This window comes from Mobula birostris, chromosome 4, assembly GCF_030028105.1.
Source record: "Mobula birostris isolate sMobBir1 chromosome 4, sMobBir1.hap1, whole genome shotgun sequence".
In the NCBI taxonomy this organism is placed as follows: Eukaryota; Metazoa; Chordata; class Chondrichthyes; order Myliobatiformes; family Myliobatidae; genus Mobula; species Mobula birostris.
The window spans coordinates 206,223,737-206,282,485 of NC_092373.1; the positions used below are offsets into that span (position 1 = coordinate 206,223,737).

At 46.7% G+C, this 58,749-nt stretch overlaps 2 protein-coding genes across 2 annotated transcripts in view; both read left to right on the forward strand.

Moving 5' to 3' along the window:
- The first annotated feature begins 200 nt into the window (after positions 1-200).
- Positions 201-32,265, forward strand: LOC140196906 (retinol dehydrogenase 12-like). The gene is made up of 6 exons (XM_072256834.1): positions 201-406; positions 19,529-19,780; positions 24,741-24,834; positions 25,765-25,955; positions 30,329-30,438; positions 31,711-32,265. The coding sequence occupies exons 1-6, from the start codon at positions 220-222 to the stop codon at positions 31,912-31,914; spliced, it is 1,038 nt and encodes a 345-aa protein (XP_072112935.1). The 5' UTR covers positions 201-219; the 3' UTR covers positions 31,915-32,265.
- A 21,235-nt stretch (positions 32,266-53,500) lies between these two features.
- The window catches only part of LOC140196904 (retinol dehydrogenase 11-like), a 19,795-nt gene continuing 14,546 nt past the window's right edge, over positions 53,501-58,749 (forward strand). The window contains exon 1 of the mRNA XM_072256830.1: positions 53,501-53,773. Within this exon, the coding sequence (XP_072112931.1) occupies positions 53,587-53,773 (187 nt within the window). The 5' untranslated portion in view covers positions 53,501-53,586. The remainder of the gene's footprint in view (positions 53,774-58,749) is intronic.

Consider the following 58,749-nt stretch of genomic DNA (forward strand, 5'->3'; position numbering starts at 1 on the left):
AAATGGATCATATGTAGATTGATAGTAAATTTATTTTGAAGTTTGAATATTTCCGTGTGTTTCTCTGGGTACAAACGTGTGTCATAAGGTCCTCTGGCCAAACACCACATCCGTCCCGACCTCGGAGCGTGTGTTGTCAAAGTCCCTTTAACGGTGGGACGTTGTTCTCTGAGCTGAGCGCGTATTCTGAGAAACGTCCCGTCACAGTACGCACGGAACATGGATCGCGTACAGCTCAGTTCCATTATCTCCGTCCTCTCCTCTCTCACCTCCCATCCTCTCTGGTTCATGGCTTCCATCCTCCTATACTTGGTGGTCCGGTTACAGAGGAAGGGCTGCTGGAGACCCAGGGATTGCCCCCTGGATCTCAACGGCAAGACGGCCATCGTCACCGGATCCAACACAGGTAACGAAGCTGTAGCGCTGCTCCAAATCCCGTGTCGGACCGGAGCGGAGGCTGCCGATCCTTTCGAAGCTCGGGGTTCTGTGCAGGGGTTGGTACAGGGGCTGAGGGGAGATTCCGTCCCGCACCCCGAGGGCTGAGGATCCGGGACTTGGAACATTTTGCTGATGGTCAAATGCTTCCCGAAGTCTACTGCAGAATTCTCCAAATTGGGAATCCCGGTAGAGAAATAGAGATCCCAGGGAGAGGCCAGTGAGTTAGGATGCAGCTCTAATTCTCAACCCCAAATCCTCTTCCTTCTCCCATACAACCCATTCTCGCTCTCTCCACCCACCTGAGCCCTCTCACTGACCCTTCTGCACAGATACCCCTCACCCTCCCTCCCCCACCCACACACCCATCCCCACACTCAACCCCTCCCGCTCTCCCCCACCCACACTCAACCCTCCCTCGCTCACCCACACTTAAACCCTCCCTCCCTCCCCAATCCACACTCAACCCCTCCCTCCCTCCCCCACCCACACTCAACCCTCCCTCCCTCACCCACACTCAAACTTCCCACCCTCCCCCACCCACACTCAAACCCTCCCTCCCTCCCCCACCCACACACCCATCCCCACACTCATCCGTCTCTCTCCCCACCCACACTCAACCTCTCCCGCTATCCCCTTATGCTCTCCCCCTTATTCTCACCCCCACACTCAACCCCTCACCCTCCCTCTACCACCCAACCATCCCCACACTGAAACCCTCCCTCCCTCCCCCACCCACACACCCATCCCCACACTGAAACCCTCCCTTCCTCCCCCACCCACACTCAACCCCTCCTGCTCTGCCCTTATTCTCTCCCCCACACTCAACCCTCCCTCGTTCTCTTCCCCACACTCAACCCCCCCTCGCTCTCTCCCCCACACTCAAACCACCCTCGCTCTCTCCCCCACACTCAACACCCCCTCGCTCTCACCCCACACTCAAACCCCTCCTCGCTCTCTCCCCCACACTCAAACCACCCTTGCTCTCTCCCCCACACTCAACAGCCCCTCGCTCTCACCCCACACTCAAACCCCTCCTCGCTCTCTCCCCCACACTCAACACCCCCTCGCTCTCTCCGCCACACTCAACCCCCCCTCGCTCTCTCCCCTGCACTCGACCCCCCCTCACTCTCTCCCCCACACTCAACCTCCCTCGCTCTCTCCCCCACACTCAACCCCCCTCACTCTCTCCCCCACACTCAACCCCCTCCCGCTCTCTCCCCCACACTCAAAACCCCTCACTCTCTCCCCCACACTCAACACTCCCGCGCTCTCTCCCCCACACTCAACCCCCCTTGCTCTCTCCCCCACACTCAATCCTCCTCGCTCTCTCCCGCACACTCAACCCCCCTCGCTCTCTCCCCCACACTCAACCCCCCTCGCAGTCTCCCCCACACTCGACCCCCCATTGCTCTCTCCACCACACTTGACCCCCCCTCGCTCTCTGCCCCACACTCAACCCCCCCTCGCTCTCTCCCCTGCACTCGACCCCCCCTCACTCTCTCCCCCGCACTCAACCCCCCTCGCTCTCTCCCCCGCACTCAACCCCCTCCCGCTCTCTCCCCCACACTCAAAACCCCTCACTCTCTCCCCCACACTCAACACTCCCGCGCTCTCTCCCCCACACTCAACCCCCCTTGCTCTCTCCCCCACACTCAATCCCCCTCGCTCTCTCCCCCACACTCAACCACCCTCGCTTTCTCCCCCACACTCAACCCCCCTCGCACTCTCCCCCACACTCGACCCCCCATTGCTCTCTCCACCACACTTGACCCCCCCTCGCTCTCTGCCCCGCACTCAACCCCCCTCGCTCTCTCCCCCGCACTCAACCCCCCCTCGCTCTATCCCCCGCACTCACCAGAGGTCATGGTACATGTTGGTACCAATGACACAGGCAGGAGAGGGGTAGAGGTCCAGTGCAGGAAGTTGAGGGAGTTGGGAAGGAGGCTAGAGAGCAGGATCTCCAAGGTGGTCATCTCCGATTACTCCCAGTGCCACGAGCTGGTGAAGGTCGGAACAGGAAGATAGAGCAGCTGAATGAGTGGCTGAGCAGACGGTGCAGGGGGCAGGATTTCAAGTTCCTGGATAAGTGAACCTTTTCTGGGAAGGGGTGACCTGTACAAGTGGAATGAGTTGCACCTGAACTGGAGGGGAACCAATATCCTGGGAGGGAGGTTTGCTAATGCTACTGGGGAGGGTTTGAATTATATATGCGGGGGCGTGGGAACCATAGTGAAAAAGCAGAGAATGGGCCAGTTGGTTCACAGGTAGAGACAGCTCGTAGGGAGTTTGTGAGAAAGGACAGGCAGTGGTTAGAGCAAAGATGCACTCAGCCTGATGGTTTGAGATGTGTCTATTTTAATGCAAGGAGTATCATAAACAAGGCAGATTAAACTAGAGCGTGAATCAATATGTGGAACTATGATATTGTGGCCATTACAGAGACTTGGATGTCTCAGAAGCAGGAATGGCTGCTGAGTGTTCCAGGCTTTAGATGTTTCAAAAAGAACAGACAAAAGAGGTGGGAGAGTGGCATTGTTAATCAGAGATAGTGTCACGGCTGCAGAAAAGGAGGAAGTCATGGAGGGATTGTCTACTGAGTCATTCTGGGTGGAAGTTAGAAACAGGAAGGGGGCAACAACTCCACTGGGAGTTTTTATAGACCCCCTAATAGTAGCAGAGACATTGAGAAGCAGATAGGGAGGCAGATTCTGGAATAGTTCAATAATAATAGGGTTGTTCTGATGATTGATTTTAACTTTCCAAATATTGTCTGACAAATATTGACATATGACGCAAAGGTTGGAGGTGTATAACACAGAGGTTGGAGGTGTTGTGGATAGCGTGGAGAGCTGTCAGACGTTACAGCAGGACATCGATAGGATGCAAAACTGGGCTGAGAAGTGGCAGATGGAGTTCAACCCAAATAAGTGTGAAGTGGTTCATTTTGGTAGGTCAAGTACAATGGCAGAATATAGTATTAATGGTAAGACTCTCGGCAGTCTGGAGGATCAGAGGGATCTTGGAGTCTGAGTCCATAGGACGCTCAAAGCAGATGCGCAGGTTGACGTTGTGGTTAAGAAGGCGTACGGTGTATTGGCCTTCATCAATCATGAAGTTGAATTTAGGAGCCAACAGGTAATGTTGCAGCTATATAGGACCCTGGTCAGACCCCACTTGGAGTACTGTGCTCAGTTCTGGTTGCCTCACTACAGGAAGGATGTGGAAACTATAGAAAGGGTGCAGAGGAGATTTACAAGGATGTTGCCTGGATTGGGGAGCATGCCTTATGAAAACAGGTTGAGTGAACTCGGCCTTTTCTCCTTGGAGTGACTGAGGAAGAGGGGTGACCTGATAGAGGTGTATAAGATGATGAGAGGTATTGATCCTGTGGATAGTCAGAGACTTTTTCCCAGGGCTGAAATGGTTGCCACAAGAGGACACAGGTTTAAGGCGCTGGGGAGTAGGTACAGAGGAGAAGTCAGGGGTAAGTTTTTTACGCAGAGAGTGGTGAGTGTGTGGAATGGGCTGCCGGCAATGGTCGTGCAGGCGGATACGATAGGGTCTTCCTTTTTTTTTAATATAATTTTTATTGAATTTTCAAAAAGAATACATGAAAAAATAGAATCTACCCTCCCCCCCCCATATATAGTCCTACCTAAAAAGAAAGAAAGAGAAAAAAAAAGAAAAGAACCGCCTAAGTGTTGGAAGGTTTCCACATGCTCCATGGGCTTCAAAATAAATTTGGTATAATTATTCGTTACTTTCCCCAAGTGACCAAAGTCTTTATCGAAGGACTTAAATATGCCATCCTATCTTTTGTAAATAAGGGCGCCAAATATTCAAAAATGTTACATATTTATCTCTTAAATTATAAGTAATTTTTTCGAGTGGAATAGAACTAGCCATTTCATTATTCCAACGATCCATACTTAAATACGAATCAGATATCCAAGTAACTGCTATAGTCTTCTTAGCTACTGCCAATGCAATTTTTATAAATTCTTTCTGATATTCATTCAATTTAAGTTTCGGTTTTATCCCTTCAATATCACCTAATAGAAATAATACAGGGTTATGTGGAAGTTGAGTTCCAGTAATTTGTTCCAATAAGATTCTTAAATTTATCCAAAAGGGTTGAATTTTAAAACAAGACCAAGTAGAATGTAAAAAAGTACCAATTTCTTGATTACACCGAAAACATTTATCAGATAGATTTGAATTTAATCTATTTATTTTTTGTGGTGTGATATATAATTGGTGTAAAAAATTATATTGTACTAATCTAAGTCGAACATTTATTGTATTTGTCATACTGTCAAGACAAAGTCTTGACCAATTTGTTTCATCAATATTAATATTCAAATCTGTTTCCCATTTTTGCTTTGACTTATAGGTTCCTCGTTTAATTGTCTGTTCTTGAATCAAATTATACATACAAGAAATAAATTTTTTAATTTTCCCTTTTTGAATTAAAATTTCAGTTTCATTAGGTTTTGGCAAAAACATTGTTTGACCCAGCTTACCTTTTAAGTAAGCCCTTAATTGAAAGTAACAAAAGAAAGTATTATTAGATTATTTTATATTTATCCTTTAATTGTTCAAATGACATCAATATACCTCATTCAAAACAATCTCCTATAAATTTAATCCCTTTTTGGTACCAATTATATAAAAGTTGATTGTCCATTGTAAAAGGAATAAGTCTGTTTTGGAACAAAGGTCTCCTTGCTAATAGAGATTTCTCTGTTTCATTATCAACATTTATCTTATTTCATAGATCAATCAAATGTGTTAATATAGGAGATTCTTTCTTTTCCCGTATCAATTTAGATTCCCATTTATATATAAAATCTTCAGGTCTATTTTCTCCTATCTTGTCTAGTTCTATTTTAATCCATGCTGGTTTTCAATCATCGAAGAAAGATGCAATAAATCTAAGTTGATTTGCTTTATAATAGTTTTTAAAGTTTGGAAGTTGTAACCCTCCTAACCCAAATTTACATGTCAATTTTTCCAATGATATTCTTGACATTTTACCTTTCCAAAGAAATTTTCTCACACATTTATTTAACACTTGAAAAAATTTCTGTGGCAATTGTATTGGTAATGTTTGAAACAAATACTGTAATCTTGGAAATATATTCATTTTTACAACATTGACTCTACCTACTAATGTTATTGGTAATATCATCCATTTGTCAAGATCTTCTTGAATTTTTTTCAATAGTGGTAAATAATTAAATTTATATAAATTCTTTACATCATTATCAAGTCTTATACCTACATACTTTATACCATTTACCGGCCATCTAAATTGGGTTACTAATCGACATTGACTATCGTCTCCTTTAGTAAGAGGTAAAATTTCACTTTTATCCCAATTTATTTTGTAACCTGATACCTTCCCATATTCATCCAATCTAAAAGATAATTTATGTAACGAATGTTGTGGGTTTGTTAAATAGATCAAAACATCATCGGCAAAAAGATTAATTTTATATTCCTCCTGATTAACTCTAAAATCCATAATATCTGGATCAATTCTGATTAGTTCTGCTAACGGCTCTATCGCCAATACAAATACAGCAGGTGATAGTGGACAACCTTGTCTAGTTGACCTTTTTAACTGGAATGGTGTTGAAATTTGAGAGTTTGTCACTACTTTAGCTTTAGGGTTAGAATTTAAAGTTTTAATCCAATTTATAAAAGATGTTCCTAACCCATATTTTCTAGTACTTTAAATAAAAAATCCCATTCTAATCTATCAAATGCTTTTTCTGCACCCAAAGCTACTACTATACTCTTCTCATCCCTTTTTTGTGCCAAATGAATTATACTGAGTAGCCGGGTTACATTATCTGCCAATTGTCTATTTTTAATAAATCCTGTTTGATCCATATGTATTAATTTTGGTAAATATTTAGATAATCTATTCGATAAAATTTTTGCTATTATTTTATAATCCGTATTCAATAAAGAAATAGGCCTGTATGATGCTGGTTTCATAGGATCTCTGTCCTTTTTTGGCAATACTATTACAATCGCTGTTGAAAAAGATTCTGGAAGTTTATGTATTTTTTCTTCTTGATGTATTAGTTCCATAAAAAGAGGAAATAATAAATCTTTAAATTTTTTATAAAATTCAGGTGGAAAACCATCTTCTCCTGGAGATTTATTACTTTGGAGTGATCCTAAAGCTTCTTCAACTTCTTTTAATGTAAAAGGCATATCTATGTTCTTCCAAATTCAATTTTGGAAGAGAAACTTGTGATAAAAACCTTTCTATCTCATTAACATCATTTTGGGATTCTGATTGATAAAATTCAGAATAGAAATTTTTAAAGGTTTCATTTATTTCAAGAGGTTTATAAGATATTTTATTTGCCCTTGTTCTAATCGCATTTATTGTTTTGGAAGCTTGTTCTGTTTTCAACTGCCAGGCAAGAATTTTATGTGCTCTCTCACCTAACTCATAATATCTTTGTTTAGTTCTTACAATTGCTTTTTCCGTTCTATATGTCTGAAGCGTATTATATTGTAACTTCTTATTGACAAGTTGTTTTCGTTTTTTTCTTCTGACATATATCTTTGAGATTCCTTTTCTATTTTTGTAATCTCTTTTTCCAATTGATCTAGTTCTGCCATATATTCTTTCTTAATTTTAGACGTATAACTTATTATCTGGCCCCTAAGATATGCTTTCATCGCATCCCATAATATAAATTTATCATCCACTGAATGAAAATTTGTATCCAAAAAAAATTGAATCTGCTTTTTCATAAAATCACAAAAATCTTGACGTTTTAATAATGTTGAATTAAATCTCCATCTATAAGCCACTTCTTCCTTATCAGCCATTATTATTGTCATCAATAAAGGGGAATGATCTGATAATATTCTTGCTTTATATTCCATATTTTTTACTCTGTGTTGAATATGCATTGATAATAGAAACAAATCTATCCTTGAGAAAGTTTTATGTCTATGGGAGTAGAACGAATAGTCTCTTTCTTTAGGATTGATTCTTCTCCATATATCAAACTAATTTAAATCCTTCATCAATGATCAAGTTAAATTTACTACCTTCGATTTTATAACAGCCTTGGTTGATCTATCTAAGACTGAGTCTAAGCAAAAATTAAAGTCTCCTCCAATTAATATTTTTTCATGCGCATCCACCAAATTCAGAAAAGCTTCTTGTAAGAATTTTGTATCATTTTCGTTTGGTGCATAAATATTCATAAAAGTTCATAGTTCAGAAAAAAGTTGACAATGTATAATCACATATCTCCCTGCAGAATCAGTTATTACATTTTGTATTCTAATTGGTAACGTTTTATTGATCAAAATTGCTACTCCCCTCGCTTTTGAATTAAATGAAGCCGCAACAACACTATCCACCCAATCTCTCTTTAGTTTCTGATGTTCTGTTTCCGTTAGGTGCGTTTCCTGTAAAAAAGTTAAATCTATCTTCATTTTTTTAATATGTGTTAAGATTCTTTTTTCTTTTCACTGGTCCATTAAGCCCGTTAACATTAAAACTCAAAAAATTCAATAAATTAGTCATTATTCTTAACAAAGTTACTCCAATCTAAAACATTATTTATCTTCTCAACTCTCATAGTTCCTTGGGGAATCTCTTTAAACTTCACCATGTTGCTATGTGTCGCCCTCCCAACCTTCCAGGCAGAAAGAAAAAGGAAGATAGAAAAAATACAAAAAAAGAAAAAACAAAATACCCCCCCACTAATGTTGTGAATGAAAGGATACACAACACTACCCCCCTCCGTTTTACGGGTCGTGGCAAAAGCCACGCTTGCACACATGGTTAGCGTAGCAATCTATCAGTGCTTCTTCCAGCTCCCCGCAACAAAAAAAAACATTATATATATATATATATATAGACAAAATTAGTATTACTATTCCCAACTAATATTCCTCCAGTTTTAACCTTTCTTACCTCCGTCATATAATTAATAATATATTTATACATTCATCCAGCTTCAAAAATCCAACAAGTCCATTCTTTAACCCAATCTTCATCTTCAATCTATCTCGCTGTCCTGGGTTTGTTCTTGTATCTGGTGAATATTCAGAGAATCTCGCACAAACTGTTCTGCTTTCTGGTAGTCATCAAAAAATCTTTTTTCTCCACCAGGCAAAAAAATCTTCAAGGTTGCAGGATAACGCAATGTAAATTGATAACCATGATCCCATAGGGTTTTTTTCACTGGATTAAATTTCTTCCTTCTCTTCAAAAGTTCATAACTTATATCAGGGTAGAAAAAAACTTTGTTCCCTTTAATTATCAATGGCCCTTTTCTGTCTTTGGCAGCTCGAGCAGCTGCCTGTAGAATCCTTTCCTTGTCTTGAAATCTTAAGAATTTTATTAAAATCGATCGTGGATATTGGTCATCTTTTGGTTTTGGTCTTAAAGCTCTATGTGCCCGCTCAATTTCAATTGGTCGAACCTCCTCTTCCATTTGCAAAACATCCGGGATCCATCTTTGAAAAAATTCTATTGGTTTATCTCCCTCCGTACCTTCTTTAAGACCAACAATTTTAATATTATTACGTCTACTAAAATTTTCCAACATGTCCACTTTCTCCAAGAGTCAGTTCCTTTCCGAATTCCAGACAAGCAGATCATTTTCTGTTTTTTCCACTCTATCATTCATATGCCCCATTGCTCTTTCCATCTTCTGAAGCTTCTTATCCATTTTGTCCTGTCTTGCCATAACTTTATCATAGCACATCTTCGTATCTCTAAGCTCTTCTCTTACTTTTCTTAATTCAGCTGTTAATTGCAATATAGCCTCTCTCATGTCTCTATCATCTCCTTTACTTCCAATCGCTTCCAATTCTTCCTCCTCTTCTTCATCTGTGTTCTCTGCAGAATCCAATTCTGACTCTGAGTCGTTTTCAATTGCAGTGGCTGTCGGTTCTTGTAGTTTGCGTGTGTCGATTTGCGCATGCGCATTTCCGGTGTCTTCTTCGAAGAAGCCGTTACCACCGCCATTCCTTCCTGTTCTACCGAAGGAGATCCAACCTGAGTCCGAGGCTCCATCGTTGCAGTAGGCCCTTTTTTCTTCCCGTCTCGCGGCTGCTTCGCAACAGCAGACTTCTTTTGTTGCGGTTTAGGAGGCATATCGTAAAGTAGTCTTACAAAGTTTATAAATAGTTTTCAGAAAATATTTACTAACTTTGTTTTGTTTAAACAGTACTTTACTGATTTGTTGCGGGAGAGCTGGATTTACACGTCTCAATCCCACGTCATCACGTGACGCCCCCCGATAGGGTCTTTCAAGAGACTTTTGAATGGGTACATGGAGCTTAGAATAATAGGGAGCTATGGGTAACCCTGGTAATTTCTAAGGTAGGGACATGTTCAATGCAGTATTGTGGGCCGAAGGGCCTGTATTGTGCTGTAAGTTTTCTATGTTTCTATCTCCTCAGAGCAAGGGGTTTGGATGAGGTGGACTTTGTTAGGTGTGTTCAGGAAGGTTTCCTGACACAATATGTAGATAAGCCAGCTAGAGGAGAGGCTGTACTTAATCCAGTATTGGGAAATGAACGTGGTCGGGTGTTGGATCTCTCCGTGGGAGAACACTTTGCCGGTAGTGATCACAACTCTATCTCCTCTACCTTAGCGCTGGAGGGGGATAGGAGCAGACAATTTGGGAAAACATTTAATTGGGGTAGGGGGAAATATGATGCTATTAGGCAGAAACTTGGGAACAGAGATTGGGAGCAGATGTTCTCAGGGAAATGCACAGCAGAAATGTGGCAAATGTTCAGGGAACATTTGTATGGAGTTCTACATCAGTATTCCATTGAGACAGGGAAAGGATGGTAGGGTTAAAGAGCCATGGTGCACAAAGTATGTAGTAAATCCAGTTAAGAAGAAAAGAAAAGCTTGTGAAAGGTTCAAGAAACTCGGTACTGTAGAGCTCCAGAAAATACAAGGTTGCCAGGAAGGAGCTTAAGAAGGAAATTAGGAGAGCCAGAAGGGGCCATGAGAAGGCCTTGGCGGACAGGATTAAGGAAAACCCCAAGGCATTCTACAAGTATGTGAAGAGCAAGAGGATGAGTCGAGTGAGAATAGCACCAACCAGGAGCGAGAGAGGAAACGTGTGCGTGGAGCCAGAGGAGGTAGCGGAGATACTTAATGAATACTTTGCTTTCAGTATTCACCGGTGAAAAGGATTTTGGCGATTGTAGGGACGATTACAGAGGACTGAAAAGCTTGAGCATATAGTCATTAAGAAAGAAGAGCTGGGAGAGAGAGAACCTGTGGTTTGTGGGTTGTCGGATGTCGGATGAAATGCGAAGCCTTTGGAGTAACTTTGGTCTGTCTTTGCTATTGTTTAGCACACGCTGGGACTCGGTGACGGTCCTGATGCTCATTTATTTTTGCTGGGAGGGGAGAGGGGAGGGGGGGATTGTTGCTCGTTGCTGCTTGCGTGGGGGGGTGGGGGGGGGGGGGGATCATGGCCCTTCCTTGGTTCCAAACAGAGGCATAGGGATATTTTTGGCATCATCAGGTACCTTTAGTAATTGGCATTCAGTCGACTTCATTGCCAGGGACATGGCATGCAAATGGCGGATAGACGTCCAGCAAATTGTAACTGTCCCAGCTAATCACGCCCCCACAACGCTGGCCCTCCTGCTTTTACCAATGTGGCTTGTTGGTTGTTGTATTTCACTGTCATGAACGTCATTCCCACAGAAGGTATCTTTTCACACAACTAAACATACTTGGTGAGTGATTTCAAGAAGCACCTGTCACACCTTCAAAGAATTCATTCTGGCTTGTGAGGCAGAACCTGCCCCTCACAAAAACATCCTGACTATCCCTAATCAGACCACACTTCTCAAATTCTCATTAATCCCATCTCTAAGTCTCTAAATAAAATGGACGATCTTGAAATTCAGCTACAGATTGGTAAGTTGTGGCCATCTCTGAAACTCGGCTAAAGGATGGCTGCCATTGGGAGCTGAACATCCAAGGGTATACGGTGTATCGGAAAGTTGGATTAGTAGGCAGAGGGGGTGGTGTGGCTCTGTGTATAAAATATAATATTAAACCATTAGAAAGGGATGATATAGGATCGGAGGGTGTAGAGTCTCTATGGGTTGAGTTAAGAAATGACAAGGGTAAAAGGACCCTAATGGCAGTTGTATACAGGCCTCCAAACAGCAGCCGGGATGTGGATTACAAATTTCAGCTGGAGATAGAAAAGACGTGTCAGAAAGGCAATGTCATGATAATCGTTGGGGATTTTAACATAAAACTGGATTGGGAAAACCAGCCCAGTACTGGACCTCAAGAGAGAATTTGTAGAATGTCTAGGGGGGCCAGAGAGAACAAGGGCAACCTGTCAGTGTTGTGGCTGGACCTGGCAAATGCATATGGCTCCATTCCGCACAAGCTGGTGCAGCTCACACTGACCAAATATCACGTCCCCAGCGGAATCAGAGACCTTATCGCTGATTATTACAGCAACTTCATCAACCTGGCACAAGGTGGAGATCGGCATCATCACGGGGTGCACTATCTCAGTGACACTGTTCTCCCTAGACATGAACATGCTCACTAAGTCTGCTGAACCAGAGTGCAGAGGGCCCGGAATGAATTCCACTCAACAGCAACCACCTATCAGGGCATTCATGGATGACCTCACCATCACCACAGAATCAGTCCCAGGCTGCCGGAGGATTCTGCAAGGGCTCGAAAAGCTGGTGGAGTGGGCCCGGATGCGTTTCAAACCTGCTAAATCAAGATCGATGGTGCTGAGGAAAGGGAAGGTGGAGAACAAGTTCTGGTTCAGCATCGCAGGCACAGCCATCCCAACCATCACAGAAAAGCCAGTAAAGAGCTTAGGCAAAATTTTTGACAGCTCTTTAAGGGACACAACATCCATTCAGGCAACCTGCACCGAGTTGGATGGCTGGCTGAAATCGGTGGACAAGTCTGGCCTACCTGGGAGGTTTAAAGCCTGCGTGTATCAGCATGGGATTCCTCCCAGAATCCTGTGGCCTCTCCTCGTCTATGCAGTTCCGATCTCGACAGTCGAAGCCTTAGAAAGGAGGGTTAGCAACCACCTCAGGAGATGGCTGGGGCTGGCAAAGAGCCTGAGCAGCATCACACTCTATGGAGACCACAACAAACTGCAACTGCCCTTCAAATCCTTGGAGGAAGAATTCAAGGCAACAAGAGCCAGAGAAGTGCTACAGTATAGGGACTCAGGTGACACGAAGGTGGCTAGAGCAGGGATCCAAGTAAGTACTGGCAGGAAGTAGAGGGCAGAGAAAGCTGTTCAGGAGGCAGAGGCGAGGCTGCGTCACAGGAGGCTGGTGGGAGTGGTCACACGAGGTCGGGAGTGGTCACACAAGGTCGGGAGTGGTCACACAAGGTCGAGCTGGGCTAGGATCCTTTCCAACTCCCCAAATGGACACCAGAGGGAAGGAAAGGCGTCGTCTAGTTCAGGAGGAGGTGAGGGCAGTAGTGGAGGAGATGAGAGCCTGCAAGGTGGTGGGAATGAAGCAACAGGGAGCTTGGACAAGATGGCAGAATGCGGTTGAGAGGAAAGTGACCTGGGCTGATCTTTGGGAAGCCGAACCACACCGCATCCAATTTCTCATCCAGGGTGCTTCCAAGCCCATCAAACCTGCACACATGGGGCAAGGCAGAGTCATCTGCGTGCCCACTGTGCTCCAAACGAGGAACCCTGGAGCACATCCTCAGTGGCTGTGCAAGGGCACTTGGTGAGGGACGGTACAGGTGGAGGCATGATCAGGTCCTGAAGACCATCGCTGAAGCCGTCAGCGCAGGAGTTGAGTGGGCGAAGCAGTCCCGACCCTCCAAGCAGACCATTGCCTTTGTCAGAGCTGGGGAGCAGCCAATACCCGCCAAAAGGACATCTGCAGGCATTCTGATCTCTGCAAGGGACTGGCAGCTGTTGGTGGACCTCGAAGGGCAACTGAAGTTCCCCCACCATATCGCAGCCACCACCCTGCGACCAGACATTGTCCTAGTGTCTGAGTCTAATAAGCAAGTGGTGCTGCTGGAGCTGACAGTCCCATGGGAAGATAGCTTGGAAGAGGCCTTTGAAAGGAAGCTCTCCAAGTACGCAGGACTGGTCAGCAACTGTCAGCAGGCTGGATGGAGAGCGAGGTGTCTCCCAGTGGAGGTTGGTTGTAGGGGATTCGAAGCCCGTTCTTTAGTTAGAGCCTTCAGCATTTTGGGCATCGAGGGAGAGAGGAAGAGGAGAGCCATCCGCAGTACCACCGATGTGGCAGAGAGGGTCTCAAGATGGCTGTGGCTCAAAAGAGGGGAGCCATGGAGTCATAAGTAGCTAGCCATCTGGACACAAGCTGGGGTCTGATCAGCCCCGGCTGGGTCACCTGGAGGAGGTTGTATGATGTTGAAAGACCCGAAACACCCGATGATTCCAGGAACATCGCTGAAGATGTGTCCAGAAGCATCAATAGATGTATGTACACAGGGATGGCTTTTTAGAACAGCTTGTTGTTGAGCCCACTAGGGGATCAGCTGTGCTGGATTGGGTGTTGTGCAATGATCTGAAGGTGATAAGAGAGCATAAGGTTAAGGAACCCTTAGGGGACAGTGATCACAATATAATCGAGTTCACTTTGAAATTTGAGAAAGAGAATCTAAATTCCAATGTGTCGGTATTTCAATGGAATAAAGGAAATTAAATGGCATGAGAGGGCAACTGGCCAAGGTTGACTGGAAAGGGACACTAGCAATAAGGACAGCAGAGCAACACTGGTTGGAGTTTCTGCGAAAGATGAGGGAAGTGCAAGACAGATATATTCCAAAGAAGAAGAAATTTTCAAATGGAAGAAGGACACTATCGTGTCTGACAAGTGAAGTCAGAGCCAAAGTAAAAGCAAAAGAGAGGGCATACAAGGAAGATAGAGGATTGGGAAGCTTTTAAAAACTTGCAGAAGGAAACTAAGAAGGTCATTAGGAAGGCAAAGATGAATTATGGAAGGAAGCTGCCGACTAATATCAAAGAAGATACTAAAAGCTTTTTTAAGTATATAAAGGGTAAAAGAGAGTTGAGGGTAGATATAGGACCAAAAGAAAATAGCGCTGGAGTTATTGTAATAGACAATAGACAATAGGTGCAGGAGTAGGCCATTCAGCCCTTCGAGCCAGCACCGCCATTCACAGTGATCATGGCTGATCATTCACAATCAGTACCCCGTTCCTGCCTTTTCCCCATATCCCTTGACTCCGCTATCCTTAAGAGCTGTATCTAACTCTTTCTTGAAAGCATCCGGAGAATTGGCCTCCACTGCCTTCTGAGGCAGAGCATTCCGCAGATCCACAACTCTCTGGGTGAAAAAGTTTTTCCTTAACTCCGTTCTAAATGGCCTACCCCTTATTCTCAAATTGTGGCCTCTGGTTCTGGACTCCCCCAACATTGGGAACATGTTTCCTGCCTCTAGTGTATCCAATCCCTTAATAATCTTATATGTTTCAACCAGATCCCCTCTCATCCTTCTAAATTCCAACGTATACAAGCCCAGTCACTCCAATCTTTCAACATATGACATTCCCGCCATCCTGGGAATTAACCTCGTGAACCTACGCTGCACTCCCTGAATAGAAAAAATGTCCTTATTCAAATTTGCAGACCAAAACTGTACACAATACTCCAGGTGTGGTCTCACCAGGGCCCTGTACAACTGCAGAAGGACCTCTTTGCTCCTATACTCAACTCCCCTTGTCATGAAGGCCAACATGCCATTAGCTTCCTTCACTGCCTGCTGTACCTGCATGCTTACTTTCAGTGACTGATGAACAAGGACACCAAGATCTCGTTGTACTTCCCCTTTTCCTAATTTGACACCATTCAGGTAGTTACCTGCCTTCCCGTTCTTGCTACCAAAGTCAATAACCTCACATTTATCCACATTAAACTGCATCTGCTATACATCTGCCCACTCACTCAACCTGTCCAAGTCACCCTGCATTATCTCAACATCCTCTGCACATTTCACACTGCCACCCAGCTTTGTGTCATCTGCAAATTTGCTAATGTTACTTTTAATCCCTTCATCCAAATCATTCATGTATATTGTAAATAGCTGCGGTCCCAGCACCAAGCCTTGCAGTACCCCACTAGTCACTGCCTGCCATTCTGAAAGGGACCCATTAATCCCTACTCTTTGTTTCCTGTCTGCCAACCAATTTTCTATCCATGTCAGTACTCTACCCCCAATACCATGTGCTCTAATTTTGCCCACTAATCTCCTATATGGGACCTTAACAAAGGCTTTCTGAAAGTCCAGGTACACTACATCCACTGGCTCTCCCTTGTCCATTTTCATAGTTACATCCTCAAAAAATTCCAGAAGATTAGTCAAGCATGTTTGCCCTTCGTAAATCCATGCTGACTCAGACCAATCCTGTTACTGTTGTGCAAATGTACCGCTATTTCATCCTTTATAATGGACTCCAGCATCTTCCCCACCACTGATGTCAGGCTAACTGGTCTATAATTCCCTGTTTTCTCTCTCCCTCCTTTCTTAAAAAGTGAGATAACATTAGCCACTCTCCAGTCCTCAGGAACTGATCCTGAACCTATAGAACATTGGAAAATGATTACCAATGCGTCCACGATTTCCAGAGCCACCTCCTTAAGTACCCTGGGGTGCAGACCATCAGGCCCTGGGGATTTATCAGCCTTCAGTCCCATCAGTCTATCCAACACCACTTTCTGTCTAATGTGAATCTCCTTCAGTTCCTCCGTTACCCTAGGTCCTCCGGCCACTGGGAGATTATTTGTGTCTTCCCTAGTGAAAACAGATCCAAAGTACCCGTTCAACTCATCTGCCATTTCCTTGTTCCCCATAATAAATTCACCCTTTTCTGTCTTCAAGGGCTCAACTTTGATCTTAACTAATTTTTTCTGCTTCACATACCTAAAGAAGCTTTTACTATCCTCCTTTTATATTCTTGGCTAGCTTACCTTCATATCTCATCTTTTCTCCCTGTCTACCCTACGCTGTCTCTCAGTGTAATGAGAGACACTGAGATGGCAGAGGAACTAAATGCGTATTTTGCATCAGTCTTCACAGTGGAAGACATCTGCAATATACAAACGAGTCAGGGAAATGAAGTGAAGCTTGTGCAGTGAAAATTAAGACTTAGAAGGTGCTCAGGAAGCTTAATGGTCTGAGGGTGGATAAATCTCCTGGACCTGATGGAATGCACCCTTGGGTTTTGAAGGAATTAGCTGGAGAGATTGCAGAGGCATTAATAATGACCTTTCAAGACTGGAAAATTGCAAATGTTACTCCGCTATTTAAGAAGGGTGGGAGGCAGCATAAAGGAAACTATAGACCTGTTAGCCTGACATCAGTGGTTGGGAAGTTGTTAGAATTGATTGTTAGGGATGAGATTATGGAATACCTGGAGGCACATGACAAGATAGGCCAAAGCCAGCATGGTTTCCTGAAAGGAAGATCCTTCCTGACTTACCTACTGCAATTTTTTAAGGAAATTACAAGCAGAGTAGACAAAGGAGATGCAGTGGAGATGGTGTACTTGGATTTTCAGAAGGCCATTGACAAGGTGCCACATGAGGCTCCTTAGCAAGATAAGAGCCCATGGAATTACAGGGAAGTTACTAGCATGGATAGAGCATTGGCTGATCAGCAGAAAACAGAGGGTGGGAATAAAAGGATCTAGTTCTGTCTGGCTGCCGGTTACCAGTGGAGTTCCACAGGGGTCAGTGTTGGGACCGCTGCTTTTTACGACGTATGTCAATGATTTGGACTATGGAATTAACGGATTTGTGGCTAAATTTGCCGATGATACAAAGATAGGTGGAGGAGTGGGTAGTGCTGAGGAAACAGAGATCCTGCAGAGAGACTTAAATAGTTTAGGGGAATGGGCAAAGAAGTGGCAAATGAAATACAATGTTGGAAAGTGTATGGTCATGCACTTTGGTGGAAGAAATAAACAGGCAGACTATTATTTAGATGGGGAGAGAATTCAAAATGCAGAGATGCAAAGGGACTTGGGAGTTCTTGTGCAAGATACACTAAAGGTGAACCTCCAGGTTGAGTCGGTGGTGAAGAAGGAGAATGCAATGTTGGCATTCATTTCTAGATGTACAGGATATAAGAGCAGGGATGTGATGTTGAGGCTCTATAAGGCACTCGTGAGACCACACTTGGAGTATTGTGTGCAGTTTTGGGCTCCTTATTTTAGAAAGGACATACTGACATTGGAGAGTGTTTCGAGAAGATTCACAAGAATGATTCCAGGAATGAAAGGGTTACCATATGAAGAACGTCTGGCAGCTCTTGGGCTGTATTCTCTGGAGTTCAGGAGAATGACGAGGGATCTCATAGAAACATTCCAAATGTTAAAAGGCCTGAACAGATTAGCTATGGCAAAGTTACTTCCCATGGTAGGGGAGTCTAGGACAAGAGGGTACAACTTCAGGGATGCAGAGAAATTGTTGGCCTTTAGTCAGAGGGTGGTAAATCTGTGGAATTTGTTGTCACAAGTGGCTGTGGAGGCCAAGTGATTGGTACATTTCAGGCAGAGATAGAGGTTCTTGATCAGCCAGGGCATCAAAGGGTATGGGGGTGAAGGGAGGGGAGTGGGGATGACTGGAAAAATTGGATCAGCTCATGATTGAATGGAGGAGCAGACTTGATGGGCCGAATGGCCTACTTCTGCTCCTATGTCTTATGGTCTTAAGAATCCTCTCCAATAGTTTGTAAGACGCATGTAAGACGCAATGGTCTAACTTCCCAGTATGCTCCTTATTGAACATCCATCTAATGTGAGTGGAGTGGTGGAAAGTATAGGGTGAGACGGAATATCAGAGGTAGGGCTTTTACACAGAGTGCTGGGTGCCTGGAAAACACTGCTGGGGGTGGTGATAGAGACCGATGCCTTCGGGGCATTTAGACAACTCTTGGACAGGTGGATGTATATAAAATGGGGGGTTAGGGACTGATCTCGGAGTAGATTAACGATGGGCACAACACAGTGTGAAGAGCCTATTTAGCAATGTATTGTGCTCTATTTTATTTATTTATTTACTATTTGACGATGCACCTCGGTAACATGCCCTTCAGGTGCAATGAGTCCATACCAAGAATTTACCCACCTGACCCATTAAACTGCTAACCTGCACGTCTTTGGAATATGGGAGGAAACGCAGGGAAATCCACAGCGTCACAGGGAGAACTCCTTACGGACAGTGGCGGGAAGTGAACCCGGGACGCGGGCGCTGCAACAGCATTACGCTGACGACTACGTTACCATAGCACCCAATCTTAGGTAGGGTGGTAGATGATGGAAAAATGGAGGCTACGTGGGACAGAAAGGTTAGATTGCTCTCGGAGTGGGTTAAAAGATCGGTACAACATTGTGGGCCAAAGAGCCTATGCTGTTCTACGTTTTATTTTGAGTTGAGACCAGCCCTCACATAGATATTACAGACTTCCATCAATATCGTTATCACTCTCGCTTTACAACCGGCAAACGCCCAGCACTGATCCAGAACTCCAGACCCTCTACCAGGTGCCATTTGTCCTGACCCTCCCTCCCTCCCTCCCCTCCCCCCCTCCCTCCCTCCCTCCCTCCCTCCCTCCCTCCCTCCCTCTCTCTCTCTCTCTCTCTCTCTCTCTCTCTCTCTCTCTCTCTCTCTCTCTCTCCCCCCCTCTCTCCTCCCTCGCTCCTCCTCTCCTCCCTCTCTCCTCCCTCTCTCCTCCCTCTCTCCCTCTCTCCCTCTCCCCCTCCCTCTCTCCCACTCTCTCTCTCTCCCCCTCTCTCCCTCTCTCCCTCTCCCTCTCCCTCCCCTCTCCCCCTCTCCCCCTCTGCCCCCTCCCCTCCTCTCCCCCTCCCCCCTCCCCCCTGTCCCCTCCTCTCCCCCTCCCCCCCTCTTCCCCCCCTCCCTCTCTCCCTCTCTCCCTCTCTCCCTCTCTCCCTCTCCCCCTCTCCCTCTCTCTCCGTGGGGTGGGAGCTTGGAGGACGGAGAAGCGATTGTGTGTTGGAAATGGTTCCCATGGAGGGTTGTGTCTGTGCCAGGGGTCGGCCGGTACATTGCTCAGGACTTCGCCCGGAGGAACGCCCGTGTGATCCTCGCCTGTCGCAGCGAGGAGCGAGGGCGGAGGGCCGAGCGGGAGATCCGACAAAGGACGGGCAACAGCAACGTCCACCTCGGCATCCTCGACACCAGCTGCATGAAGTCGGTGCGGGAGTTTGCCGATCGGATCCAGCGGGAGGAGAGGCGGCTCGATATCCTCGTCAACAACGCAGGCGCAACCGATAACGAGACAGGTCATAGAGAACATAGAAAACAGGTGCAGGAGTAGTCCATTCGGCCCTTCGAGCCTGCACTGCCATCAGTACGATCATGGCTGATCATCCAACTCAGAACCCTGTACCTGCCTTCTCCCCATACCCCCTGATCCCTTTAGCCACAAGGGCCTTATCTAACTCCCTCTTACATATAGCCAATGAACTGGCCTCAACTGTTTCCTGTGGCAGAGAATTCCACAGATTCACCACTCTCTCTGTGAAGAAGTTTTTCCTCATCTCGGTCCTCAAAGGCTTCCCCTTTATCCTCGAACTGTGACCCGTCGTTCTGGACTTCCCCAACATCGGGAACAATCTTCCTACATCTAGCCTGTCCAATCCCTTTAGAATTTTATACGTTTCAATAAGATCCCCCTTCAATCTTCTAAATTCCAGAGAGTATAAGCCTAGCCGATCCAGTCTTTCATCATATGAAAGTCCTGCCATCCCAGGAATCAATCTGGTGAACCTTTTTTCTACTGCCTCTATGGCAAGAAGGTCTTTCCTCAGATTAGAGGACCAAAACTGCACACAGTACTCCAGGTTTGGTCTCACCAAGTCCTTGTACAACTTCAGTAGTACCTCCCTGCTCCTGTACTCGAATCCTCTCGCTATAAATGCCAGCATACCATTCGCCTTTTTCACCGCCTGCTGTACCTGCATGCCCACTTTCAATGACTGGTGCACAATGACACCCAGGTCTCGTTGCACCTCCCCTTTTCCTAATCGGCCACCATTCAGATAATAATCTGTTTTCCTGTTCTTGCTACCAAAGTGGATAACCTCACATTTATCCACATTAAATTGCATCTGCCATGAATTTGCCCACTCACCTAACCTATCCAAGTCACCCTGCATCCTCTTAGCATCCTCCTCACAGCTAACACAGCTGCCCAGCTTTGTGTCATCCGCAAACTTGGAGATGCTGCATTGAATTCCCTCATCTGAGTCATTAATATATATTGTAAACAACTGGGGTCCCAGCACTGAGCCTTGCGGTACCCCACTAGTCACTGCCTGCCATTCTGAAAAGGTCCCGTTTATTCCCACTCTTTACTTCCTGTCTGCCAACCAATTCTCTATCCACATCAATACCATACCCCCAATACTGTGTGCTTTAAGTTTGCACACTAATCTCCTGTGTGGGACCTTGTCAAAAGCCTTTTGAAAATCCAAATATACCACATCCATTGGTTCTCCCCTATCCACTCGACTAGTTACATCCTCAAAAAATTCTATGAGATTTGTCAGACATGATTTTCCTTTCACAAATCCATGCTGACTTTGTCCGATGATTTCACCGCTTTCCAAATGTGCTGTTATCACATCTTTGATAACTGACTCTAGCATTTTCCACACCACCGATGTCAGGCTTACCGGTCTATAATTCCCTGGTTTCTCTCTCCCTCCTTTTTTAAAAAGTGGGGTTACATTAGCCACCCTCCAATCCTTAGGAACTAGTCCAGAATCTAAAGAGTTTTGAAAATTTATCACTGATGCATCCACTATTTCTTGGGCTACTTCCTTAAGCACTCTGGGATGCAGACCATCTGGCCCTGGGGATTTATCTGCCTTCAATCCCTTCAATTTACCTAACACCACTTCCCTACTAACATGCATTTCCCTCAGTTCCTCCATCTCACTGGACCCTTGGTCCCCTACTAGTTCTGGAAGATTATTTATGTCCTCCTTAGTAAAGACAGAAACAAAGTAGTTATTCAACTGGTCTGCCCATGTCCTTGTTCCCCATGATCAATTCACCTGTTTCTGACTGTAGGGGACCAACATTTGTCTTAACCAATCTTTTTCTTTTCACATGTCTATAAAAATGTTTACAGTCAGTTTTTATGTTCCTTGCCAGCTTTCTCTCATAATCTTTTTTCCCTTTCCTAATTAAGCCCTTTGTCCTCCTCTGCTGGACTCTGAATTTCTCCCAGTCCTCAGGTGTGCTGCTTTTTCTGGCTAATTTGTATGTTTCTTCTTTGGAATTGATACTATCCCTAATTTCCCTTGTCAGCCACGGGTGCACTACCTTCCCTGGTTTATTCTTTTGCCAAACTGGGATGAACAATTGTTGCAGTTCATCCAAGCGATCTTTAAATGCTTGCCATTGCATATCCACCGTCAACCCTTGAAGTATCATTTGCCAGTCTATCTTAACTAATTCACGTCTCATACCTTCAAAGTTACCCTTCTTTAAGTTCAGAACCTTTGTTTCTGAATTAACTATGTCACTCTCCATCTTAATGAAGAATTCCACCATATTATGGTCACTCCTACCCAAAGGGCCTCGCACGACAAGATTGCTAACTAACCCTTCGTCATTGCTCAATGCACAGTCCAGAATGGCCTGCTCTCTAGTTGGTTCCTTGATATGTTGGTTCAGAAAACTATCCCACATTCATTCCAAGAAATCCTCTTCCTCAGCACCTTTACCAATTTGGTTCACCCAATCTACATGTAGATTGAAGTCACCCATTATAACTGCTGTTCCTTTATTGCACGCATTTCTAATTTCCTGTTTAGCGCCATCCCCAACCTCACTACTACTGTTAGGTGGCCTGTACACAACTCCCACCAGCGCTTTCTGACCCTTAGTGTTATGCAGCTCTACCTGTATCGATTCCACATCCTCCCGGCTAATGTCCTTCCTTTCTATTGCGTTAATCTCCTCTCTAACCAGCAATGTTATCCCACCTCCTTTTCTTTCATGTCTATCCCTCCTGAATATTGAATATCCCTGAATGTTGAGCTCCCATCCTTGGTCACCCTGGAGCCATGTCTCCGTGATCCCAACTATATCATATTCATTAATAACAATCTGCACTTTTAATTCATCCACCTTGTTACGAATGCTCCTTGCTTTGAAACACAAAGCCTTCAGGCTCGCTTTTACAACACTCTTAGCCCTCATACAATTATGTTGAAAAGTGGCCCTTTTTGATTTTTGCCCTGGATTTGCCAGCCTGCCACTTTTTCTTTTCACCTTACTACTTTTTGCTTCTATCCTCATTTTACACCCCTCTGTCTCTCTGCACTTGTTCCCATCCCTCTGCCACATTAGTTTAAATCCTCCTGAACAACAGTAGCAAATGTTCCCCCTAGGACATTGGTTCCAGTCCAGCCCAGGTGCAGACCGTCCTGTTTGTACCCGTCCCACCTCCTCCAGAACTGGTTTCAATGCCCCAGAAATTTGAATCTCTCCCCCTTGCACCATTTTTCAAGCCACGTATTCATCTGATATATCCTCCTATTTCTACTCTGACTAGCACGTGGCACTGGTAGTAATCCAGAGATTATTACCTTTGTGGTCCTACTTTTTAGTTTATCTCCTAAGTCCCCAAATTCACCTTGTAAGACCTCATCCCATTTTTTACCTATATCGTTGGTATCTATGTGCACCACGACCACTGGCTGTTCACCCTCCCACCCCAGAATGTCCTGCAGCCGCTCAGAGACATCCTTGACCCTTGCACCAGGGAGGCAACATACCCTCCTGGAGTCTCGTTTGTGGCCGCAGAAACGTCTATCTATTCCCCTTACAATCGAATCCCCTATCACTATAGCTCTTCCACTCCTTTTCCTTCCCTCCTGTGCCGCAGAGCCACCCATGGTGCCATGAACTCGGCTGCTGCTGCCTTCCCCTGATGAGACATCTCCCCCAACAGTATCCAAAACAGTATATCTGTTTAGGAGGGAGATGACCTCAGGGGACTCCTGCACTATCTGCCTACTGCTACGCTGTTTAGTGGCCACCCATTCCCTTTCTGCCTGTGTAGACTTTACCTGCGGTGTGGCCAACTCACTGAACGTGCTATTCACGACTTTCTCAGCACCGCGGATGCTCCAGTATGAATCCAGTCGCAGCTCCAGCCGCTCAATGCGTCTGCCAGAAGCTGCAGCTGGACACATTTCCTGCACACATAGTCGTCAGGGACACTGGAGGTATCCCTGATTTCCCACATGCTTCAGGAGGAACAAACCACGGGGCTGATCTCAGCTGTCATGACCTACCCAATACATTACAGCCTCGCCGACTTCCTTGCTTCAAATAAAATATTGCTGCAGACCGTTCTCCTTTTAAAGGAACTTACCCGGCCTTCCCTCACTTGGAGTGAAGCTCGTCCTCAGCCTCTGCTCGACGAAGCCTCTCGAGCCAAAGCCTCCCTACTCTGTCTCCCTCTACTCCGTCGCCCGCTACAATGTCGCCCGCTCCGTCGAACTGCTCTCTTTTAAATACTCCCGCTGCTTCATGGACTGACTTTCACGTGCAGGGGAGTGAGGGGAAAGGGAAGGGTTGGGAGAGGAGAGAGGGTGGTGGGGTGGGGGGACAGAGCAGGGAGTTTTATGGGAGGGTTGTAGAGTGTGCTGGAGAAGTGGCTGAAGGTGGGCAGGGAGAGGGAGTCTCCAGGACAAGGGGCTCAGCATGGAGGGAGGGGTGAGGATGCAGGGAGGGTTGTGGGGAGGCAGTGCTCTGCTGTTGTTGCGGAGCCCTCATTAGCTTCTGTCACCCTCCACACCTGCCCCCCAACCCCAAGCTGTATGAACTGCACCCCAATTGCCCTCTGGGCAAATGCTCACCCTCCCTGAGACCAGCCTTCTTCCCCACCCTCCCTCTACCCCCTCCTCCTCCCCGATACCCACACCACACCTCCTCCTCCTCCCACGTCTCACTCCTCTCCCTCCCCCCACTTCCTCCCTGACCCCGGGGGCACCTCCCCTGCCCTGCTCCTGGGACAGTCCATTGCCCTCCAGCCCTCTCACCGAGATGACTGGTTCCAGAACATTCTGATAAAGGGTCCCGGCCCAAAACGTCAGCTGGTTGTTCCTCCCCATGGACGCTGCCTGGCCTGCTGAGTTCCTGCAGCATTTTGTGTGCGCTTGCTCTGGATTCGTTATGAAATGTAGAGGAGGATGTACCCAACAATCTGTCTCCCCCCAGGTCTGCCGACTGCCATCACTCCCGAGGGCTTGGAGCTGACCTTCGCCACCAACTATCTGGGCCACTTCCTGCTGACCAACCTGCTGCTGGGTGAGTGTCCTGTGACTCCTCCCTCCCCCCTCAGTCTCATCAACAACCCCTACACACCCCAGAGCAGACACATCCAGGGACAGAACACCCCCTCAGCAAAAACACCTCCCACCCTGGGCCTCTTCCTTCTGACCAGCCTGCTGCCGGGTGAGGGACTCCCATCTGATGCCCCACCCCGGGGAGGGGAGTCGGCAGTCAGGGGGCATAAGCTCAGAGTGAGAAGGGGAGGGTGTAACAGTAACCTGGGGGTGGCCGGTGAGCATGAGCGGGACAGGGGAAGCAATACACAAAGAATACCGGAGGGAGGAACTCGGCCGATAGGCAATGTCTGTCGAGGAGAATGGTCACACTTGTCCAGGGAAACGCTGGCCTGACATTGCTGGCCGTTCTGTTGCAAGGCTGCCTCCGATTTTTGGGTCCCATTTCTAAGAAAAGATGTGCTGATATTGGAGAGGGTCCAGAGGGGGTTTACGAGAATGATTCTGGGAATGAAAGACCTAACACAAGACAAACTTTTGATGGCACTGGTCGGGTGCTCGCTGGAGTTTAGATGATTGAGGCAAGATCTCATTAAAACTTATACAATATAGAATTTAGAATGGACATGGAGAGGATGCTTCCAACAGTGGGAGAGTCTAAGTCCAGAGGGCACAGCCTCAGAATAGAGGGACATCTATTTAGATGAGGGAGGAGAAGGAATTTCTTTAGCTGGAGAATGGTGAATCTGTGGAATTCATTGCCACAGACGGCTGTGGTGGCTAAGTCTTTGAGTGTATTTAGAATGGAAGTTGATATGGTCTTGACTCGTCAGGGTGTTGAAGGTTACGGGAGAAGGCATGGTACTGGGTGGGAAAATAATCAGCCATGATGGAATAGCAGAACAAAGCCGCTGGATCGAATGGCCTAATTCTGCTCCTATGTCTTATGGACCAAGACTGCTGAAGAGGTCTCCAAGCAGCCGGATTGTAAACGTCTCCTCCAAGAGCCACAGGCGAGGGCAGGTGAAGCTGGGGCAACTGCGGGGCGAGGACCTGGAACGGACCTGCTTTGACCAGCTGTACAACAACAGCAAACTGATGAATGTCCTCTTCACCCTGGAACTCTCCAAGCAGCTACGGCACACAGGTTGGGGGCCGGCTCAGGGTACAAGATGGACAGGGGCAGGTTTTGCGTGGATCCAGTGAGAGGCTGGAATTTGGATTGGGTCGGGGGTGGGAGGGGAGGGTCACAAATCTCTGACGTTTCACACAGTGCAGTGTAACAGACAACAGCACACATCGCAAAGATGTGCGGATTAATTGGCCGCTGGAAATTGCCCCCAGTGATTGGGGAGGGGGAGTGCGGAATCAATATTCATGGACAGCCGTTGCTTAATGCTGACCAGATGGGCTGAAGGGCCCCTGTGAATCAATTTAAAATAATTTAAAATTCTCGCTGTCTGTGCAGAAACACAGCATGTCAGGCAAGTTCTGCAGAGAGAGGGATGGTCGCTATCCTTGACAGGTCCTCTCCTGTGTCCCTATTTAGAATTCTTACTCCTGAAGTTAAGCTGCTGAATTGTTAATGGCTGCAACACTCAGCCTGAACCACGGGTCCTATGAGATCAAACAGGCTCAGCTTGGGGCATTAGTCATCAACCTCCTACAACCTTTGATCCCACTTCATGGAGATGAGACTAACTTTATTTTTCACACGTATATTGAAACATACAGTGTAATGTGTCACTTGCCGAGTGCTGGGACGTGCTTCCAGTGACAACAGGAGATACCAACTACTCACAAACCAGAACACAATCTCTGCATCTTAATGGAATATGGAGCAAATTAAGCACGAGGAGGGTCCCCACCCGTTCACAGGGAGAACGAACAAACTCCTTATAGATAGCGAATGGAAGTGAAACCACATCGCAGGTGCTGAAATAATGTTAAAAAATCACTGAAATACGGTGACCCCTCTAACCCCTCAACGTTACACAACCACTGAAATACAGTGACCCCTCTAACACCTCACCATTACACAACCACTGAAATACAGTGACCCCTCTAACACCTCACCATTACACAACCACTGAAATACGGTGACCCCTCTAACCCCTCACCATTACACAACCACTGAAATAAAGTGACCCCTCTAACACCTCACCATTACACAACCACTGAAATACGGTGACCCCTCTAACACCTCACCATTACACAACCACTGAAATACGGTGACCCCTCTAACACCTCACCATTACACAACCACTGAAATACGGTGACCCCTCTAACACCTCACCATTACACAACCACTGAAATACGGTGCCCCTCTAACCCCTCACCATTACACAACCACTGAAATACAGTGACCCCTCTAACACCTCACCATTACACAACCACTGAAATACGGTGACCCCTCTAACACCTCACCATTACACAACCACTGAAATACGGTGACCCCTCTAACACCTCACCATTACACAACCACTGAAATACGGTGACCCCTCTAACACCTCACCATTACACAACCACTGAAATACGGTGACCCCGCTAACCCCTCACCATTACACAACCACTGAAATACGGTGACCCCTCTAACACCTCACCATTACACAACCACTGAAATACAGTGACCCCTCTAACACCTCACCATTACACAACCACTGAAATACGGTGACCCCTCTAACACCTCACCATTACACAATCACTGAAATACGGTGACCCCTCTAACACCTCACCATTACACAACCACTGAAATACGGTGACCCCTCTAACACCTCACCATTACACAACCACTGAAATACGGTGACCCCTCTAACACCTCACCATTACACAACCACTGAAATACGGTGACCCCTCTAACACCTCACCATTACACAACCACTGAAATACGGTGACCCCTCTAACCCCTCACCATTACACAACCACTGACATACGGTGACCCCTCTAACACCTCACCATTACACAACCACTGAAATACGGTGACCCCTCTAACACCTCACCATTACACAACCACTGAAATACGGTGACCCCTCTAACACCTCACCATTACACAACCACTGAAATACGGTGACCCCACTAACACCTCACCATTACACAACCACTGAAATACGGTGACCCCTCTAACACCTCACCATTACACAACCACTGAAATACGGTGACCCCTCTGACACCTCACCATTACACAACCACTGAAATACGGTGACCCCTCTGACACCTCACCATTACACAACCACTGAAATACGGTGACCCCTCTAACACCTCACCATTACACAACCACTGAAATACGGTGACCCCTCTAACACCTCACCATTACACAACCACTGAAATACGGTGACCCCTCTGACACCTCACCATTACACAACCACTGAAATACGGTGACCCCTCTAACACCTCACCATTACACAACCACTGAAATACGGTGACCCCTCTAACACCTCACCATTACACACCCACTGAAATACGGTGACCCCTCTGACACCTCACCATTACACAACCACTGAAATACGGTGACCCCTCTAACACCTCACCATTACACAACCACTGAAATACGGTGACCCCTCTGACACCTCACCATTACACAACCACTGAAATACGGTGACCCCTCTAACACCTCACCATTACACAACTACTGAAATACGGTGACCCCTCTAACACCTCACCATTACACAACCACTGAAATACGGTGACTCCTCTAACACCTCACCATTACACAACCACTGAAATACGGTGACCCCTCTAACACCTCACCATTACACAACCACTGAAATACGGTGACCCCTCTAACACCTCACCATTACACAACCACTGAAATACGGTGACCCCGCTAACCCCTCACCATTACACAACCACTGAAATACGGTGACCCCTCTAACACCTCACCATTACACAACCACTGAAATACGGTGACCCCTCTAACACCTCACCATTACACAACCACTGAAATACGGTGACCCCTCTAACACCTCACCATTACACAATCACTGAAATACGGTGACCCCTCTAACACCTCACCATTACACAACCACTGAAATACGGTGACCCCTCTAACACCTCACCATTACACAACCACTGAAATACGGTGACCCCTCTGACACCTCACCATTACACAACCACTGAAATACGGTGACCCCTCTAACACCTCACCATTACACAACCACTGAAATACGGTGACCCCTCTGACACCTCACCATTACACAACCACTGAAATACGGTGACCCCTCTAACACCTCACCATTACACAACCACTGAAATACGGTGACCCCTCTAACCCCTCACCATTACACAACCACTGAAATACGGTGACCCCTCTAACACCTCACCATTACACAACCACTGAAATACAGTGACCCCTCTAACACCTCAATGTTACAGAAACACTGAAATACGGTGACCCCTCTAACCCCTCACCATTACACAACCACTGAAATACGGTGACCCCTCTAACACCTCAATGTTACACAACCACTGAAATACGGTGACCCTTCTTCCTCTTCACCATTAAAAAACCACTGAAATACGGTGACCCATCTAACACCTCACCATTACACAAACACTGAAATACAGTGACCCCTCTAACACCTCACCATTACACAACCACTGAAATACGGTGACCCCTCTAACACCTCACCATTACACAAACACTGAAATACGGTGCCCCCTCTAACTCTTCACCATTACAAAAACACTAAAATACGGTATCCCCTCTAACTCCTCACTATTACAAAAATACTGAAATACATGCCCCCTCTAACACCTCACCGTTACGCAAACCAGGCATCATTTTAAGCTGATTGTTGGAAAAGTATCGGGTGTTGAGGGCAAAAGGTGAAAAGTTTGAGGGAGACGCAGGGAAACATCATCACGTAGAGGATCATGAGCGTGTGGAACAAGCTGTCAGCACGTGGTGCACGTGAGCTTGATTTCAACGTTTAAGTGAAGTCTGAATAGCTGCATGGATGGTAGGGGTGTGGAAGGCTATGGTCCCAGCAGGTCATTGGGAGTCAGCAGCTAAAATGGTTTGAAATGAACTGGGTGTGCCGAACTTTTAACCAAATCTAAGATCAATCTAACCCTTCTGTCCCACATCACCCTCCATTTTCTATCACCCATGTGCCGATTGAAGAGCCTTTTGAATGTCCTCCTCTGTCCGCCTTCACCACCACTCCTGGCAGATTATTCTATACACCCCCTGTCTGTGGAAAGAACCTACCTTTGACATCCCCCCCCCACCCCCGGCAATACTTCCCTGCAATCACCTTAAAATGATGCCTGGATGTGTCAGTCAGTTCCACCTGGAGGGAAAGTCTATGGATGTCCACTTGATCTTTACCTCTTATCACATTGTACACCTCTACCAAGTCACCCTGCTGGTTCTGTGCCGGGTGACTCCGATGGTGGTAGACTGACTGGTCGAAGCAGAGTTTTGGAACAATCCGGATGAATCTAACGTTGGTAGTCAGATTGACTGAGACCCTGACAGAGAGAGCTTTGGAACAATCCTGTGTTTGATTTTGAATCAAGGTGTGACTGTGAATGCGGTCCATCCCGGGGTGGTGATGACAGAGATACTGAGATACTACGGTCTACACTTCAGGATCATCTTCAACCTGATTGGATTCTTCTTCTTCAAGGTGAGAGATGTCTTGTAGAAATGTTTAAAAATATGAGAGGCACTGATAAGGGGAACATTAACAGTCTTTCCCACAAGTTGGGGGAGTCCAGTACTAGAGGGCAGAGGTTAAGGGTGAGGGGAGAATGATTTAAAAGGAACCCAAGGGGCAACTTTTCTTTGCAAAGATTGGCATGTATATAAAAGAAGCTGCCAGAGGAAGTGGTTGAGGCAGGTTTGTTCGTGATTTGCCGTGTCGTATGATATGAGCAATCAGGTCTTTCCATGACCAAGATTGTTCTTGGTAAATTTCTCTACAGAAGTGGTTTGCCATTGCTTCTGGGCAGTGTCTTTACAAGACAGATGGCCCCAGCCGTTAACGATACGCTTCAGAGGTTGACTGGCATCCGTGGCTGCATAACCAGGACTTGTGATATGCACCAGCTGCTCCCATGGCTTTACGTGGCCCTGATCAGGGGCTGGGAAGGTGCTACACCTTGCCCAAGGGTGACCTGCAGGCAGCAGAGGAAAGGAGAGCCTTACACCTCCTTTGGTAGAGATGTGTCTCCACCCCACCACCCAGGTGGAGAGACAGGTACAATAGTATTAATAAGCACTTGGATAGGTACATAGAGGGGAGAGCCTTAGAGAGATGTGGGCTGACCGCAGGAAATTGGGAGAAATTGGGTCTAGCTAGGTGGTCACCGTGATCTATATTGACTAGATGGGCCGAAGAGCCTGTTTCTGTGTTGATCTATATCTCTGCTGCTTGATTGTCTCCTCCTCCAGCCCCTGCATCCCCACCTCCCTGTCCTCCCCCAATCCCTGCTTTCTATGCCTAGCCCCCCTGGCCTAATAAGCCATTGGTCAGCTCACATTTGGAGTACAGTGAGCAGTTTTGGGTCCCTTATCGAAGAAAAATGTGCTGGTATTGGAGAAGATCCAGAGGAGGTTCATAAGGATGATTCCAGGAATAGAACAGAGATGAGAGTGAATTTCTTTAGCCAGAGGATGGTGAATCTGTGGAATTAATTACCATGGTTAGCTGTGGAAGCAAAGTCATTGGATGTATCTGTAGCGGAGGTTGATAGGTTCTTGATTAGTCAGGGCATCAAAGGTTACGGGGAGAAGACAGGAGAATGGGATTGAGAGGGATGGTAAATCGGCCATGATGGAATGGTGGAGCAGACTCAATGGGCTGAATGGCCTCATTCTGCTCTGTCTTATGATCTGAAGGGGTAGTGGTGGATGCAGTGGGTCCTGGATTTCCACTAACTGTGTCTGTGTGTGGCAGTCTGCAGAGAAGGGAGCCGTCAGCTCCATCTATTGCGCCCTGTCCAAGGAGATGGAGGAGGTCAGCGGCAAGTATATCGACAGCGACTGCTCCCTCTCCCTCCCCAGCCCCACCGCACAGGATGCAGCCTTGGCCAGGAAACTCTGGGAAGCCAGCGCCACACTGACCGGCCTCAGTGAGGATGGTACGGGAGAGACACACTAACGGGAGACCATGTAGTGCTCAGAGCCACACGACGAGGAGGGCAATATGTCTTCCAACACTCCGCCCCACCCCACCTGACCTTCCTCATAGTCCCCATTCCACCATCCCTCCCCGTCCTGCCTGTCCACATCCCCCCTACCCTCTCCAAACCTTTCCGATCTTCACCCCCACCCTTTCCAAACCTTCCCCATCTTCACCTCCACCCCTCCCTTCCCCTCCCCTTCCCCTCCCTTCCCTTCCCCTTCCCTCCCCTCCCCTCCCTTCCCTTCCCCTTCCCTCCCTTCCCTCCCTTCCCTTCCCCTCCCCTTCCCTCCCCTCCCCCCTCCCCTTCCCTCCCCTCCCTCCCCTCCCCTCCCCTTCCCTCCCCTTCCCTCCCCTCCTCTTCCCTCCCTTCCCCTTCCCTCCCTTCCATCCGTTCCCTCCCTCCCCTTCCTCCCTTCCCTCCCTCCCCTCCCTTTCCCTCCCTCCCTTCCCCTCCCTCCCCTTCCATCCCTCCCCTTCCTCCCCTTCCCTCCATTCCCTCCCTCCCCTTCCCTCCCTTCCCTCCCTCCCCTTCCTTCCCTCCCTCCCCTTCCCTCCCTTCCCTCTCTCCCCTTCCCTCCCTTCCCCTCTCTCCCCTTCCCTCCCTTCCCCTCCCTCCCCTTCCCTCCCTTCCCCTCCCTTCCCCTCCCTCCCCTTCCCTCCCTTCCCCTCCCTCCCCTTCCCTCCCTTCCCCTCCCCTTCCTTCCCCTTCCCTCCCTCCCCTCCCCTCCCCTCCCTTCCCCTCCCGTCCCCTCCCCTCCCCTCCCTTCCCTCCCCTCCCTTCCCTTCCCTCCCCTCACTCCCCTCCCTTCCCTCATTCTGTGGGTCTGTGAAAATAAAGAAAGATGAGCTTTATTTCTCAGGTGTAGGTCAAAACACGAAGTGAAATGCATCATTTGTGTCCATTACCAGCAGAGTCTGGGACAGCCTGCAAGTGTCACCATGTCCTCAACTCACTAAACCGAACCGTATGTCTTCAAATTTCACAGTAAAAATTATTATCAGAGTACATACAGTATATGTCACCACATACAACCCTGAGATTCTTCCTGTGCAGGCCTGCTCAGCAAATCTATAGAATAGTAATTGTAAACAGGATCAATAAAAGAGCAAGAGCACAGACGACAAAAAACTGCAAATGCAAATGAATAGCGATAAATAATGAGAGTATGAAATAACCAGACAAAGAGTCCTCATAGTGAGATCATTGGTTGCAGGAACCTCTCAATAGATGAGTGTAGTTGACTCGGCAGATTCTGGCAGTTTTGGCAGTTCCTCTGTGCAATCAGGTCAATCGAGATTTGAATAGATCAGACTCAGCAGGAAGCAGCTGATTGGGCAATCGAGGTCAGGTGACCAAGCAGTTTGAAAAGCTCAAACAGATAAACAGAGGGGCAGCTCAAGCCTGTGGAAAGCAGCGAGTGAGTGAGTGAGTGAGTGAGTGAGTGAGTGGGTGGAGCTTTGAGGCTTTGACGAGAAGAGGTGGAGGACAAGCTAGCTCGCAGTTAGCTTTTACAATGCCTCCTGAGATGGTGATGTGCCTCTCATGTGAGATGTGGCAGTCTTGGGGGAACGCCCCTCTCCCGCAGAGTCACATCTGCCAGAAGTGCATACGGCTGGGCGATCTGGAAGACCGTGTGAAGAATCTGGAGCAGCAGCTGGATGACCGTCGACTCATAAGGGAGAATGAGGCAGTCATAGATGAGAGCTACAGGGAGGTAGTCACACCTAGGCTGTCGAAAGCAGGTCATTGGGTGACAGTCAGAGGGGGGAAAGCGAAGGTGAGCAGACAGGTAGTGCAGAGCACCCCTGTAGCCATTCCCCTGAATAATAAGTATAAAAAGGCATCCGTTAGTCTTGCGAGACCATGGATCTGCGCCTGGAAAGTCTTCACTCTCCAGGCCGCAGGCCTGGGCAAGGTTGTATGGAAGACCAGCAGTTGCCCATGCTGCAAGTCTCCCCTCTCCACGACACCGATGTTGTTCAAGGGAAGGGCATTAGGACCCATACAGCTTGGCACCAGAGTTGTCGCAGAGCAATGTGTGGTTAAGTGCCTTGCTCAAGGACACAACACGTTCCCTCGGCTGGGGCTCGAACTCACGACCTTCAGGTAGCTAGTCCAATGCCTTAACCACTTGGACACGTGCTCACACAATAATAATTATACCCTCCTGGATACTGTTGGTGGGGACAACCGACCACGTGTCAGCCACGGTGGGAGGGCGTCTGAGAGTGGCCCTGTGGTGCAGAAGGGTGGGACGGAGAAGCAGAGAGCTGTCGTCATTGGAGACTGTATAGTCAGGGGAGAAGACGGGAGATTTTGTGGACGTGAGAAGGACACCCACATGGTTTGTTGCCTCCTGTGTGCTAGGGTCTGGGATGTCTCTGACTGGGTGCACGACATCCTGGTATGAGAGGGAAAGCAACCAGAAGTCGTGATACATGTTGGTACCAACAACATAGGCAGGAAGAGGGATGAGGTTCTGAAGTGTGAGTTTCAGGAGCTAGGCAGAAGGCTGAAGAACAGGACCTCAAGGGTGGCGTTCTCAGGATTGCTGCCAGTGCTACGTGACAGTGATTGTAAGAATTGGAGGAGATGGCTTAGAAGTTGGTACAGGGAGTAGGGTTTTAGATCTTTGGATCATTGAGATCTCTTCTGGAGAAGGTGGGACCTGTACAGATTGGAAGGGTTGCACCTGAACTCGAGGGGGAGCAATATCCTTGCAGGTAGGTTTGCTAGCATGGTTCGGGAGGGTTTAAAATAATTTGCAAGGGGAATGGGACCCGGAGCGATAGAGCAGTGAAAGAAGTGCATGGAGTAAAGCCAGATCTAACATATAGAGAGGCTTTGAGGAAAGAGAAGCAGAATAAATGGTGTAAAGGTAGGAAGGTAGAAGGGCTGAAATGTGTGTACCTCAATGCAAGAAGCATCAGGAACAAAGGTGATGAACTGAGAGCTTGGATACATACATGGAATTATGATGTAGTGGCCATCACCAGGGCAGGAATGGATTCTCAATATTCCTGGATTTCAGTGCTTTAAAAGGGATAGAGAGGAGCGAAAAGGGGAGGAGGGGTGGCATTACTGGTCAGGGATACTATTACAGCTACAGAAAGGGTGGGTAATGTAGCAGGATCCTCTTTTGAATCAGTACAGGTGGAAGTCAGGAACGGGAAGGGAGCAGTTACTCCATTGGGGGTATTCTATAGGCCCCCTGGTAGCAGCAGAGATACCGAGGAGCAGATTGGGAGTCAGATTTTGGAAAGGTGTAAAAATAACAGGGTTGTTATCATGGGTGACTTTAACTTCCCTAATATTGATTGGCACCTGATTATTTCAAAGGGTTTAGATGAGGCAGAGTTTGTTAAGTGTGTCCAGGATGGGTTCCTGTCACAGTATGTTGATAGGCTGACTAGGGGGAATGCCATACTAGATCTAGTACTAGGTAATGAACCGGGTCAGGTCACAGATCTCTCAGTGGGTGAGCATCTGGGGGACAGTGACCACCACTCCCTGGCCTTCAGCATTATCATGGAAAAGGATAGAATCAGAGAGGGCGGGAACATTTTTAATTGTGGAAGGGCAAATTACGAGGCTATAAGGCTAGAACTTGCGGTTGTGAATTGGGAAGCTGTTTTTGCAGGGAAGTGTACTATGGACATGTGGTCGATGTTTAGAGATCTCTTGCAGGATGTTAGGGATAAATTTGTCCTGGTGAGGAAGATAAAGAATGGTCGGATGAAGAACCCATCGGTGACAAGTGAGGTAGAAAATCTAGTCAGGTGGAAGAAGGCAGCACACAAGGTTTAGGAAGCAAGGATCAGATGGGTCTATTGAGGAATATAGGGAAGCAAGAAAGGAGCTTAAGAAGGGGCTGAGAAGAGCCAGAAGGGGGCATGAGAAGGCCTTGGCGAGTAGGGTAAAGGAAAGCCCCAAGGCATTCTTCAATTATGTGAAGAACAAAAGGATGATAGGAGTGAAGTTAGGACCAATTAGAGATGAAGATGGGAAGATGTGCCTGAAGGCTGTTGAAGTGAGCGTGGTCCTCAATGAATCCTTCTCTTCAGTATTCACCAATGAGCAGGAACTTGATGACGGTGAGGACAATATGGGTGAGGTTGATGTTCTGGAGCATGTTGATATGAAGGGAGAGGAGGTGTTGGAGTTATTTAAATAGATTAGGACGGATAAGTCCCCAGGGCCTGACGGAATATTCCCCAGGCTGCTCACGAGGTGAGGGAAGAGATTGCTGAGCCTCTGGCTAGGATCTTTATGTCCTCGTTGTCCACCGGAATGGTACCGGAGGATTGGAGGGAGGCGAATGTTGTCCCCTTGTTCAAAAAAGGTAGTAAGGATAGTCTGGGTAATTATAGACCAGTGAGCCTTACATCTGGGAAAACTGCTGGAAAAGATTCTTAGAGATAGGATCTATGGACATTTAGAGAATCATGGTCTGATCAGGGACAGTCAGCATGGCTTTGTGAAGGGCAGATCGTGTCTAACAAGCCTGATAGAGTTCTTTGAGGAGGTGACCAGGCATATAGATGAGGGTAGTGCAGTGGATGTGATCTATATGAATTTTAGTAAGGCATTTGACAAGGTTCCACATGGTAGGCTTATTCAGAAAGTCAGAAGGCATGGGATCCAGGGAAGTTTGGCCAGGTGGATTCAGAATTGGCTTGCCTGCAGAAGGCAGAGGGTGGTGGTGGAGGGAGTACATTCAGATTGTTGGATTGTGACTAGTGGTGTCCCACAAGGATCTGTTCTGGGACCTCTACTTTTTGTGATTTTTATTAACGACCTGGTTGTGGGGGTAGAAGGGTGGGTTGGCAAGTTTGCAGACGACAGAAAGGTTGGTGGTGATGTAGATAGTGTAGAGGATTATTGAAGACTGCAGAGAGACATTGATAGGTTGCTGAAGTGGGCTGAGAAGTGGCAGATGGAGTTCAACGCGGAGAAGTGTGAGGTGGTACACTTTGGAAGGACAAACTCCAAAACAGATTACAAAGTAAATGGTAGGATACTTGGTAGTGTGGTGGAGCAGAGGGATCTGGGGGTACATGTCCACAGATCCCTGAACGTTACCTCACAGTTAGATAGGATAGTTAAGAAAGCTTACGGGGTGTTAGCTTTCATAAGTTGAGGGATAGAGTTTAAGAGACACGAGGTAATGATGCAGCTCTATAAAACTCTGGTTAGGCCACACTTGGAGTACTGTGTCCAGTTCTGGTCGCCTCACTATAGGAAGGATGTGGAAGCATTGGAAAGGGTACAGAGGAGATTTGCCAGAATGCTGCCTGGTTTAGAGAGTATGCATTATGATCAGAGATTAAGGGAGCTAAGGCTTTATTCGTTGGAGAGAAGGAGGATGAGAGGAGACATGATAGAGGTGTACAAGATAATAAGAGGAATAGATAGAGTGGATAGCCAGCGCCTCTTCCCCAGGGCACCACTGCTCAATACAAGGGGACATGGCTTTAAGGTAAGGAGTGGGAAGTTCAAGGGGGATATTAGAGGAAGGTTTTTTACTCAGAGAGTGGTTGGTGCGTGGAATGCACTGCCTGAGTCAGTGGTAGAGGCGGACACACTAGTGCAATTTAAGAGACTGCTAGACAGGTATATGGAGGAATTTAAGGTGGGGGGTTATATGGGAGGCAGGGTTTGAGGGTCAGCACAAGATTGTGGGCCGAACAGCCTGTACTGTGCTGTACTATTCTATGTTCTAAGTTTCCGCCTCCACCACCACCGCAGACAGCCCATTCCACGTACTCACCACTCTCTGCGTAAAAAAACTTACCCCTGACATCTCCTCTGTATCTGCTTCCAAGCACCTTAAACCTGTGTCCTCTTGTGTTAGCCGTTTCAGCTCTGGGGAAAAGCCTCTGACTATCCACACGATCAATGCCTCTCATCATCTTATACACCTCTATCAGGTCACCTCTCATCCTCCATCACTCCAAGAAGAAAAGGCCAAGTTCACTCAAAGAAAAGGCCGAGTTCACTCAACCTGTTTTCATAAGGCATGCTCCCCAATCCAGGCAGAATCCTTGAAAATCTCCTCTGCACCCTTTCTATGGTTTCCACATCCTTCCTGTAGTGAGGTGACCAGAATTGAGCACAGTACTCCAAGTGGGGTCTGACCAGGGTCCTATATAGCTGGAACATTACCTCTCAGCTCTTAAACTCAATCCCACGACTGATGAAGGCCAATGCACCGTATGCCTTCTTAACCACAGAGTCAACCTGCACAGCTGCTTTGAATGTCCTATGGACTCGGACCCCAAGATCTCTCTGATTTTCCACACTGCCAAGAGTATTACCATTAATGCTATATTCTGCCATCATTTTTGACCGACCAAAATGAACCACCTTACACTTACTGTATCTGGGTTGAACTCCGCATTAAGGAGCTGGACCTGAAGTTGGGTGAACTTCGGATCATCCTGGAGGCAGAGCATTTGATAGATACGACTTTTGAGCAGGTGGCTACACCCAGAGTGCAGAATTCGGGGAGTAGATGGGTGAACACCGAGAGAGGTAAAGGGAGAAAGAAGTCAGTACAGGGTCCCCCTGTGGCCATTCCCTTCAGTAACTGGTTAACCCCCTTGGATATTGCTGTGGGGGGGGGGGGTGACCTATCTGGGCGAGGCAGCTGCATCCAGACCAGTAGCACTGTGGTTGCATCTGAGCCTCAGCAGAAAGGTTGGGCGAAGTCAGGTGGAGCAATAGTAATAGGAGACTTGATAGTTATGGGGACAGATAGGAGATCCTGTGGCAGCAAAAGAAACGCCAGGATAGTGTGTTACCTCTTGCATGTTAGGACCCAGAATGTCTCTGAGCAGTTGCAGAATATCCTTGAATGGGAGGGTGAGCAGCTGGAGGAAATAGGGGAGCTAGAAGGGGCTATGAGGAGGCCTGGTGAGCAGGATTAAGGAAAAATCCCCAAAGCATTCTACAAGTATGTGAAGAGCAAGAGGATGAACCGTATGAAAATAGGACCTCTAAGGTGCAATAGTGGAAACATGCATGGTGGTAGCAGAGGTACTTAATGAATACTTTGCCTCAGTATTCACCAGTGAAAAGGACTTTGGCAATTGTGGGGATGACTTACAACAGACTGAAATGCTTGAGTGTATAGACATTAAGAAAGAGGATGTGCTGGAACTTCTGAATGGTATTAAGTTAGATAAGGTGCCGGGACCGGACAAGATATACCCCGGGGAACTGTGAGAAGCAAGGGAGGAGATTGCTGAGTCTTTGGCGTTGATCTTTGCATCATCAATGAGGACGGGAGAAGTACTGGAGGATTGGAAGGTTGCAAACATATTTCCCTTGTTCAAGAAAGGGAGTAGAGATAGCCCAGGAAATTATAGACCAGTGAGTCTTACCTCAGTGGTGAGCAAGTTGTTGGAGAAGATCCTGAGAGGCAGGATTTATGAGCATTTGGAGAGACATAATGTGATTAGAGATAGTCAGCATGACTTTGTCAAGGGCAGGTCGTGCCTTACAAGTCTGATTGGATTCTTTGAGGATGTAACAAAACACATTGATGGAGGTAGAACAGTGGATATAGTGTATATGAATTTCAGTAAGGCATTTAATAAGGTTCCCCATGCAAGGCTCATTCAGAAAGTAATGAGGCATGGGTTCCAAGGGGACCTTGCTTTATGGATCCAGAATTGGCTTGCCCACAGAAGGCAAAGTGTGGTTGTAGATGGTTCGTATTCTGCATAGTGAAGGATGGTGACCAGTGGTGTTCTGCAGGGATCTGCTCTGGGATGACTCCTCTTTGTAATTTTTATAAATAACCTGGATGGATGAGGAAGTAGAAGGGTGGGTTAGTAAGTTTGCTAATGACACAAAGGTTGGAGGTGTTGTGGATAGTCTGGGTTGTCAGAGGTAACAGTGGGACATCAATAGGATGTAGAACTGGGCTGAGAAGTGGCAGATGGAGTTCAACTCAGATAAGTGTGAAGTGATTCATTTTGGTAGGTCAAATTTGAAGACGGAATATAATATTAATGGTGAGACTCTTGGCAGTGTGGAGGATCAGCGAGACCTTGGGTCCAAGTCCACAGAACACTCAAATCTGCTGGGCAGGTTGACAGTGTTGTTAAGAAGGCGTATGGTATGTTGGCCTTCATCAACTGTGGGATTGAGTTCAAGAGCCGAGAGGTAATGTTACAGATATGTAAGATCTTAGACTCTGCTTGGAGTACTATGTTCAGTTTTGGTCACCTCATTACAGGAGGGATGTGGATACCATCGAGAGAATGCAGAGGTTTACAAGGATTTTGCCTGGATTGGAGAGCATGCCTTATAAGAATAGCTTGAGTGAATTTGGCCTTTTCTCCCTGGAGCAACAGAGGATGAGAGGTGACTTGTATAAGATGATGAGGGGCATTGATCGTGTGGATAGCCAGAGGCTTTTTCCCAGGGCTGAAATGGCTAACATGAGGGGGCATAGTTGTAAGGTGCTTGGAAGGAGATAAAAGGGGGATGTCAGAGGTGAGTTTTTCACACAGAGAGTGGTGGGTGCATGGACTGCACTGCCGGTGATGGTGGTAGAGGCAGATACAATAGGGTCTTTTAAGAGACTCGTCAATTGTACTTGGAGCTTAGAAGAATAGAGGGCTATGCGGTAGGGAAATTCTAGGCAGTTTCTAGAGTACATAGTCGGCACAACATTGTAGGTTTCTATGTTTCTATGTCTCTATATTTTTAATGTAGCTTTTCGGAGGCATCACTCCTTGAAGATATATTGGATACTATGGAGGCTAGTACCAAGATGGAACTGACTAATTTGACAACTTTCTGCAGCATCTTATGGACCTATGCAGTAATTCCACCCCCCACCCCCGCCATACCAGACAGTAATTCAGCCTGTCAGAATGCTCTTCACGGTACAGCTATAGAAGTTTTAGTTAACAAACCAAAACTCTTCAAACTCTTAATGAAATCTAGCTGCTGTCTTGCCTTCTTTATAGCTGCATCAATATTTAGGGACCAGGTTAGATCCTCAGAGATCTTGACATCCAAGAGCTTGAAATTGCTCTGTCTCCACCTGATCCCTCTGTGGATTGGTTGTGTTCCAATGTCTTGCCCTTCCTGAGGTACACAATCAGCTCTTTCATCTGACTGACATTAAGTGCAAGGTTGTTGCTGCAGCACCACTCAGCTAACTAGTGTATCTCACTCCTGTATGCCTACTCATTACCATCTGAGATTCTACCAACAATAGTACTACAGTGTACTATTAGTAAATTTATAGATAATATTTGAGCTATACCTAGCTATACAGTCATGGGTATAGAGAGAGTAGAGCAGTGGGCTAAGCACACACCCCTGAGGTGTGTCAGTGTTGATTGCCAGCAAGGAGGAGATACAATCACAAATCTGCACAGATTGTGGTCTTCTGGTTAGGAAGTCGAGGATCCAATTGCAGAGTGAGGTACAGAGGCCCAGGGCTATGGGAATTCTAGTTCACTTGAAAGGAGTGTTAACATTACATTTGCCTGCAAGTTAACCCTTAAGGAATCCTGCACAAGGATTCCCATGTCCCTTTGTACCTCCCCCCCATTTAGAAAATAGTCTATCCCTTTATTCCTTCTACCAAAGTGCATTACCATGCACTTCCCTACACTATATTCCACTTGTCATATCTTTGACTTTTCTCCCAATTGGTCTAAGATTTTCTGCTAACTCGCTGCTTCCTCAACACTACTTGCCCCACTACCTATCTTTGTATTGTCCGTAAACTTGACCACAAAACTATCAATTCCGTCATCCAAATCATTCGTATATAATAGGAAGAGAAGCAGTCCCGACTCTGACCCCTGCAGAACACCATTAGTCACTGGCAGCCAAGCAGAAAAGGCTCCCTTTATTCCCATTCTTTGTCTCCCACCAGTCAGCCAATCTTCTATCTTTACTGTAATACCATGGGCTGTTATTTTGTTAAACAGCTTCATGTGGGGCACTTTGTCAAAGACCTTCTCAAAATCCATGTAAGCAACATAATCTGACTCTTTCTCTTGTTTCCTCAAAAACTTCCAACAAATTTGTCAAGCAAGTTTTCTCCTTAAGGAAACCATGCTGACTTTGGCCTGTTTTATCATTCGGGGTATAAGTACCCCGAATCCTCATCCTTAATAATGGACTTCAAAATTTTCCCAACTGCTGAAGTCAGGCTAACTGACCTATAGTTTCCTTATTTCTGCCTCCTTCCTTTCTTGAAGAGTGCAGTGATATTTGCAGTTTTCCAGTCCTCAGGAATCATTCCAGAATCCAGTGATTCTTGAAAGATGATTACTGATGCCTCCACAATCTCTTCAGCTATTTTTTTTTGGAACCCTGGGGTGCAGTCCATCTGGTCCAAGTGATTTATCCACCTTCAGACCTTTCAGTTTCCCAAGCACCTTCTCCTTATTAGTAGCAACAACACTTCTGCCCCATGACACACTCGAATTTTGGTACACTACTAGTGTCTTCCATAATGAAGACTGATGCAAAATACCTTAACAAGTTCCTCCTGCATTTCTTTTTCCCCCATTATTGTGTCTCCAGCATAATTTTCTACCGATCCAGTATCCACTCTCACCTCTCTTTTACTCTTTATGTATTTGAAAAAACTTTTGGTATCCTATCTGTTCCTAGGAAATATCATTTCAGACACTTCTCTCCCGTTTCTTGATCTCCCTGTCTCCATCTCTGGAGATATTCTGTCTACCGATACCGTAAGTTAAGAGCCCAGGAAAGATACTGGCATGGATGGAGCATTGGCTGATTGGCAGAAAGCAAAGTGTGGGAATAAAAGGAGCCTTTTCTGGTTTGCTGTCAGTGACTAGTGATTTCCCACAGGTGTCTGTGTTGGGACTGTCTCTTTTTACATAATGTGTTAATGATTTGGGTGAAGGAATTGATGGGTTTGTGGCCTTGTTTGCAGATGATATGAAGATGAGTGGAGGGCCAGCTAGTTTTGAGGAAGCAGAGGTGCTACAGAGGGACTTCGACAGATTAGGAAAATAGGCAAAGAAGTGGCAGTTGGAGTAGAGTGTCGGAAAGTGTGTGGTCATGCACCTTGGAAGAAGAAATAAAAGCATAGACTATTTTCTAAGTGGCAAGAAAATTTAAACAATGAAGGTGCGGAAGGACTTGGGAGTCCTTGTGCTGGATTCCCTAAAGGTTAGTTTGCAGATTGAGTGGGTGGAGAGAAAGGCAAATACAATGTTAGCATTCATTTCAAGAGGACTAGAATACAAATGCAAGGAAGTAATGTTGAGCCAATGTAAGGAGTTTTGTGAACAGTTCAGGCTCCCTTATCTAAGAAAGGGTGTTCTGACATTGGAGAGAGTTCAAAGGTGATTCACAAAAATGATTCCAGGATTGAAAGCCTTATCATGTGAGGAGTGTTTGATGGCCCTATGCCCAGATTTACCAGAATTCAGAAGAATGATGGCGATCTCTTTGAAAACTCTCGAATGTTGAAAGGCCTCAACAGAGTTGACGTAGATATGATGTTCCCTATGGTGGGGGAGTCTAAGACCAGAGGACACAGCCCCAGAATAGTGAGGCATCCATTTAGAACAGAGATGAGCAATTTCTAAGTAAATTTGAAGAATTTGCTGCAACAGGTGATTGTGGAGGCCAAGTCGTCGGCTCTTTTCTTGCTGGTGCCATCAAGTAGAAGGTGCAAGAGCCTCAAGACTCACAACATGAGGTACAAAAAGAGTTACTAACCCACAACAATCAGCATCTCGAACAATGGAGATAACTGTCAGGAGAGGGAAGGGAGAATGTCAGATAGTGGAGAGCACCCCTGTGGCCATCCCCCTCAACAGTAAGTACTCCATTTTGAGTACTGTTGGAGGGGACGGGAAGCCCTACCTGGGTGAAGCAGGAGTGGCTGTGCCTCTGCTGCTGGGTCTGGCCCTGTAGCTCAGAAGGGCAGGGAACTGAAAAGGGTGACAACAGTAACAGAGGACTTTATTGTCGGGGACAGGTAGGCAATTCTATGGGCGTGAAGAGGAAACACGGATGGTAGTTTGCTTCCCAGGTGCCAGGGTACACAAGGTTTCTGAATGCGTCCACGATATCCTGAACAGGGAAGGATGAGCAGCCAGAAGACGTGGTACATATTGGTACCAACAACATGGGTAGAAAAGGGAGGAGGTCCTGAAAAAAGAATACAGGGAATTAGGAAGGATGCTGAGAAACAGGACGTCAAGAGTAGTAATCTCGGGATTGTGGCTTGTGCCACGTTACAGTGAGGATAGGAATAGAGTGAGGTGGCAGGTAAATATGTGGGTGAAGGATTGGAACAGAGGGCAGGGTTTCGTGTTTCTGGATAACTGGGGCAGATAAGACCTGTATGACAGAGACGGGTTCCACTTGAATCTGAAGGGGACCAATATTCTTATTGGAAGGTTAACGAGAGCTGTTGGGAGTGATTTAAACTAATATGGTGAGGGGATGCAAACCAGTATGAGCCAACAGCTTAACAAGTAGATGATAGATGTAACATGAATGTAAGAAAGGACAAGCCAATGATTGAGTATAAATGTAGACAGAGCAAAGTTAAATTATACTACAGAGGCAAAATTCAAAAGGGTGAAGATTGCAGGTCTGAAGCTGTTGTATTTAAATGTGCATAGCATTCAGAATAAAGTTGGTGAACTGGTAGTGCAGTTAGAGATTGGTCGGTATGATCACTGAGTCATGCTTGAAAGAAGGCCATAGTTGGGAGCTTGACATCAAAGGATATACTTTGTATCGCAAGGCGTAGGCGGTGGTGTGTTTCTGTTGGTAAGAGATAGAATTACATTTTCAGAAAGAGGTGACATAGCGTCGGAGAATGTTGAAACTTTGTGGGTGGAGTTAGAAACATAGAAAACAGAAACACAGAAAACCTACAGCACAATACAGGCCCTTCGGCTCACAAAGTTGTGCCAAACATGTCCCTACCTTAGAAATTACTAGGATTACCCATAGCCCTCTACTTTTCTAAGCTCCATGTACCTATCCATAAGTCTCTTAAAAGACCCTATTGTATCCGCCTCCACCACCGTTGCTGGCAGCCTATTCCACTCACTCACCACTCTCTGAGTAAAAAACTTACCCCTGACATCTCCTCTGTACCTGCTTCCCAGCACCTTAAACCTGTGTCCTCTTGTGGCAACCATTTCAGCCCTGGGAAAAAGCCTCCGACTATCCACACGATCAATGCCTCTCATTATCTTGTACACCTCTATCAGGTCATCTCTCATCCTCCGTCGCTCCAAGGAGAAAAGGCCGAGTTCACTCAACTCGTTTTCATAAGGCATGCTCTCCAATCCAGGCAACATCCTTGTAAATCTCCTCTGCACCCTTTCTATGGTTGAAACTGCAAGGGTGAAAAAACTATTGTGGGAATCATATATAGGCCTCCAAATAGACAAGATATGAAGTTGAGATTGCAACAGGAGCTGGAAAAGGTATGTAAAAAGGGTAATGGCACAATTATAAAAGGGGACTTCAATATGCAAAAGGATTGGGAAAATCAGGTTGATGTTGGATCACAAGAGAGGGAATTTGTTGAATGCCCTCAAGTTGCCTTTCTAGAGCAGTTTGTGCCAAACTCAGGGAAAGGCCATCTTACATTAGGTGTTGTGTAATAACTCAGGTCTTATTAGGGAGCAAGATCTAAAGGAACCCTTCGGAGGCAGTGATCAGAATATGACTGAATTCTTACTGCAATTTGAGAGGGAGAAGCTTAAGTCACGTATCAGTTTTGCAATGGAATAGAGGGAATTACAGAGGCATGAGAGAGGAGCTTGCCCAGGTGGATTGGAGAGGGATACTGGCGGGGTTGATGGCAGAGCAGAGATGGCTGAAGTTTCTGGGAATAGTTCACAAGGTGCAGGATATGTCCCACAGAAGTTGTTCTCAAATGGCAGGGGTAGGCAACCTTGGCTGACAAGGGAAGTTAAGGACTGTATAAAAGCCAAGGAAAGGGCATATAAGGTAGCAAAAGTGAGTGGGAAGTTGGATGATTGGGAAATTTTTAAAATCCAACAAAAGGCAACTAAAAAAACTATAACAAGAGGAGGAGGAGGAGAAGGAACTTTGACTCAGACCATGAGAGGCCTGTGTCGGGCATTTTCATGCCTTACAAGGCGCAGATTGGAAGTCTGTGTGGGGCGCCACTCCTCGCACAGACTAGAGCAATGTGTGATTAAGTGCCTTGCTCAAGGACACAAACACGCTACCACAGCTGAGGCTCGAACTAGTGACCTTGAGGTAACTAGACGAACGCCTTAACCACTTGGCCACGTGCCCAACACAAGAGAAAAGATTAAATATGAGGGCAAACTAGCCAATAATATAAAACAGGATACCAGAAGTTTTTCCAGTTATATAAAGAGTAAAAGGGAGGTGAACTAAATGGCAGATGAACTTAGTGGGTACTTTGCATGTCTTCACTGTGGACGTCACCAGCAGTGTGCCAGAAGTCCGAGAGTGTCAGGGAGCAGGAGAGAGAGCCATTGCTGTTACAAGGAAAAAGGTGCCAGGCAAATGGAAAGATTTTAGGTGGATAAATCACTGGACAAGATGGACTACATCCCAGAATCCTGAGAGAGGTTACTGAAGAGATAACGGATGCATTGGTCATGACCTTTCAAGAACACACTTATTTCTGGCATGGTCCTGGAGGACTAGAAGATTGCAAATGTAACGCCGTTCTTTAATGGAGGAAGGCAATTGAAAGGAAATTATAGGCCAATTAGCCTCACCTCAGTGGTTGGGAAAGTGTTGGAATCTATTACTAAGGATGAGATTTCGGGGTACTTGGAGAATAATGATAAAATAAGGCAAAGTCAGCATGGTTTCTGTAAAAGGAAATCTTGGCTGACAAATCTGTCAGAGTTCTTCGTGGAAGTTACAAGCAGGGTGGACAAAGGAGAGGCAGTGGATGTCATTTACATGGATTTTCAGAAGGCATTTGATAAGGTGCCATACAGGAGGCTGCTTAACAAAATAAAATCCTGTGGTGTTACAGGAAAGGTACTGGTGTGGATAGAGGGATGGCTGACAGGCAGGAGACAGTGAGTGGGAATAAAGGGGGCCTTTTCTGTTTGGCTGCCAGATACTAGTGGTGTTCCTCAGGAGTCAGTATTGGGACCACTACTTTAAACATTGTTTGCCAATGATTTGGAAAATGGAATTGATGGCTTTGTGGCAAAGTTTGTGAAGGATACAAAGATAGGTGGAGGGATAGGTCGTGCTGAGGAAGCAATGGGATTGCAGCAGGACTTAGACAAATTGCAAGACTGGGCAAAAAGGAAGGAGTAGCGGACCGCACGACCCAATTTACATCAGTGGTGCGCAAATAGAACAGGTCAAAAGCTTTAAGCTCCTCGGGGTCAATATCACAAATGACCTGACTTGGTCCAACCAAGCGGAGTTCACTGCCAAGAAGGCCCCCAGCGCCTTTACTTCCTGAGAAAGGTAAAGAAATTTGGCCTGGCCCCTAAAACCCTCACTAATTTTTATAGATGCACCGTAGAAAGCATTCTTCTAGGGTGCATCACAATCTGGTATGGAAGTTGTCCTGTCCAAGACCGAAAGAAGCTGCAGAAGATCGTGGACATGGCGCAGCACATCACACAAACCAATCTTCCGTCCTTGGACTCACTTTACACCGCACGCTGTCGGAACAGTGCTGCTAGGATAATCAAGGACACGACCCACCCAGCCGACACACATTTCGTCCTTCTTCCCTCCGGGAGAAGACTCAGGAGCTTGAAGACTCGTACGGCCAGATTTGGGAACAGCTTCTTTCCAACTGTGATAAGACTGCTGAATGGATCCTGACCCAGATCTGGGCCGTACCCTCCAAATATCCAGACCTGCCTCTCGGTTTTTTTTTTGCACTACCTTACTTTCCCTTTTCTATTTTCTATTTATGATTTATAATTTAAATTGTTAATATTTACTATCGATTTGTAATCCAGGGAGCGCGAAGCGCAGAATCAAATACCGCTGTAATGATTGTATGCTCTAGTATCAATTGTTTGGTGACAATAAAGTAAAGTTAAGTAATGCATTTTGGTAAAACGGAACAATAGTACGGACTATTATCTAAATGGGGAGAAGGTTCAAACATCAGAGGTGCAGGGGGACTTAGGAGTCCTTGTGCAAGACCCAGATGGTTAATTTACAAGTTGAGTCTATGGTAAGGAAGGCAAATGCAATGTTGGTATTTATTTCAAGGGGAGTAGAATATAAAAACAAGGAGATAATGCTGAGCCTCTATAAGACACTAGTCAGGCCGTACTTCGAGTATTGTCAATGGTTTTGGGCCCCATATCTCAGAAAGGATGTGTTGTCATTGGGGAGAGTCCAGAGGAGGTTCACAAGGATGATTCCAGGAATAAAGGGGTGAACGTATGAGGAGCACTTGGCAGCTTTGGGCCTGAACTCACTGGAATTTAGGAGAATGCGTGGGGATCTCATTGAAACTTACTGAATGTTGAAAGGACTAGATAGGGTGAATGTGGAGAGGGTGTTTCCTACGGTGGGGGTATCCAGAACTAGAAGGCACAGCCTCAAAACTGAGGGGTGACCTTTTAGAAACATAGAAAATAGGTGCAGGAGTGGGCCATTCGGCCCTTCGCGCCTGCACTGCCATTCAGTATGATCATGGCTGATCATCCAACTCAGAACCCTGTACCAGTCTTCCCCCCCATACCCCCGATCCCTTTAGCCACAAGGGCAATATCTAACTCCCTCTTAAATATAGCCAATGAACTGGCCTCAACTGTTTCCTGTGGCAGAGAATTCCACAGATTCACCACTCTCTGTGTGAAGAAGTTTTTCCTAATCTCGGTCCTAAAAGGCTTCCCCTTTATCCTCAAGCTGTGACCCCTCGTTCTGGACTTCCCCAACATCGGGAACAATCTTCCTGTATCTGGCCTGAACAATCCCTTTAGGATTTTATATGTTTCAATAAGATCCCCTCTCAATCTTCTAAATTCCAGAGAATATAAGCCGAGTCAATCCAGTCTTTCATCATATGAAATTATCCTGCCATCCCAGGAATCAATCTGGTGAACTGTCTTTGCACTCCCTCTATGGCAAGGATGTCTCTCCTCAGATTAGGGGACCAAAACTGTACACAATACTCCAGGTGTGTTCTCACCTAGGCCTTGTACAACTGCAGTAGTACCTCCCTGCTCCTGTACTCGAATCCTCTTGCTATGAATGCCAGCATACCATTTGCCTTTCTCACTGCCTGCTGTACCTGCATGCCTACTTTCAATGACTGATGTATAAAGACACCCAGGTCTCGTTGCACCTCCGCTTTTCGTAATCGGCCACCATTCAGATAATAATTTGTTTTCCTGTTTTTGCCACCAAAGTGGATAACCTCACATTTATCTACATTAAATTGCATCTGCCATGAATTTGCCCACTCACCTAATCTATCCAAGTCACCTTGCATCCTCTTAGCATCCTCCTCACAGCTAACACTGCCACCCAGCTTCGTGTCATCCGCAAACTTGGAGATGCTGCATTTAATTCCCTCATCTAAGTCATTCATATATATTGTAAACAACTGGGGTCCCAGCACTGAGCCTTGTGGTACCCCACCAGTCACTGCCTGCCATTCTGAAAAGGTTCCGTTTATTCCCACTCTTTGTTTCCTGTCTGCCACCCAATTCTCTATCCACATCAATACCTTACCCCCAGTACTGTGTGCTTTAAGTTTGCACACTAATCTCCTGTGTGGGACCTTGTCAAAAGCCTTTTGAAAATCCAAATATACCACATCCACTGGTTCTCCCCTATCCACTCTACTAGTTACATCCTCAAAAAATTCTGGGAGATTCGTCAGACATGATTTTCCTTTCAAAAATCCATGCTGACTTTGTCTGATGGTTTCACCGCTTTCCAAATGTGCTGTTATCACATCTTTGATAACTGACTCTAGCATTTTCCCCACCATCGATGTCAGGCTAACCGGTCTATAATTCCCTGGTTTCTCTCTCCATCCTTTTTTAAAAAGTGCGGTTACATTAGCCACCCTTCAATCCTCAGGAACTAGTCCGGAATCTAAAGAGTTTTGAAAAATTATCACTAATGCATCCACTATTTCTTGGGCTACTTCCTTAAGCACTCTGGGATGCAGACCATCTCGCCCTAGGGATTTATCTGCCTTTAATCCCTTCAATTTACCTAACACCATTTCCCTACTAACATGTATTTCCCTCAGTTCTTCCATCTCACTAGACCCTCGGTCCCTTACTATTTCCGGAAGATTATTTATGTCCTCCTTAGTGAAGACAGAAACGAAGTAGTTATTCAATTGGTCTGCCATGTCCTTGTTCCCCATGATCAATTCACCTGTTTCTGACTGTAAGGGACTTACATTTGTCTTGACCAATCTTTCTTTTCACCTCTTTATAAAGGCTTTTACAGTCAGTTTTTATGTTCCCTGCCAGCTTTCTCTCATAATCGTTTTTCCCTTTCCTAATTAAACCCTTTGTTCTGCTTGACTCTGAATTTCTCCCAGTCCTCAGGTGAGCCACTTTTTCTGTCTAATTTGTATGTTTCTTCTTTGGAATTGATACTATCTCTAATTTCCCTTGTCAGCCTAAACAAGATAAGTGCCCGTGGAATTACAGGGAAGTTACTAGCATTGGTGGCACATTGGCTAATCAGCAGAAAACAGAGAGTGAGAATAAAGAGATCCTATTCTGGCTGGCTGCCAGTTACCAGTAGAGTTCCACAGGGGTCAGTGTTGGGACTGTTGCTTTTTACAATGTATGTCAATGATTTGGACTATTGGATTAATGGATTTGTAGCTAAATTTGCTCATGATACAAAGATAGATGGAGGAGTGGGTAGTGTTGAGAAAATGGAGAGCCCACAGAGAGACTTAGATAGTTTAAGGGAATGGACGAAGAAGTGGCAAATGAAATACAATGTTGGAAAGTGCATGATCATGCAGTTTGGTGGGAGAAATAAACGAGCAGACTATTATTTAGATGGGGAGGAAATTCAAAATGCAGAGATGCAAAGGAACTTGGGAGTCCTTGTGCAGGATACCCTAAAGGTTAACCTCCCAGTTGAGTCAGCGACGAAGAAGGTGAATGCAATGTTGACATTCATTTCTAGAGGCATAGAATATAAGAGCAGGGATGTGAAGTTGAGGCTCTATCAGGAACTCAAGGGACCACACTTGGAATATTGTGTGCAGTTTTGGGCTCCATATTTTAGAAAGGATATACTGACACTGGAGAGGGTTCAAAGAAGATTCATGAGAATGATTCCAGGAATGAAAGGGTTACCATATGAGGAACGTCTGGCAGCTCTTGGGCTGTATTCCCTGGAGTTCAGGAGAATGGGGGGGGGGGTTATTTCCCATGGTAAAGGAGTTGAGGACACGAGGGGATGACTTCAGGATGAAAGGACGTCCATCTAGAACAGAGATGCGGAGAAATTACTTTAGTCAGAAGGTGTTAAATCTCTGGAATTTGTTGCCATGAGCAGTTGTGGAGGCCAAGTCATTGGGTGCATTTAAAGTAGAGGTAGATAGGTTCTTGATTAGCCAGGGCATCAAAAGGTATGAGCAGTAGGCACGGGGTTAGGGATAACTGGAAGAATTGAATCAGCCCATGACTGAATGGGGGAGCAGACTCAATGGGCCAAATGGCCTACTTCCGCTCCTATATCTTATGGTCTAATGTGTAGCCTGCTCTCTCACTGGGACTTCTACGCATTGATGAAAGAAACTTTCCTGAACACATTTGACAAACTCTGTCCCATCTAGTCCTTTGACAGTATGAGAGTCAAAGTTAAAATCACCTACTATAGCAACCTTACATTTCTTGCAACAGTCTGCGATCTCCTTTTCAAGTTTGTTCCTCTAATTCTGTCGGACTGCTGCTGGTATGTTAATGTGGCCATAGCTTTCTGAGTGTGGCATCAAGGTTGCTGAGCTGAAATGGAGCTAATGGGAATTAGGGGGAAAACCCTCCACTGGTTGGAATCACACCTGACACAAAGGAAGACGGTTGTGGTGGTTGGAGGACAATCATCTCATCCTCAGGACATCACTGCGGGAGTTCCTCAGGGAAGTGTCTGAGGGACAACCATCTTCATCTGCTTCAGCAGTGACCTTCCTTCTGTCATTAGGTCAGAAGTGGAGACGTTCGCAGGTGACAGCACAACGTTCTGCACCATCCGTGACTCCTCAGATAGTGAAGCAGTTCATACCCAAATGCAGCAGGAGCTGGACAATCTCCAGGTTTGGGCTGACAAGTGGCAAGTAACATTCAAGCCACACAAGTGCCAGGCAATGACCATCTCCAACAAGAGAGGCTCTAACCATCATCCCTTAACATTCAGTGGCACCACCATCACTGAATCCCCTACTATCAACATCCTGGGGTTATCTTCGACAGGAAACTGAACTGCTCTCGCCATTTCGACACCATGAGTACCAGAGCAGGTCAAAGGCTGGGAACCCTGTGGAGTGTAACTTACCTTCTGATTCCCCAAAGCCTGTCCACTCAGGTCAGGAATACTCACCACTCGCCTGGGTGAGTGCAGCTCCATCAACACTCAAGAAGCTTGACATCATCCAGTACAAGGCAGCCCACTTGATTGGTAACCCTTCCCAAAGCATCCAGTCCCTCCACCATCGACGAACAGTTCCAGTGTGTACTATCTACAAGATGCTCTGCAGCAACACACCACAGTTCCTAAGGAAGCACCTTCCAGACCCACAACTGCTACCGTCTGGAAGAACAAGAGCAGCAGATACCTGGGAACACCACCACTTGGAAATCCCCCTCCAAATCACTCACCATCCTGACCTGGAAACATATCACTTTCCCTCATTGTCACTGGGTCAAAATCATGGAATCCCCTCCCTAACAGCACTGTGGGTGTCCCCACACCTCGGGGACTGCAGCAGATCAAGAAGGCAGCTCATCGCCACATGAGGCAACTAGGGAAGGGCCTTGTTGCCCCATGCCTCATCAGACCAGTTATCCACTTTGTCCTGACCGAGCACTGAACTGATATTATCTCTGACGAGGAACACCACCCCTCCTCCTTTAATCCATCCCACCCTGTCACAATTAATACAACAGAACCCCGGAATGTTGAGCTGCCAGTCCTGCCCCCTCCTGCAACCAGGTCTCACCAATGGCTACAATGTCTGAGTCCCAGGTGTTGATCCATGCCTTCAGCTCACCTGACCTCCTACGATATTTCCTGCATTGAAAACGACTGTATGCAGCTCAGGACACCAGTCGTGTTCTCAACATTATTTATCGATTAGTGTCATTATCAATTTGTTGTCTTTCTGTGTGTATTTGCAGAATGTACTGACTTTCTCACACTGTCTTTGTTTTTCATTGATTCTGTGAATGCCCGCAGGAAAATGGATCATATGTAGATTGATAATAAATTTATTTTGAAGTTTGAATATTTCCGTGTGTTTCTCTGTGTACAAACGTGCGTCATAAGGTCCTCTGGCCAAACACCACATCCCTCCCGACCTCGGAGCGTGTGTTGTCAAAGTCCTTTTAACGGTGGGACGTTGTTCTCTGAGCTGAGCGTGTATTCTGAGAAACGTCCCGTCACAGTACACACGGAACATGGATCGCCTACAGCTCAGTTCCATTATCTCCGTCCTCTCCTCTCTCACCTCCCATCCTCTCTGGTTCGTGGCTTCCATCCTCCTTTACTTGGTGGTCCGGTTACAGAGCAAGAGCTGCTGGAGACCCAGGGATTGCCCCGTGGATCTCAACGGCAAGACGGCCATCGTCACCGGATCCAACACAGGTAACGAAACTGTAGCGCCGCTCCAAATCCCGTGTCGGACCGGAGCGGAGGCTGCCGATCCTTCCGAATCTCAGGGTTCTGTGCAAGGGTTGGTCCAGGGGCTGAGGGGAGATTCCGTCCCGCACCCCGAGGGCCGAGGATCCGGAACTTGGAACATTTTGCTGATGGTCAAATGCTTCCCGACGTCTGCTGCAGAATTCTCCAAGTTGGGAATCCCGGCAGAGAAATAGAGATCGCAGGGAGAGGCCAGTGAGTGAGGTTGTAGCTCTAATCCTCAACCCAAAATCCTCTTCCTTCCCCCATACAACCCATTCTCGCTCTCTCCACCCACCTGAGCCCTCTCACTGACCCTTCTGCATAGATACCCCTCACCCTCCCTCCCCCACCCACACACCCATCCCCACACTCAACCTCACCCGCTCTCCCCCACCCACACTCAACCCTCTCTCCCTCACCCACACTCAAACCCTCCCTCCCTCCCCCACCCACACTCAACCCCTCCCTCCCTCCCCCACCCACACTCAACCCTCCCTCCCTCACCCACACTCAACCCTCCCTCCCTCCCCCACCCACATTCAAACCCTCCCTCCCTCCCCGACCCACACTCAAACCCTCCCTCCCTCCCCCACCCACACACCCATCCCCACGCTCAACCCTTCCCGCTCTCCCCCTTATCCTCGCCCCCACACTCAACCCCTCCCGCTCTCTCCCACACACTCAACCCCCCTCGCTCTCTCCCCCCACACTCGAACCCCCTCGCTCTCTCCCCCACACTCAACCCCCCCGCTCTCGCCCCCACACTCGACCCCCCTCGCTCTCTCCCCCACACTCAACCCCCCCTCGCTCTCTCCCCCAGACTCAACCCCTCCTCACTCTCTCCCCCACACTCAACCCCCCTCCCCTCTCCCCCACACAACCCCCCTCACTCTCTTCCCCACTCTCAACCCCCCCTCGCTCTCTGCCCCACACTCAACCCCCCTCGCTCTCTCCCCCACCCACACTCAACCCCTCCCGCTCTCTCCCCCGCACAACCCCCCTCGCTCTCTCCCCCACCCACACTCAACCCCTCCCGCTCTCTCCCCCGCACAACCCCCCTCGCTCTCTCCCCCGCACTCAACCCCCCCTCGCTCTCTCCCCCGCACTCACCAGAGGTCATGGTACATGTTGGTACCAATGACACAGGCAGGAGAGGGGTAGAGGTCCAGTGCAGTAAGTTGAGGGAGTTGGGAAGGAGGCTAGAGAGAGCAGGATCTCCAAGGTGGTCATCTCCGATTACTCCCAGTGCCACGAGCTGGTGAAGGTCGGAACAGGAAGATAGAGCAGCTGAATGAGTGGCTGAGCAGATGGTGCAGGGGGCAGGGTTTCAAGTTCCTGGATAAGTGAACCTTTTCTGGGAAGGGGTGACCTGTACAAGTGGGATGAGTTGCACCTGAACTGGAGGGGAACCAATATCCTGGGAGGGAGGTTTGCTAATGCTACTGGGGAGGGTTTGAATTATATATGCGGGGGCGTGGGAACCATAGTGAAAAAGCAGAGAATGGGCCAGTTGGTTCACAGGTAGAGACAGCTCGTAGGGAGTTTCTGAGGAAGGACAGGCAGTTGTTAGAGCAAAGATGCACTCAGCCTCATGGTTTGAGATGTGTCTATTTTAATGCAAGGACTATCATAAACAAGGCAGATTAAACTAGAGCGTGAATCAATATGTGGAACTATGATATTGTGGCCATTACAGAGACTTGGATGTCTCAGGAGCAGGAATGACTGCTGAGTGTTCCAGGCTTTAGATGTTTCAAAAAGAACAGAGAGGGAGGCAAAAGAGGTGGGGGAGTGGCATTGTTAATCAGAGATAGTGTCACGGCTGCAGAAAAGGAGGAAGTCATGGAGGGATTGTCCACTGAGTCATTCTGGGTGTAAGTTACAAACAGGAAGGGGGCAACGACTCCACTGGGGGTTTTTATAGACCTCCTAATAGTAGCAGAGATATTGAGAAGCAGATAGGGAGGCAGATTCTGGAATAGTTCAATAATAATAGAGTTGTTCTGATGATTGATTTTAACTTTCCAAATATTGTCTGACAAATATTGACATATGACACAAAGGTTGGAGGTGTATAACACAGAGGTTGGAGGTGTTGTGGTTAGTGTGGAGAGCTGTCAGAGGTTACAGCGGGACATGGATAGGATGCAAAACTGGGCTGAGAAGTGGCAGATGGAGTTCAACCCAAATAAGTGTGAAGTGGTTCATTTTGGTAGGTCAAGTACAATGGCAGAATATAGTATTAATGGTAAGACTCTCGGCAGTCTGGAGGATCAGAGGGATCTTGGAGTCTGAGTCCATAGGATGCTCAAAGCAGATGCGCAGGTTGACCTTCTGGTTAAGAAGGCGTGTGGTGTATTGGCCTTCATCAATCGTGAAGTTGAATTTAGGAGCCGAGAGGTAATGTTGCAGCTACATAGGACCCTGATCAGACCCTACTTGGAGTACTGTGCTCAGTTCTGGTCACCTCACTACAGGAAGGATGTGGAAACCATAGAAAGGGTGCAGAGGAGATTTACAAGGATGTTGCCTGGATTGGGGAGCATGCCTTATGAAAATGGGTTGAGTGAGCTTGGCCTTTTCTCCTTGGAGCGACGGAGGATGAGAGGTGACCTGATAGAGGTGTAGAAGATGATGCGAGGTATTGATCGTGTGGATAGTCAGAGGCTTTTTCCCAGGGCTGAAATGGCTAACATGAGAGGACACAGTTTTAAGGTGCTGGGGAGCAGGTACAGAGGAGAAGTCAGGGGTAAGTTTTTTACACAGAGAGTGGTGAGTGCATGGAATGGGCTGCTGGCAATGGTGGGTGGAGGCGGATACAATAGGGTCTTTTAAGAGACTTTTGGATGGGTACATGGAGCTTAGAATAATAGAGGGCTATGGGTAACCCTGGTAATTTCTGAGGTAGGGACATGTTCGATGCAGCATTGTGGGCCGAGGGGCCTGTATTGTGCTGTAAGTTTTCTATGTTTTCTATCTCCTCAGAGCAAGGGGTTTGGATGAGGTGGACTTTGTTAGGTGTGTTCGGGAAGGTTTCCTGACACAATATGTAGATAAGCCAGCTGGAGGAGAGGCTGTACTTAATCTAGTATTGGGAAATGAACGTGGTCGGGTGTTGGATCTCTCCGTGGGAGAACACTTTGCCGGTAGTGATCACAACTCTATCTCCTCTACCTTAGCGCTGGAGGGGAATAGGAGCAGACAATTTGGGAAAACATTTAATTGGGGTAGGGGGAAATATGATGCTTTTAGGCAGAAACTTGGGAACGTAGATTGGGAGCAGATGTTCTCAGGGAAATGCACAGCAGAAATGTGGCAAATGTTCAGGGAACATTTGTATGGAGTTCTACATCAGTATTCCATTGAGACAGGGAAAGGATGGTAGGGTTAAAGAACCATGGTGTACAAAGTATGTAGTAAATCCAGTTAAGAAGAAAAGAAAAGCTTGTGAAAGGTTCAAGAAACTCGGTACTGTAGAGCTCCAGAAAATACAAGGTTGCCAGGAAGGAGCTTAAGAAGGAAATTAGGAGAGCCAGAAGGGGCCATGAGAAGGCCTTGGCGGACAGGATTAAGGAAAACCCCAAGGCATTCTACAAGTATGTGAAGAGCAAGAGGATGAGTCGAGTGAGAATAGCACCAACCAGGAGCGAGAGAGGAAACGTGTGCGTGGAGCCAGAGGAGGTAGCGGAGATACTTAACGAATACTTTGCTTTCAGTATTCACCGGTGAAAAGGATTTTGGCGATTGTAGGGACGATTACAGAGGACTGAAAAGCTTGAGCATATAGTCATTAAGAAAGAAGAGCTGGGAGAGAGAGAACCTGTGGTTTGTGGGTTGTCGGATGTCGGATGAAATGCGAAGCCTTTGGAGTAACTTTGGTCTGTCTTTGCTATTGTTTAGCACACGCTGGGACTCGGTGACGGTCCTGATGCTCATTTATTTTTGCTGGGAGGGGAGGGGGGATTGTTGCTCGTTGCTGCTTGCGCGGGGGGGTGGGGGTGGATCATGGCCCTTCCTTGGTTCCAAACAGAGGCATAGGGATATTTTTGGCATCATCAGGTACCTTTAGTAATTGGCATTCAGTCGACTTCATCGCCAGGGACATGGCATGCAAATGGTGGATAGACGACCAGCAAATTGTAACTGTCCCAGCTAATCACGCCCCCACAACGCTGGCCCTCCTGCTTTTACCAATGTGGCTTGTTGGTTGTTGTATTTCACTGTCATGAACGTCATTCCCACAGAAGGAATTTTTTCTCCAGTACAAATTCCAAAGCCAGGTTATGTTTTATATTTATACAGTAAATTTTGGGCAATAGACAACAGCTAAACATACTTGGTGAGTGATTTCAAGAAGCACCTGTCACACCTTCAAAGAATTCATGCCCCTCACAAAAACATCCTGACTATCCCTAATCAGACCACACTTCTCAAATTCTCATTAATCCCGTCTCTAAGTCTCGAAATAAAGTGGACGATCTTGAAATTCAGCTACAGATTGGCAAGTATGACGTTGTGGCCGTTTCTGAAACTTGGCAGAGGAACTAAGTGCATATTTTGCATCAGTGAAAGATATCTGCAGTATACAAATGAGTCAGGGAAATGAAGTGAAGCTTGTGCAGTGAAAATTAAGACTGAGAAGGTGCTCAGGAAGCTTAATGGTCTGAGGGTGGATAAATCTCCTGGACCTGATGGAATGCACCTTCAGGTTTTGAAGGAATTAGCTGGAGAGATTGCAGAGGCATTAATAATGACCTTTCAATACTGGGAAATTGCAAATGTTACTCCGCTATTTAAGGAGTGTGGGAGGCAACAGAAAGGAAATTATAGACCTGTTAGTCTGACATCAGTGGTCGGGAGGTTGTCGGAATCGATTGTTAGGGATGAGATTATGGAATACTTGGAGGCACATGACAAGATAGGCCAAAACCCGCATGGTT

Excerpts from the sequence above, each read along its gene's own strand:
- LOC140196906 (XM_072256834.1), top strand. The coding sequence starts at position 220 with ATGGATCGCGTACAGCTCAGTTCCATTATCTCCGTCCTCTCCTCTCTC. Across the intron at positions 19,781-24,740 it reads CGCAACCGATAACGAGACAG|GTCTGCCGACTGCCATCACT; the intron begins GTCATAGAGAAC and ends GTCTCCCCCCAG. Across the intron at positions 25,956-30,328 it reads CAAGCAGCTACGGCACACAG|GTGTGACTGTGAATGCGGTC; the intron begins GTTGGGGGCCGG and ends TTTTGAATCAAG.